The 72,089-nt window shown below is 38.9% G+C and overlaps 1 protein-coding gene and 1 long non-coding RNA gene across 2 annotated transcripts; both read left to right on the forward strand.

Annotated features, from left to right (window-relative positions):
* The first annotated feature begins 4,081 nt into the window (after positions 1-4,081).
* On the forward strand, positions 4,082-28,050 carry HDAC2 (histone deacetylase 2). Its single transcript, XM_005518288.3, has 14 exons — positions 4,082-4,303; positions 11,517-11,629; positions 11,953-12,070; positions 12,976-13,050; positions 13,344-13,482; positions 15,232-15,373; positions 19,649-19,741; positions 19,841-19,949; positions 21,355-21,495; positions 23,381-23,489; positions 25,558-25,688; positions 26,550-26,705; positions 27,401-27,458; positions 27,670-28,050. Exons 1-14 carry the CDS (start codon positions 4,252-4,254, stop codon positions 27,698-27,700), a joined length of 1,467 nt encoding a protein of 488 aa, XP_005518345.1. The 5' UTR covers positions 4,082-4,251; the 3' UTR covers positions 27,701-28,050.
* Positions 28,051-53,154: 25,104 nt separating this feature from the next.
* Positions 53,155-57,432, forward strand: LOC148184672 (uncharacterized). The gene is made up of 3 exons (XR_015772224.1): positions 53,155-53,234; positions 53,683-53,857; positions 54,159-57,432. It is a non-coding gene; the product is annotated as an uncharacterized LOC148184672 (long non-coding RNA).
* Positions 57,433-72,089: the final 14,657 nt, after the last annotated feature.

Below are 72,089 nucleotides of genomic sequence, written 5' to 3' on the forward strand. Positions count from 1 at the left end.
CATTCAGGAGCAGGGCAAGTTCCCCCACTCCCCAGACTACTGTATAGCACTTTAAAAAAACCACCATTAGTCTTAGAACTTTCTAGTAGCAATTAAGGAAGAATATTCAGCAGACTACCCTCTTGAAATTCAAAAGCAGTTAGTAGATAGCAATATTGTCAGTGCTTATTGCACAAATAAGCAATCTGAGTCTGAGCAAATATGAACCTCATAATTAATTTTCTATTAAGTTCTCTTTGTCTATGTTTTCTTTAATGATTTTGATATTCTGCATAAAGTGATTTCATTAGTAAGGTATCTGCATGATGAAAGCTGTTTTCTTCTCAGAAAAGTAGCTCCAAAACCTTATTTACTCTTATGCTTTCCAGAACTTATGTAAAATCAAACAGAGCATGAACATAAGTCAATAGCATTGTCTGAGATTTTTCTCCTTACTTTATATGTGTGATTACCTTACAGCTGTGAATGCTGCTAATAGGTATCACTTGAAAGTGCTCACTTTCACAGATGAAAAGAGGATGGTAGGAGAAAGGAGTATGGTTAGGGGCAAGGGAGGTAGGTGGGTTGTATTTTGCTTAATGATATAAGAGATAACTCTTATATAAGGAATCAAATTCATTAATGTATTTTGTATGTTTCTCTAAGTTAAGTTAGCTCTGGTTTTGTTTTTTCTTTTTGAGTGTATGGTCTGGAACAAAGTAGTTTTAGAGACCCCTTCTGGCCTTTGCTCTTGCAGTTTTATCAATTCTTAAGTGAAAAATTTTCTTTGTTTTTTTAAAGAGAAGTTACGTTGCTTCTTAAAGGCTTCTTGTTTATGAATTTCATTTTTATGTTTTGGGGCAATTTTATTTTTATTTTTTTTTCTGTTAATTTCATTGGTTATTGAGTTCTGTTAAAGAGAATTGAGGCAGCTATGTCTGTATATGTGCATGAGCTTGAACAGTTTGGATAAGCAATGAGCTAGGTGATGGCGAGTTTTCTAGCTGTATCTCGCTGCTTTTAGATTATGCAGGGAGACAGAAGGAAAGTGAATTGTTTGTCATTTCTGTGGTGTGCAAGGTAATGTCACTTTTCTATAGCAGTGTTTAAGAGAAAAAAAATAGGTGCTCTAGATCCTCCATTTAAGCTCTGTTTTAAAAATATCTTTGGGGGAGTGGGGGTGGGGAGAGTGAAGGGGAGTATCTTCTGGATTTGAGAATTATAGATTTCTTTTTGATAGGAAAAATAAAGGGATAAACTTTTACCTATAGAGAACTTCTTGTTCATTATTTGCATAATCTTTTAGTGAGATTTCACTGTAGATGTGATTTAGGATAAACGTGTAAGAGAGTAATACCTTCTATTGTAATGCTGGCTGTATATGTTGAAGATGGAAGTTACTCTTCTGTTTACAAAATCCTTAAATCTTTATTGCTGGTTTTTTTGGTTTCTTTTAATGTCCCTTTCCCAAAACAAAAACACCAAAACAAACAAAAACACCACTGTCTAAGGCACAACATAAATTCTGTGTGAAAGAACAAGCTAATGTCAATATAATGATGTAGGGAAAGGGTGAAATAAAGCTAGCATTCACCCAGTAACAGAAACAAGCACAAGGAAGGTATAAAAATATATCATCATTACATGATAAAGTGTCTGCATGTTGCAACATAGTAAAAGGAGTGGCAGCCTGTCTCAGTGATACTTTGTTATATAGTCTATTCTGTTTTCCAATGGGCCTGTGCATCAACAGCCGGTGTTCATGCTTGTTTACCCTGGGAAGTGATGCTCCAGAGTTTCTTCCATATCATTAGTTTTTGTGCAGCATGGCTGCTGTGCTATTCCCTTAACAAGCAGCTTTGATGATATCCGCAGAACCGCGTTTCTGGAAGCAGGACTGGTCTAGGAAATCACCCTTGCATACACAACCCATGAAACTTGATATTTAAGCTTTACTGACCTTTAAATGTAATAGTGTCCTTACTGTCATACTGAGTTACTGTGAATTCAGTGAGTGAATTCTTATCCCTTTGAGTAAAGGATAACGTTGTATGCTTATTGACACTTGATTAATTCAGGTATGAGTTAGTATTCAAGGAGCTTCTATAAAAAAGAGCTGCACTTGCCTGAATTCAGATGTTAGAAGAACATGAATAGTCATTTTTGCCCTGAAAGCAACATAGCTTCTCCTGATTTGGCCCATTTAAACAGAAATAAATTATTCCTATATGAGGTTGAGTACCCATCTGAAACTAACTGAAATTATGAAGAACTTTTCTTCACATGAAGTCCCTGATAAGAACTTTTACAATACATCTCTGCTTTTATTGAATTCCCTATGTGGTGCAAAAAAACTATTCCTGATATTGAGCCAGCTGATGTGTTGTTGTACTGTTTTGATAGAGATATTTATCAGGCAACTACAAAATGTTGAGTAACTTCATAAGTACATTGAATTCCAGTGGTGAGAGAAGCATATAATAGAGTGATTAGCTAATACAAAATAGTGTCTGGAGCTTCTAGAGTCCACTCTAAGTCTGTTCAAATTGTTGGCAGTACTAGGCAGGCTGAGACAAAAAGGAAGTTATTGGTAAGTGGATTGCATCATGCCTCTTATAGTGTTATGCAGATATTTTGCTGCACTTTGCACCAAGAAACAAACATCAGCTGTATTATAATGTGTAGAAATCAATTCTGCATGTTAATTTATAAGAGAGAAATTTCCACATGGAATATGAAAAAAAGCTGTTTAAAAATGCTATACCACCTGACTACATCATAATATAGTATCCTACTGTTAAAAGGTGAAGGGGAGAATCCAGGATGCCCTAGTTATCTTTAGGGTGTTTGTGCATACATGTGCTTAACAAATTTATTTTACAGTTGTCTGTTTCTATAAAATTACATTTTTACCAGCTACAAGGACCCAGACGCCTGTGAGGTGCCTCTAGGAGTGAAAGCAACCTAATCCTGGGAACAAAGATCAAACCTGTGTTCAGGCATATATTGGTTTTGTTGTGTGATATAGGTTATACAAATGCCTTGTTATCAAATAGAGAAGTACATGTGGCAATAACCAAGGCTTTTAGGTACTTTTAGAGACTCCAGCAAATCAACAAAGCTTGGTCAAGACTTGGGTGAGTGGAAGCCTATAAATATAGTCCTTTGGTGTCAGCTGAAGAAACAGTAAGCTTTAGTGTAACTGATGAGTATCCCCACACTCAGCTTATCAGGCCTCACAAGTGTGAACCCCTGTATAAATGCAAATACAAGGAAGCTGGCTAAGTGTGAATGCGATCATGTTTCTCCTTATTAAATTTGTACCTGGGCTGAGGCAAGGAGAGAAAACGGCTAATAGATCCCGAAGAGAAATTATTCAGATGTTAAATCCTTCTTGCGGGGCATGCCTTGATTTTTAGAGAACTGCTATGTGTTACTGTCAAGCATACTTTGAACTTCCTCTAGAACACGGATACTGAGGTGCAACACTTGCCACTAGGGCAGAGTACTAACAGACAGGAGTACTCAATACAGAAAGCGGTTTTGTTGTGGAAAAGAGTAGACTCTTTCACTTGGGGAGGGGACAAGACGTGACGCCCCAGCCGGCCGAGCATCCGCAGCCGCCCCGTAGAGGAAAGAGGTTCGGGCCCCAGCGCGGTTAGGGACGAGGCACCACGAGGCACCGCGCGGTCCCGGCCGGTGCTGGGGGCGGCTGAGGGACTTCGCCGCGGTCCTGGCGTCGAGCAGGGCCCGGGCCCGCTGCGGCCCCGAGCGCGGGGATCCTCATTCCCACTCCCGCCGCAGCCGCTGTGGAAGACTGGGCAGCCACTCCGCGCATGCGCCAAACGGCTCCACTGAGGGGCGGGGATACAGCCCAGATGCCCGCGGCGGATCCTACCACTGCGCTCCATGGGGGTGGAACAGAAAAGAGCCTTCTCCAAGAATTCGCTTATGGAGAATCCCTGCTGGCTGTTTCCGTGGCTTGTGTGTGTAACCGAGGAAAGATAGCACGGAGAAGCAGGCGGGAGCCCATGTCCGCTCGCGTGCGTCCTCTCCTTTTCCTTCTTTCCCTCTCCTCCCTCCGTCGGCGGCGAATTGGGCGCGTCCCGTTAGCTGCCCCTCCCGCTGCCGAGGGTCCGGCCCGCTCCCGCTGCTGGCGGTCCCGGCGTCGCGAGTTCCCGCTCTCCCGCCCCCTCCTTCCCAACCTCCGAGCCGGCTCCGCGCTCTCCTCGGCCTCCCGCTCCCTGCCCACGGCCCCGGCGCAGCAGCCCTATGGCGTACAGTCAGGGCGGCGGCAAGAAGAAAGTCTGCTACTATTACGACGGTGAGCAGGGCCGGCGCGGGAGCGCGTGTGCAAGAGCGGGGGGGCGCCCCTCTAATGGCCGCCCGCGGCGGGCTGTGTCCCCGGCCCCCGCCGGCACGGCCACCCCTGCCCCACGGGACGAGTCCCCCCGGCCCGGCCCCATGGCGGGCGGGGGTCCCCGCTGCCTCCACCTGCGCCGCCGCGCCCCCCTCCCGCCGTCGGCTCCGCTGAGCCCCGCGGGCCGGCGGGCTTGGGGCGGCGGGGCCGGGGGGCGGGGGTGGTGGAGTCGGGCGAGGTGCGGGTCGAGGAGCTGCCTGGTCTGCCGGGCCCGGTGGTAGGTACTGTGTCTATTGTTTCCCCCCTAAATACTCACCACCCGAACCCACCACCAGCACCCCCACCAAAAAAAAAAAAAAAAAAAAAAAAAGAGGAAAAAAAAAAAAAAAGAAGAAAAGTTGAGACACTCCCCTCCATCCGCTGAGCGGGGAGGCGTTGGAGTCGCTGCCGTGTCTGGCTCCTCCCCTGCAAAGAAAGTCCAGGCCATGTGTAGCTCCGGCACCTGGTGATTGTTGAGCTGAGGCCTTTCCCTACCTCGGGCTTTCGTACCGAGGTCTGGGCTACGGAGGGACAGGGGGACTCTGCCCCCTCCTCTCCCATTCCCCAAACCGAGCACAGATCAGAGCAGAGGTCTGGCTCCCACGAGCCTCCCTTTCTGCAAAACGCGGAAAGTTGTGTGCGTGGGTGTTTAATAATAGTGAAATTTGAGTTGCATGTAGGCTCTCTGAGTTTGCACACTTGTGTAGTGGGGACACAGGGGCTTGAGATCTGCGTTGTCAGTCATGGAGAAAAAGTACTTGGTTTGAGATATTTTCAGCAACTTGTTTGCAGTTTCCTCTGGTTTTCTCAGCAAGAACTTTTAGTTTTCTTCTTGAGCTTATTTAGCCCTTTTTGTACTGGGAGGTGAGCTCGATGGACAGATTAAGAGATTTGATTAAATTGCTTCCTACTGTAACAATCTTGTATAGTTGCATCTGAGACTGGTCTTGGTAGTAGCCAGGAAACAGAGGTTGAGGATGTTCAGCCATAGTGCTTTGGTGTTTTCACCAATTTGGAAGTGAAGATGAGTGGCTGAGCCCACTCAAGATATCAAACGGTGTGTTGTTGTAACAAACCTGCCATTCTTTGGAAATGGCAGATCTTGTGGGGCCTGTCTTGGCTTTTCTTTTTAACCACACTAAAGGAGACAGAGTGATGGTTGCCGCCCCCTTCTCTTTGTTGCTAGCACTGGTTCTTTGTTCAGCCTAAAGGGGAAAGGAGGCCCCTGTTAGGGATACTTTTGGTGAGGCTAGGATCTTACTTTTCCTAGGGAAGAGGAATCACTTTTTTCCTTGTTGAAAGAAAGGCAGCAGTGATAGTTTAGAAGCTTTCTCTGAAAATATTTGCCTTTTTTTTTTTTAATCAGTTTGGTTTTTTTCTTTTGCTGTTTTTTTCCTTTGATAAAGTCAGGTAACTGTAGTTTACTAGATGTTGATCTATTGTTTTTCTGTGATTACTGGGTTTTGGTACTTGATGCTAGCATTAGATTTCTTTAACAGCCAAAAAAGCTACTTGTGAAGAGAGGGGAGAAACTGGAAGAGGAACAAGTTTGGAAGTGGCAGGATAATGGTGACTTAAAGCAGTTGTAGCTCGTATGTAGACTAGGGTAAATGTAGTTAGTAATGTAGAGAAAACAGTGTATGTAAAATAAATGTTTTATATGTGACAGAAGCAGTTTTGGAATATTTTTGATGTCTCATTTGTTTGTATTGCCAAATCCAACAGTTGTTTTACATTTCTTTTGGAAATACAGTTATTAGAAATTTTAGAGTTAATACCTAAAATAAATATCCTGATGCTACTGTGTGGTTCATCTGACAATTATGAATATTCTGAATACTGTTGTACCAGCAAAACCATAGAGTCACAGTGAAGGAAGTGTTTGAAGCCTTAGATAACCCCAAACAAAAAAATACCGAGGTAGTGGTATATCTCTTAAAGGAATGTCATGTCTAAAGTAAATTACCTCTTTTTTGGGTCATAATTAGCTCTCCACACATACTCTCACTCTGTTTCTTTAAAGTTACAGGCTAAAAAGTCTTAAAAAGTTCTAGAAGCATACACACTTACCTTCTGATATGCAATAAACTTCTCATGCAATAAACTTCCCCATGTTTTTTGTGAAACTTGGTGTGATTGTCATTTAAGGCTGTTTTTTTTTAAATTCGACTGTCACTTTCTCAGAATGTATTTCTGTTAAGGTTTGGTTTGTTTTGGGTTTTTTAATCAATAGTTTTAATAGCCTTCGTTACTGTACTTGGAACCAATAAACTTGGAGTAGACGAAGCTTGATTTCATTAGCTTGAGTTTGCTTGTAACAAAGTCAACCACATCCAGTTTGCAGAATCTTCACTGCTTGTGATCATGCTCAGGTCAGGAATTTTGCATAAATTTAAACCAATATACTGTGGGAAAAACTAACTAGAATACGAATTAAAATACATGTGATACATGTGTGGCCAGCTTAGCAAACTGTGCTTCTCACACTGCTTAGAACCATGCTAGATGTGGAAGGCTATCATAGCTTTTGTTTTAGTCTTTTACCATATATCTTCAGGTTGTTGTCATGGTTTTGCAACAATCTGGCTGAGGTAGTTTAGCTCTTCCAGGGTGTTGTACAGTTGCCCACAGCAGTGAGAACAGGCCCCAGATGGTCTTTCCAGCTCTATGCTCCTGCGCAGACAAGCACAGTTCTAGAGAATCGTGCAGCAACCAGTGTGGTTACAGTGAGTTTATGTGTTTATTCCATGACAGTGCACTAGTAGTATTGTTTAGGTTGGTTCTTGTGCATAATGTAGTGTGGGTGTTCAAAAGGCTCTACCTTCATGAAAAATTTGAGAGATCTGCATCAGTGTGGTTGGTTCCACCCATAAAGGCAAGACTAAACCTGTTTTAGTAGGGCAGTGTGTTACTACAGTTAGGCATTGTTTGAGTAGTATGTCTAGTTAAAGCTTACATCTGCAGATAAAATGAACTTAATCTGAAGTGTTTTCTGGAAATTCATCAGTACTTTGTGCAGTGCCTTCCAAACATGGTGGTGGTGTCCAGCCTCTGCTCAGGGCTCAAAAGTCAGATCTTTGCTACTCTTCTGCTATCTGCTTAATTTTAAAACCAGAACAAAATGCCCAATCCTTCAGAAACCAGTGCAGTAATTTTAGGCCTGTTTGAGTAGCTGTTTATTGGACTCATCTCAGGCACTGACGATCTTTTCTTTTACATTCGGCTTTACATGAGTTTACCCCTTGGTATTGCTGAAGTGAATTCAATGTAACTGCTGCTCTTAAGATATGTTTTTTCCTATGTGGTTTCCATTGTAGCAATTAGGTTTCTTTGAATAGTGCACTTCTGAAATACCTCATAATTTCTTCGTAACTATACCTAAAATAAGCATAGCAGTTTATCTGTTAAACAGATACCAGTTATCAGTTTGTCTATTAAAAGTTATAAAGTAATGTAACATACAAGTTACAAAGTATTAAAAATCAAGTGTAGATGTCCTCTCATGTCTCTGCTCAGTCGCTTAAGACTGCTTTGTAGTGAGTAAATTCAATGGTGTTATTTTTCTATACGTCATAGTAACTGGAGAAACGAATACATTTTTGGAGATATAGCTTTTGTTAGTTGTGTGGTTTTGGACAGAATTAAAATTCCTTAAGGGCATGTAGCCTCTTGTATTTTTCTGTGTGTCAGAATATTTTCTGTAGGCCTTGCTAAAGTCTCAGATAGAGAAGTGGGTGTCTAAAACTCATGCTCATCAAAGGAATCATGGTTTTATTTTTATTTGATAGTTCTCATCATTTTGGCATGTAACTTGCATGAATTGAGAAGAAAATTTATATATATGTATTTGAGCCCAGAACATTACAGTGTATGTAACATTTGTCAGGTAGGTCTTCTGTATCACGTCTCTATCACACAGTGAACAGTGTGGGGCAGTAAACTCTTATAGTGCTAAATGGGCACTTGGTTTGTCTCTTTTTAATTAAGGACTCAACTTTTCAGAGATTATATATTGCTACTTCTCAATGGGAGCCATTTAGCTGGCATTTTTACTGGTATAAAACACAGTGAATTTCAGTTTTTGAACCCTTGCTGTGAAAGATTACTAGATTTGCAAACTTTTTACACATACTACTTTGCATTTTTTCCCTCCTCTTCCTCATTCAGTTACATTCTTTCTGTGCTTTCCATGTGTTCCCACACTGGTAAGTGATATACTGTACTCATAACTCTTCTGTATGATTTTTACTGCTATATTATATATTAGTAAGAATTTACCTTTGTATTAGTAAGCATAAAGCTAAGCACTCATACTATCTGCAATAATAATCTTGTGAGCTTGGCCTCACTGTACCCATTCCTCATATACATGTGTTTTAGTCAGAGTTAGTCTGGCAGAGGTTTGTGCAGAGTTTTTTAGCACCATCAGTGAGTGAGGTGTCCCATCCTCACACATACTTGCTCTTGGTACACCTTGCTTTTCTTCCCAAAGTGCTCTAGTAAGGCTGTGACATATGAAAGAGATAGATACATTTCAGGATCAGTGCATGAAGTGTTTGTACCAGGATGTACACCACCTTCTTCACTAGGTAAAGGAGGAGAGACTTGACAACTTTACCTTTATCACAGTATGATGTCTCTGTGATGGGTCCCCTTCATGATATTGATTGAAAATCAAGGTGCTAATGAAGAAAGAGGATCTTTCTTTATTTCCTTCAACGCCCCTGCCTACATAGGCATCACTAATCTCTTGAAACTTGCTGGGCTTTTTTGTCCATATGCTTCAAGATTTTTTTTTATGAGGCTAATGCCTCATGCTTTTTTTTTGTTGTGATACTAAGATCTGAAAAGTATAAATGGTATTGTATTGCCTGTTGCTAAAGTGTATTATATTGATATTTATTGTTAGTCACTACTACTGGCCTCTAATACAGAAGGATCAGTATTCTTCTGCCAGATACTCACCTATAGATCTTCCAGTTGATAAATAAACTCCCATTAAATCTACCAATGTGCCAATTCTTTTAAAATGCTTTTTTCTGGTAAAAAAAACAAAAGCTAAAAAGTGTGCTTGATTTGTTTATATAACTCTATGTTGCACTGTATGGTATATAAAATATGCATAAGTTAAAATTTGCTTGGTTGATTAATTGTGGTATATTGAAGAATGTGTTGCAAGTGTATTTAGGAAATTTATTAATTTCATTTTTTCTCTATTTCATATGGGAAAAATAATAGATCTTACATCATACATAAGATATAAAATGATTCTTAATTGTATGCTTCCCCATCCATCAGCATTCTGAATAAAATGTCAACAATGACTATAGAAGCTGAAGTGCTTAGAATTGAAATGACCTCTTAAAAACCCCCATTTTTTAAGCCACAAATGCATTTGTAAGGAAGTTTCCTCAATAATACTGCATTTTTTATACTCATTATTTTCTTAAAAATCTCAAAATTTAAAGCTCCTACTAGCTTGAAGATTATTTTAAAATCTGGGACTTAACAGTAACTTCAAAACATAAAATAGAGCTAGTAAATGGTTGGTTTTCATCTTCTAGGCATTAGTTTCAAAGAGCTGTGATAGATTTCTCCTAAACATCAAATATACAAGGTATTCTTTTGAAAAGTGCTTGAAAATGTTTTTGCTGGAAGGAAGGAGTTTATTTATACTCTTAATACTTCTGCTCTTGACCTGCATGTGACCAAACCTGTAGGCTTTCAATAAGTAACTGACAAAAAGTGCTATTCTTCCACTTTACGAATCCAAGTTAGAAGGTCCAAACTCTTCAAATTTCTTAACTTAAAATTTGGTATTTCTGTTGTTATGCTGGCTAAGAGATAGATATCGAAGGGTAGTTTTTCTTAACATCTTCTTATGTTACATTAGATTGTATCAGTTTTCTTAAGTGTCCTTACTCTCCTTGTCTCTTTGAAAACTGAAAGCTTGAAGGATTTTAGAATGCTTTGAAACTTTTAATCTTACTGTAATACTTGTTTTTCTTGGTGGCTGGTGATGCTACTGCAAGCTGACATTTACCCTTCCTCCATGAAGCTCATGTTGAAAAGGTGAAACTAAAGCTGTTTTGTAGTGGTGCTGCATCTTACCTCTGACTGATAAAATTTACAAAATAGTATGACATTGTGAAAATAGTGTTTCTTTTGTTCCCAGTGGACAAGGCAGAGCATGTTGAAGGATGTGAAAGAAAAGTAAAAAGTTCAAGAAGGTAAAGTTCAGTAATCCTGTTGGGAAACTGGGTCAAAAAGAAAAGAGGTGCTATTGTGAAGAGGTGTTTTAGAAATCTACAGCTGAAAGCCATTGACGACTGGACATAACTTCTAGGCCTGTTTATGTTTCGAGAGACAATTCTGTTTAAAGTGATTCATGTGTTGAGAGTATCAGTGCTTAAAGCAGGGTTGTTCTAACAATACCTGAGCTCATAAGAAAACTACTAGCCCATGATAGCAGCTATTCCTTACTTGGAAATGAGTGTCAAATTTGTTATTTTAGTTGTGTGCCTTGTTGGTCTCCAATGTAACAGAGGCTAATCTGGATTATAAAGTTCTTGTTAAACTACTGTGGATCTCCAGCAGCAGGTGTCTGGGGAATGTTTGTGCAGTGTGGTTGCCACAATGGATCTGGACCTAACTTCTGGGTGTAACAGGGTTAGTAGTTAAGGATAGGCTGAGGATGGTATCATAAAATCAGCTTATGCAAAATAGTAGGTTTTACTACAGTCTCTATTGTGATACTGTGTGACAATGTCATCTCTCTCCTCTTCTACTTCCCATTTCAGAACACAGTTCTGTTTCCCATTTTATTGTTTGGTTCTGGTCCACTGTTGGGCCAGAACTTTACTCTTGATTTGAAACCATGTCTTATCTTTGCTCTCCCACTACTGTCTGCTTGTAGTCAAAGTGCTAGATTTGGCTTCTTTTTTTTTTTTTTTCCCTCTGTTTCTGACATACAACAGTTTGTTTCCCTTGTGTTCTTTTTGAAGTAGACAGTATTCCTATTGTGGGGTTTGTTTGTTTTCTGGAATCATACCTGTTTACTTATCTTCTGAGAATAATTAAGTGGCAATGAAACTTGTTTTGTAATATTAATAGCTATTCTTTTGTGTATTATTTGCAGGTGATATTGGAAACTATTACTATGGACAAGGACATCCAATGAAACCTCACAGGATCCGAATGACTCACAACTTGCTGCTAAACTATGGCTTGTACAGAAAAATGGAAATTTATGTAAGTATAGGCAATATGCTGTCCACTGAAGCATTTTAAGTTATTTTTAAAGGGCTTCAAGTACTGTCACACAAATAGAGGTGGAAGTGAAAATAGAGAATACTTTAAATAGTGTATTCAGAACTCTTCTATTTACAAGTTAAGCAGTTATATATCACAACAGACTAGCCCTTGCTTTATGTAAAACTTCACTACTATCATTTTCTTTTCACTATTTTCCCTTCAAAGTTGGTGGGCTTTCTTTCGGGCTGTCTGTTTTAGCACACTGTTAGCTGATTTTGCAGTGCACTCTGATTTATTTCTTTAACTGTTCTTGTTATCAGCGACCCCACAAAGCAACTGCCGAGGAAATGACCAAGTACCATAGTGATGAATACATCAAATTTCTCCGATCAATAAGGCCTGACAATATGTCTGAGTACAGCAAGCAAATGCAGAGATGTAAGTGCCAACGTCAGGCTAAGTCTATGTGTACATGCTTTTATGGTTAGCATTGTTTGAAGCTCAGTATTCACCAGTACAGAGGTTAGAGAAACACTGTAACAAGAGTAGCGTGTGCCTGCTACTCTTTTTTTTTTTTACTACTTTTTTTTCCGTGAAAAGCAGTCATCTTGACAAAAAAGTTCTTTAAGCATATGTAAGGATTTCTGCCTCTCCTTTCACAGGGTGTATTCTAGATGTGAAATACTGCTGCTTGATGCGCAGATTGTGAACTGTTTGTGAAAGAGCCTTGGAATGTTGCTTAAAAAAAATGGCTTTTAGAATAATATAGAAGTAAAAATCAATGTGTGAAAATGTGTTTCAGTCAAGTAAAGAACTTGCTCATTCCTCTTGGAGGGAGATAGTAATAATTGTACATCATTCACTGTTCACCCTTTCTATTATTAATTTATTCCTTTAATTATAAGAATAGGCTTAAATTACTGTAAGGAATGCAGTTTGACAGCTATTATATCAATTTTAAAGGCAGTATTGTAACCACTTTATGATGCCTTATTGTCAGCAAATTATTTTTCTAAGTAATTGTACATTTTTTTACATGATCTATGTTAATCCTCATTTCTTAAAAAATCTAAAAATCTAAAATCTCTAAGTTTGATCAAACTTCTTCAAATGAGGAGTCAAATCTTCCAACAGAAACTAAAAAGAATTAAAAAAGAAAAGAAGATTAGTTTAGAGTTATACTATTAGGATTCTGCATGGTTTTCAGTGTTTAAATAAGCCTGACAAATGAGATGGGGGATAAGTAATTAAAATGGCTGAATAAACTGTGCATCTGTATTATCTATGTGTATATTGATGCTGTTGGAATGGTATTTTTAAAAAATACTGCATTTCTTTTACAGTTAATGTTGGAGAAGATTGTCCTGTATTTGATGGCCTGTTTGAGTTTTGTCAGCTGTCAACTGGAGGCTCTGTTGGTAAGTATAGGTTGTTTGCCAACTATTAACTAAGTTGATGTCAGCAGCTTAAAATTTTGACTGTGCATTTGAAAATGAAGTAAATATAAGGGGATTTTTATATATTTAAAAAATAATCATATCATTCACAGACTGTAAAATATGAGGTGTGTCAAGTATCTCACTCAGTATTGATAGGAGATCTGTTCTAAATCAATTTATTTTAAAAATAAAATATGATTTAATGTAGCAAATTTAAAGGCAATCCAAAATTTCTAACTCCATTCGCTTTCATTCTTTGTGTCTTTTTACAGCTGGGGCAGTAAAATTGAACAGACAACAAACAGACATGGCTGTCAATTGGGCTGGGGGACTTCACCATGCCAAGAAATCGGAGGCATCTGGTTTCTGTTATGTCAATGATATTGTGCTTGCCATCCTTGAGTTACTGAAGTAAGTTTGTGATATGCACAAGTTAAAATTATAGAAAGTGTTAAATTCAGCTATTTAAATGTTTGAAGATATGGATTGTAGTTATTATGTGAGTTTTCATAGCCCATGTTGAACTTAAAGAATTTCAGTTAAGAAAGCTCCAAGCTCTGCCTGGTTTGGCTTCAGCAAGATATTCAAAACAGAATACAGATAAACTGAAAAGATAACTAACAGGAGATAAATCCAAGCAACAATGCACCCTGTAAAACACCATATGTTGTAATTGCAGATGGTGGGGAAGGACTAGAGTAGCAGTTCAGGAAGTGAACAAGCTTACTTGCTTTCTGAAAATATTTCTGTAAAGTCTCCCTTTGCTACACATGGGGACGGAATAGTGGGCTAGATGCATCGCTGCCCTGACCCCTTAGGGTAGTCATTGTACTCAATCTTACACCCATTTGGTTTCACAATATGTCTTCTTATTTCCTGTCATTTGATTTGTTACTGAATCAAGCAGGAATATTCAGGGAAGATCATGCACTGAGGTTCCTTGAATTATTATGTGAATATGGCTGGTTTTAATAAATAATGAAATAACAGCTATGATGCTGTGACTGCAAAATAAGAAATGAGGAGTAATGAAAAGTGATCATATCCTTGACTTCAAGCAGTAATGCTTCACTAAATTTTCAAGTTCTGAGTGTTGCTTTTACTGCTACAGAGGACTGTATCCCTACTAATAATACATAAATCCCATTTATTAGAAAAAATATTTTACATATTTGACTCTTGTGAGTGGGACAGCTGATTTTGCTGGTGAGGAATGATGGAAGTAGTGGTTATCTGGAAATCCAGAGATGGAAAATGTTTCTAAAGACACTAAGAATAGTTAATATTAACACATTAAGACATTCATTTTAATAAATGCAGTGTATATTCAAGAGCTGTCTCTACTGTCTACGAGATAGGATTATCTGTGGTCCAGTCTTGAATTTCTTAGCTTAATGTGTATGTGAAGGAAGTAATCATGTTAATAATTATGGGTTGTGTAACCATGGGAAGCTGTCCCTGAAATTATGGGTGCTCACACTCTCAGTACTGTGCAATGTATGATGAAAACACATCTTCTGATGATAGACTTTGCTCTTTACTGGAAAACATAAAATTTAAGGGATACTTACTGTTTCTAGTGCTCTAAGGCTTCAAATAACTCACTGGTTTCTTTAGCCATCTCAAACTGTCCTAAAATTGGCAGAAATTAAGAAAATAATAATAAAGTGTAATAAATTTATGCAAATATAAAGTACAATACACTTGAAAGTAAGAATGTGCCTTTACAAGCTGGAGAGGTGAAGAAGAAAAGTCAATGGAAAATAAGTACTTATTTTTTGTGAGCTTATGGAATACAGACTGTGTTGGTAATCACTGAAAAGGCAGAAAGTAAGGCCTTGGGGTTAATGAAAGGGCTGGATTCAGCAGATGTGAACAACAAAGTGATGTCAGCAGAAGCCTGAGGTATAGCTTCTACAGAGACAGTTTGGGCTAAATTCTAAATAAATTCCTTATTTTGATGAAGGCAAACTTATTAATGTTATTCAAACTGTACTGAGAATTCTAAAACAATATGGTCACATCAACCAAAATCATCACAGTGATCATAATCTTGGATTTTAGTGTCTGGTTGGGGTTTTTTTGTTAGTGTTTTTCTTGTTTGCTGTCAGTATATTATGATACAACAGATAATGATGATTTCTTATATGTTCTTTCTAGATATCACCAAAGAGTGTTGTATATTGATATCGATATCCATCATGGTGACGGTGTTGAAGAAGCATTTTATACCACAGATCGTGTCATGACAGTATCATTCCATAAGTATGGTGAATATTTTCCAGGCACAGGGGACCTTAGGGTAAGGTTGAACATCAAATTTCATTAGGTGATAAATTCCCTCTTCCTTGTAGATACATTTTTGCACTTGGCTACAATAACTATGTCAAATAACCATATACAACAGTAAGTTTTCAGAAAAAATATTAGCTTAGAGTGATAGATTAGTTGAGGAATTTTAGGAAAAATAATGCAGGATAGTAGGGAACTAAAATACTCTTCTACTACTTAAAATATTCTTCTACTACTCTAAAATAAACCTTTATTACTAATGAAATTAACACCTTCACTGCCACGACCTGCGTCACTTCACTTCTGGATAAATAAGCTGAAATGTTTTTTCAAATATAATTAGTTCAATTCATACATATTTTGGAGATGGCTCTAAGAAGACAGTATGGTATATTTATGATTATCTGTATATTTCAATTCTGCAGTTACAGTGAAAAGTAGCTGGTTGTAGATCACCCTTTAACAGCCACAAAGCTTAGTTTGAATTTAGTATGTTCTATTTGCCTAGTGATACGGTTGACTCATTTTTTGGAATATTCCTTATGTCATGAAGTGTGTTTTGAGTTCTCATGATGCTCACTGCCTAAGAACTTTAGCATGCCTCATTTGGAATTAGGTACTGAGCATTATAGCTAGCCTGAGGGAGGGATCATTTGCCCTTGAAGAATTATCATCAAAGCTGTTGTAGAATCTCCGAGAAAGCTGAGAATGAAAACGCATTTTCCTGGCCCTTCATATGAATTTTAAGTTAGTCATTGTTCATGCCAGACTCTTGTCTGTTAGGAGAGGAACTTGTTCCACTTCACAGCTTGAAAGAGTATTACAAGTATTAGGATTAATATAGTCCTAGCTTCAAACTCATAAATTAAACCTCTCTTATCAGAGATACTTCTGGGATTCCTCTGCTGCTAACAACTTTGCACATCAGTTTGTGCATACAGTTAGAAATTTCTTAAAAAATTGTAAACACTTCTAACAACTTGGCATACAAAAATGCTGTGCTGGGAAAGAAAACACTGTTTTCCCAATATATTTAAACTGATTAATGAGATACAAATATTCGTGTTTCAGCTAATACTCCTGAAAATGTGTTTCCCAGCCTGTTGATGATACCCAGAAGGCACAGGAGTAAATGAAAGTTGAGTAGTGGGATGCAAAGCATTCAGTTCAGTGTGGTTGTTGGAGCTGAATATTATTATGGTTGTTAGATTCTCTTAAACTGTGTTCTAAATTGATTTAGGAAGAAATCAGATTACTTTTAACTGTGTTGTTTAACTTGACTGGCCACAAGGTGGTAGTGGTGCTTCAAACATTGAGCTCAGACCAGTTTGTTTATCAAGACAAGCTGTGGCTGCTGAATCTGGCTAGAATTTTTTTTTTTTTTTTAAGGGTTAGTTATCTTGGCTTTTTTGAAGCAGCACTTCCCGTTGACAGAGAAGTTTGTGGACTCTTCACCACACCCAGAACAAAGAATTTAAAAATTCATAGTTGAAATAAATAGAAGAATATTTTATGTGTTTTGGGATTTATTTTTTTAGCAGTGTCAGTGAAAAACAGTATCTCAGGCATGGCAACTTTTTTTCTGAGCTGCTAGTTAGAATTTTGAAATGAACATTGTCTGCCTGCAGGCTTTAGCAGGTTTTATTGCAATTATTGCATCCCCTTAGGGACTTCTCCTATCTCCAGAGATTGCAAAGCTAATTGAACTGAAGGCAGAACTAATTCTCTGAAAAGTCAGTGTTCCTTCTGGAGGCCTATTGTGTTGCTTCCTTCTACCTAACTTGATCTGCCATTGATGGTTTTTTTTGTCAACTTTACCAGCCAAATCTCTTTGGTTTTTCTGATGGGCTGTATTACAACTTGTTTCTGTAATTCTTTAGTTAGTTGATCTAGTTTACTGATCGGGTTACATTTATTTCATGCGGGAACAAATCACGTGTCAAATGATGATACTGTGATTGCAGCTCCATCAGTGTGGATGAATCTGAGGTTTTTCTAGTTCAGCAGCCTTCAGCCATTTTCTACCAAATGTATTATTCAGTCTAAACTTCCAGTGTACTCAGTAAGTTATTTGACCTTCTGCATATCTTAGATGATAGCACAAATTTTGCCATTTATACACAAAAGTAGATCATTTGAGACCATAGTTCTCCATAGTGGCCCGGGTTCTGTGAGGCAGTGTGTTCTGCTGGAGAATAGGAGGCTATCAGAATGCTATGTTGTTTCTTTAGGTTTTTAAACTAATGCAAGCATCAGTTACAGCAAAGGTCCATTGAGCAGCTCAAACAATTACTCTGTTTAGGTGGAAATTGTGTGAACATTTGACTTTACTGTGTTTTAGGATATAATAAATTTAATTTTTTGGGGTTTTTTTGGTTGTTTTTTTTTTATCTGTAAAGCAAGACAAGGAGAGACATGACCTCATGAAGCAGTATAGATTAGGTGTTGACCTGCTGTAAAGGAGCTTTGTGAGAAGGACATAGGGCTCCTGGTGGACAAGTTAACCATGAGCCATCTGTGTCTTTGTGGCCAAGAAGGCCAGTAGTATCCTGGGGTGCATTAGGAATAGCATTGCCAGCAGGTTTAGGGAAGTGATCCTGCCCCTCTGCTCAGCCCTGGTAAAGCCAAATCTGGTGTGCTGTGTCTGGTTCTGGGCTCCTCAGTACAAGAGAGACATGGAGCTCCTGGAGTGAGTCTTGTGGATATGATGAGGGAACTAGAGCATCTCTCTTAGGAGGAAAGGTTAAAGAAGTTGGCCCTGTTTATTCTGAAGAAAATACATTGAGAATGGACCCCATTAATAGTTACAAATATCTCAAGAGTGGGTGTCGAAGGAATGGGATCTGATGAATAAGGGGAATGGACACAAACTGAAACACAGGAAGTTCCATCTGAATGTGAGGAAAAACTACTTTGAGGGTGACAAGAGCACTCGAGTAGTCCAGCAAGGTTGTCAAGTCTCCTCTTCATATACTGAATGCCCACCTGAATGTGATCCTGTGCAATCTGCTTTATCAGGGTGTTGGACTGGATGATCTCCAGAGATTCCTTTTTCCAGTACTGACCATTCCATGATTTTCTGATCACCTCAGAAAATTCAGCATGTGAAAGTCTAGATGATTCACTCTGGGAAATTCTGGATAACTTGTACTTCAAATCAGCCAGAGTTGAGTTCAGCAGGGGTCTTCAGTATCACTCGTCTTGCAATAATATGACATGTTAATAATGTGTTGTGGGCAAAAAAAGTCGACTGTTAACATTGTGTCTGTGCTTCACTGGGCCACTTGTTCCCCTCCTCATCTCCGTCCATTCCCCTCACACCCCTAGTGTGCATTCCCTGCTAAGGAGGCTTTGTTCAGGAATAGGGAAAAGTCAATGACTTTGAATAGGTAGCATTGAGAAGTTTAGTATTTGTGTTGCTGTGTTATGCTACACATGATTTGTGTTTTTTCTGTGATATTTCTGCAGAGCTGCTGTTTGGTAATAGTTTACAGCCAGACTGAACAGGCTAATTCTCACTATCTGCTCCACTTAACTGCTCTGCATTGCTTTCTATCTGTGCTGGTGATGAAATAAATGGAAGAAATGGGAATGTGTGTCAAGCAGAGATCTTTAGCTTTTAAGGTGATCTTCAAAATAGGAATGGTTGGATTCAGGGTGTATTCACCTTTTTTTTTTTGGCAACAAACCTTTTCTCTTAATAGATAGGTTGTCAAGGAGAGCTGATAAGACAGGCTACTACATGGAACTGAGAATAATTTGCAAGTTTGTACTTTTTTGTTGTTGTTGTTAATTTAAGAAGTTTCAGTTTCTTCAAGAGCACCTATAAGTGGCCCCTGCTGGACTTTTCTTCTCTCCCTTTTGCTACTTCCTCATCCTATGTTTAGGGCAATAATGTGGTTTTAAAAACCTCTTCAAGTCTAAATCTTCTCTGAAACACTGAAAACATGCATATCACCTTGCTCTTCTTGGTTTTCATACTTTTGTTTGCTTAGCTATTATTGCCAGACTAAATTGATTGGTTCTGATTTGTCCTTTTGTCTTAAATCTTTGAATTAAAAAATTGAGTGTACTGATTGCTATTTTAATCTTGATGTCTAACTCCTACACTCCAAAATTATTTTATGGGAGAACAGGAGTCAAGTAAACTCTGCCTCTTATCCCTCACAGATATTTATAATGGTACAGAATAGCTCAGCAAACTTGTGTAGATTTTTTCTTTTTCATTATACCATTCTATGTGCTTTTGTGTTTGTATTAAAGCATTTGTCACCTTGGCTTGTAGGACATTGGTGCTGGAAAAGGCAAATACTATGCTGTCAACTTTCCAATGAGGGATGGTATAGATGATGAATCATATGGACAGATATTCAAACCAGTGAGTGCTTTGTTTTTTTGTTTTTAAGCTCTCTGAAAACTACTACACTTGTATTTTCATTATGTCGATTAATGACTCACTGTTTTATATTGATTATAGATTATATCTAAAGTAATGGAGATGTACCAGCCCAGTGCTGTGGTATTGCAGTGTGGAGCAGATTCACTGTCTGGGGACAGACTGGGATGCTTTAATCTTACTGTTAAAGGTAAACAGAAAAGTATCTGTTTGTTGTCTGTAGCTTTTTACTTATTAGAAACCTCTGTCCTTCATACTGTTTTTCAAGACACTTGCATGATGAGGACTGGAGTCACAAAGATTTTGTTCATTACTATGATTATTCAATCACCTCTTTCTTTGCTATACAGGGATGGCCAAAAGAAACCCAGAAGTTGCCTCTTTCTTTCTGTCCATCTAAAAAAGTTAAGCTTGGTTTTCCATGTGCTTCCTAGCCACTCAAGTGATTCCCTTTTTTCTATGCATAGGCTTTCTGCAGCTTTAAAGCTGTCCTGAAATGACAGGACAACAGGTGTCTGCAGCACCTACACTGATGGGCAAATAAGCCTAGTTAGTAGTCATCTTAGTAGGACTACAGATGCTAAACATCAAGCACCCTGTTGAGTGTAAAATAGGTAGTACTGAAATGAGAATACTCACTGCATTGCTAAATTTATAGTGGTGTTTGTTATACTGAGCCATATGTTAACAATCATTTTAATTAATTATCATAAAATTAATTTATTTTAGTATTACTTAAGTTGCTACCTGCAATTGTGATTCTCTAAATTGGGATGTTAATTTATCAAGTAGCATAACTGTTACTGTTGTTATTTTATTATTTTTTATTTAAATTATATTAAATGTATAGCAGACTTTTCCTAAGCCTTCAGTCCAGCCTGTTTAAATCATGGGTTTTCTTGGTTTTGTGGGTTATTTTTTAATGCGACAATTAGAGTTTTGTAGGCAAAAAAATGCAGTATAGTATCTGTTGGGTCTGCAGTGTTTCAGGGTTCTTTTCTTGATTTGCACCAGGTGGCAAAGCTACTTCAGTTGCCCATACAGCTCAGATTTTTTTCCATCTTACATATCTTGGAAACCAAGAGAGCTGCTGCCTCCTACAGATGCCTTTCAGTATGCTGTATCTCCCTGGAGTGTGTACTGTCTTGGCACCAGTTCACTCTGTAAGCAAGAATTAGCAACCTCTAATACAGGTTCAAATTTAGAAGTAGAAAGGACCAAGTACTGATCTTGTTTTCTGTTCTTCCCCCATTGCATTTGGCTGAAAAATTGTCCCTAAATTTGTCACTGTGTATGACATCAGTCATGAAAAGGCAAAACACTTATTGTAAGATCAATTCAGAACAACAGCCATAGACCATCATGCGATGTCTCTGAAGACTGGGGTGGATGATGTTCATTGTGTTTTGTACATTTCTAATCTGTAGGTCTTGACTTGTGACATTGTGCTTAGCTCTAGGGGGAGACAGTTCTGTTTGAATCAATTCAGTTCTTATTGAATGTGACTGCATAGGTCTGATTAAATATTTTGCTATACATTTTTCTGCTTAATAGGTATTTTGCATATATTGTCAACTCTCTTTTTTGTTTTACAGGTCATGCTAAGTGTGTGGAAGTTGTAAAGACTTTTAACTTGCCATTGCTGATGTTAGGAGGAGGAGGCTACACAATTCGTAATGTGGCTCGGTGCTGGACATATGAAACTGCTGTTGCCTTAGATTGTGAAATTCCTAATGGTAAGTATTAATATTCAAATTAATATTTTGTTAAAAAATAATCATAGGAGATTTTAAGTAAATAGCAGATATTTGTATAGGTAGCTGTAATGCATGAGTTCAGAATAAACTAGGTAGAAAATTATTGGTAGGATTTAGCCAATAATTTTTCAGTATCTTATGCACTAAATAAACCTAAGTTTTTAGGGCTTTTTTTTTTTTATACCTTAGCAAAAGCTTTAAATGACTGAATCACTTTTTGAAACTTCAATTGAAAATGTTGAAAATTCAACATGTAAAAAATGGATATCACCATTATGGAAGAATATATACTGCATTCTGATTGTACTGGTGTCAACCTGTAAGTTGTACAACACAGACATAGTGTACATAAGAAATTATTGATTGTGCAGGTATCCACTTTACATAACAAAAATACTGTTTCTTCATTTTATCTGACAAAAGTAGCTGTGAAAGTATATTGACTTCCACTCTTCCATTTCAACCAATTTTGGGTATACAAGCTATCTTAAAGTTTAAAACCACAGAAAACAATAGTAGACTGCTTTAGAATAGTTGAATACCGAAGTAATTTCTCTGAGGAAGATCCTTAAAGATCCTGGACTCCTTTTACTTCTGGCCAGATGTGCTCCTGGACAGGCTTTTGGAATGCCATTTATATAAAATTGCTGTTTGAACTGATTTGTTGCAAATGAGACACTGGCAGAGTTTGCATGTTGAACTGCAGCTTTTGCTGATAAGCTTTTGCTATTCATGTATCTCTTTGTGGATTCAGTGTTTCCATCTGACTTCAGCAGAATGCTGCTGTGAGAAAAGACTATTTGGAATGAGCCTTTCAAGATACGTATTTCCCATTTTTATGTCAAAATATATTCTTTGTCAGCCAAAGCTTTTGAAGACACAGTAGCAGTTCCTTATCTTGGGACTTTTTTTATCTACTAGCATCCCCCTTTCAATGGGTTATATATACACATACATATATATATATATATATATATATATATATTTAATTTTTTGAATTTTTTTAACATTCCTTTCTACTTTCCGGGTCCCTGTCATCTTTAATCTGTTCTAGAGAAATAACAGTGCATTTCTAAATGTTGCAATACAACTTAGTAGCAACTTAATCTTCCTGTCTGCTTTCTATCCACCTAACAAAGGTCACTCATCCTGAAATAACCATAAATGAAGAACAAAGGGCACAGTTAAAAATGGATTTAAGTGTCTTATTTCTTAAAGGTTCTATGGATTTTTTTTTAATATTTCTTTTTTTAGAAAGATGCAGTCATATTCAATATAAAATCTGCAAAATACAACAATGTAAAATAGCTGTTGTCCTGGCTATGTGTTCTTCATCAACTTCATTTTGGTGGTTCAATGTTCAAGTCAGAGGACCATTTCCTGTGAAAATGCAAAAAGTGGGGTAAGGAGGGAAACAGGCAGACTGAACCTAATGTCCAGCACTGAGCAAGGATCTTGAACTAGCTGTGATCTTCAGCCTAGTAACAAGTATTAAAACTTGTCCTGAAGTAATATTTTGAATGGCTCACTTAAACCTTTCAAACTGGACTAACTTTGAAAACTCCTACAAGAAACTGACGGTTGATCTTCTCTTTCCTGCAGAAGTACAAATTTTTCAAATTTGTTATGGAGTTCTTCAGTGTGTAATTTCAGTAGATCTTTCTCTTTGTATTTTGTCAGTGAATTTAAGTTCATTTATTGAATAATTTACAGGAAAATCACTGAGGAATCCAGATAAGTATTGCTTGTTAGAATGCTTAGAGTTTGATGGTTCTCTCGGTAAAATCCCATCAAAATACTGTTGTATTTAAAATGTTTAAAGTATTTTTTGGGTAACAAAGTTGTCATGGTGTTTGGTTTATAGAGTTGCCATACAATGACTACTTTGAGTATTTTGGACCAGACTTCAAGCTTCACATTAGTCCTTCAAATATGACTAATCAGAATACACCAGAATATATGGAGAAGATCAAGTAAGTAGTGATTACCTTATCTATCAGATAGGTCATGTGGATCATGTTTCTCCAGAGCTTTAATTGTGAGGCAGTTTTGAAAACTGTATACCTTTTTCTGTTCTATAAAAATAAGTACTAGAATAGATTTGATGTTTTTCGTTTCTGTCAGGGGTTTTTTGGAAGTCTCTTCCTCCAACAGAATGCATGCTTATGAAATCTTATGAACTATAAATACGAAGTTTTATGATCCAGCTTGGATTTTTTCCTTTTTCCAGCTTCTGAAAAGATAACTGTTTTGCTTGGATTCCCATTCTAATTTTGTAGAAAGTTTATCCTGCCAGGAAAGAAGCTGGTGTGCCATGATGACTAGGATTTTTAATTCTCAACTCCATGTCTAAACATGGACTGAAAGTATTCTTCGTAGCTGTTGGCTGCAAAAATGAAAAGTCATGTGTGAGCTCAAACATCCAAAACTCTGGAAAGACAGTGATACGGGTGCAGGCAATTGAGTGGCTGTGATTTGACAAATCCACATTTGAGCAGAGCTCATTGACCAGCTATGGTGGTTGTGTGGTTTTAGGCTATGCCACTTTTGATACTTAGTTTATTCCTCCTCACATCTTGACATTTTCATTGGAAAGCAAGTATTTTACTTCAGCGGTGAAGTAATGCATACCTACAATCATTTCTGTGCTGAACTGGAAGGAGGCAATTGGTTAGCCTGAAGTACTCTTGGTTTGTCCTTGTTCTGGGTTTAAAAGAATAAATTACATCCCCTGCCCTGAGTTCTAACAGGCTGCTAATGGTACAAATTATTTTGGTTACTAAAAATAGCTGAATAAAGGTGTAAAATTGCATGTATAAGTTTACCAATACTGCTATAACCTTTAAAACTGTCAATTTGCAAAGTTCACCAAAGCTGTTAAAATACTAATTTTTAAGTGATTGGTATATAAACTCTGATGGGAGTTCTTAGCACAACTATATCAATCACAGTCAAGTTGAAAGGTGCTTATAATGTGTGATGGGAGAAAAAGCCCACTTACTTTTTGTTAATCTAATTGTACAAAAATTCTCAGCAGTAATGTAGTTCTCCAGCTGATGATCTGCCAGGCTGCTTGCTGTATGTGTTACAAAGTTTATAAGCTGCAAAACTTACTGCTGCAACCCCATGCAGAGATTGCTCTCTGTCAATAGAAAACATGCAATCTCACATGCTTATACTAGCACCCACAAGATCAATGACCCATCATTTTGGAGATTCCTCCCTCAGTTTCATTGTGTGCTTTCACAGACACCTGGCTTTAGGGAGCTCCCATGCATGGCAAAACTACTTTGCTCCAGGTCATGTGATTTAAAGATTTAAACTCTAAATATTCCAAAAAAAGCACCAGTTGCCCTGTAGCCCTTCAAATTGTGCAGAAGGATGCTAAGATAATTGTTGCAAATGCTGATATTTGATGCTTTGCAAGCCTTCCTTTCTACTTGCACTTTGGAAGGATAGTTTTGAGTCCCAAAAAAAACCCAGTATCCTATTCCTGGATATGGTATTTTGCCTTTAGAGTATATCATCTATCACATCAGATTGCTTAGACAGGACAGAACTTGTCTCTGTTCTTGAAGCAGCCAATAAGGAAACATATCTAGATGAATTAATTTTGTCATTGCTGATCACAGTTGGGAACTCTTCATGCTTTTAAGTGTCTGACTTTCTTTCTAAGAAGCTAGAGAATAGTGTATTATCCAACTTAATACTCTAGCTTATTATAAACAGAGTAGTACTGACATCAGTTTAACCCATGCAGGCAGTACTTGTGCTGACCCTGTGGGGAATTAACAATTAAAGTTGATTGAAATAAGTATTTGTAAAGTACAAAGAAAATGATTTTCAAGTACACTGTGGATACTAATGATCTCGTAAGGATGGAAAACTTCCTGAACTTGGCATGCTAATTTTTTAATTGAAAAATGAAACTGACTCTAAAGCAAAGCCAGATTAACTTTGAATGCAGAGTTCAGAATTTCATAGAAATCCAAGGAAATGCTACTTCTGTGTAGTAAAAATTTTCTTGTCTGTTACTTGCAGGCAACGCTTATTTGAGAACTTGCGCATGTTACCTCATGCACCTGGTGTACAGATGCAGGCCATTCCTGAAGATGCTGTTCATGAAGACAGTGGAGATGAGGATGGAGAAGATCCAGACAAACGCATTTCTAGTAAGAAATATCTTTTCATGATAGAACATATCCAGTTGTTTTGGATTTAATTTCTCAGAACCTAAGTTGTAGTAGTGTGCAGTATTGGAAGACTGGCACTTTTGTTTCCTGGACAAAAGATTTTGCCTCTGGTCTGCCACTTTCAATGTTTTTAAGGTGGCACCCATGTGCTATTTGAACCTCTTAAAGGATCTAATGAAGTGCTGGAAGAGCCCTGTGTTTTTGCATCTTATGGAACAGCCTGGCTGTTTCTAATCTATAATAGATACTTCAGAAGACTCAGTGAATTTTAACTAAAGAAACAGTACTTTACTTTTTTATGTCTAACAAAGAACAGAAGCTATGTTTCCCTTTGAGGTAATGTGAGCTACAGTGTTTAAGGGGAAAAAATGCCTTTTATTTGCTTTGTTGTGAGACAGAGATTTTCCATATTTGCGACACTATCCTTGACTTTATTACCACAACCTGTCCATGAGCTTTGAGTTGTTCTTGAGCTATAGGCAAGAGTTTCCTGCTACCTTTAGTTTTATTTGATGGTGATTAGAATAATTCTGTAATGTCTTATTAGTGCACTGTACATTTTCTGAACTGTTGAAATTTTTTTTTTTCCTCCTGTGATTTAGTTTTCAGTATTTGAAGTTTTATTTGATACATGGTTGTTTCTGCAAAGCTGTTTTTTGGAAGCTATTGTGCAAGTCCCAAAATATCTTAAAAAAATAAGTGATTTTGACTGTAATTAAGTTTATCAGCATTAAATGATTGTAGTATATTACTACTCATTCTTAATTTGATAGTTCTTTTTTATTTGGCCTGTTGTAGTTGGACTTTTTGATTAATTAATATCATAAATCTGAACCCTAGTTCGAGCCTCTGATAAGCGCATAGCCTGTGATGAAGAATTTTCAGATTCTGAAGATGAAGGGGAAGGTGGACGACGAAATGTTGCAGATCATAAGAAAGGAGCAAAGAAAGCCAGAATAGAAGAAGACAAAAAAGAGACTGAGGACAAAAAAGCAGGTAGGACTGCATTGTGATTTCATCCTGTGTTTTAGAACTGCAAATGTCGGTCTGGCAGGAGACAGGTATTTTATCTGTTAACAGTTAATTAACTGTTAAGATGATCATTTTAAAATCATCTCTTTTAAACTAATCAGTTTCAAGATACAGCTATTCAGACTAGTACAATATTTTGAGGCAAGGGTTATTGTTTCTTCCCGACAAGCTTGAAGTCTTAGAGCCAGGGATTTGTATGACTTAATGAAAATAGAGATGAAAAAATATATGTTGGGCAAAACATTTGTTCCTGTTTGCTTTTGTGGGGGTAAGCCAACTAGTTTTCTCTGAAATAGAAACCAGATAGGGTTCTGGGGACAGTGTAATTCCAAGGACTCTTGATTTTTCTAAGAACTGGATACATCTTGAGCTCAGGGGAGAACTCCAGGTCTCATTACTGCATGTCATCATTATGGCCAGTCAAGAGGGACCTTGCCTTGAGACATTCTGAATCACTTGGCATTGTGCCCAGACCTCTCCTTTGGATGGATGCATTTAACAGTGTACTTTAATGTGTAACTGGTGACTTCTTTTAAAAGCCAGTTTCCTCTGGCTAGAAGTATATACAAAAATATAAACTTGGTCATGCTCTTTACTTCTTAAGTATTTTAAGGCTTTCTTGCATCTTTTGGTATATTTAAAATCTTGTCATTTTTCAGATGTTAAGGAGGAGGATAAAGCCAAGGACAGCAGTGGTGAAAAGACAGACGCCAAAGGGTAAACACTAATTAATTAATAATGTAATTTTTTGGAGGGTGTTTGTTAAGTCAGTACTGTATAATATTTTTCAGTTCTGTGTAGATCACTTTCAGTTCCTCATAATAATGAATATTTTAGAAACATGACTAGTAATTCAGAATTTCATTTCGAAATCAGTTAATAAAAAAAATAAAGCAACTTAACACCTTTTTTTTTTGCTTTTGTACAGAGCAAAATCAGAACAGCTCAGCAACCCTTGAACAAAAGATAGCCTCTCATCAGTTGCAGAACATAATACTAGTCTGAGAATACCTAAAAGGAGAAAAGTTTTCGTATGGAGAGAGACTGCTGATTTCATTTTGTACTATTTGGCATGGACTGTATTTATTTTCAAATGGCTTTGTTCTGTTTTTTGGCAAGTTGTATTGTGAGTTTTCTAATTATGAGGCAGAAATTCCTTTCTTCACCATGCTTTATGTAATAGTATTTAAAAATGGATGTGAGTTATTATGTTAAATGTCTAAACTGATCTATTAAAGTAATTTGCCTTTCCTGAGCTGATTTTACCTTTTTTGTAATTTTATCTTTATTAAAAAAAAAAAAAATTGCACGTGGTTGTCTTTTGTCTATCATTGAACTACAAAGGAAAAAGTATATAAATTAGGTAGACCTAGTGAGTTGAAATGGACAATTGGCAAACAGGCAAGTTGAACTGTGCTGCTTTCATTGACTCCACACATTCCAGCGGTTCCTACCTGAGGTGCAAACACATGTATATGTATACAAGTGAGATTTGAACAGGGTGAATAAACAGATGAAGGGATACTGGAATAATGGCTTTGTATGAACTCACATTCTAATATGGATATTTAAAAGTGCAGTTGCATGCCTTGTAGTGTCCAAGAACCTTTCCCACCATCAGAATCTACCTAAAAAAGTTATTTATTTGCTGTTCATTAAATCAGTATATGATAAACTTGCAAGAGAGCAAGTGAATATTTGGATTTAACTTAAAACCCATTCCAGTTTGGTTTTTTTTACAGCTATGAGCAACATAAAACTTTCTCACCCTTATAGAGGATGGATTTTACTGCCTGCCTCCATTGATTCATGAGTTAGTTCTGGTGCCTGATTTGGAGAGACCTCAGTGCCCCCATTCCCCTTTCTTTTTTTCTCAACCTACAATTGTCTTACAGGTTGATATTTAATGAAATATATAAGCTTTGAAATCAAGATTTAAGAGCAGTGAACACAGAAGTTACCAGAACTCCACTGCTGCTCAGTCTTCCTTCTTTTTTTTCAAATACAAATTTTTCTTGCTACCTTTTTAACCTATTTTCTCTCTGTGGTTGTGGTATATGTCAATATTTTGCCTGATGCACCCCAGGACACAGCTCACCATCCTGGCTGCCAGGGCACTGCTGACTCATGTTCCACTTGCCATTGACCAGGACCCCCAGGTCCCTTTCCACAGCGCTGCTTTCCAGCCTCTCATTCCTCAGTCTGTCCGTGCAACCAGGGTTGCCCCATCCCAGATGCAGAATCCAGCACTTTCCCTCATTGAACTTCATATGGTTGGTGACTGCTCAGTCCTCTGATTTGTCAAGGTCTCTGCTGGGCCTCCCTGCCTTCGAGGGAGTCAACAGCTCCTCCCAGTTCTGTATTATCTGTGACCTTGCTCAGTATCCCAGTCCTGCATCCAAGTCACTCATGAAGATGTTGAAGAGCACAGGGCTGAAGATGGAGCCCTGTGGAACTCCACTGGTGACAGGTCACCAGTCCAATGTCACCCATTCCCTATAACCCTTTGTGCCTGAGTGGTGAGCCAGTGGCTCATCCATGGCATGATGTGTTTATCCAGCTGTGTGCCTGACCTTTTGTCCAGAAGGATACCGTGAGATAGTATCAAAAGTTTTACTGAAATCCAGAAGGATTACACCAACTGGATTCCCTTGGTCAGGCAGATGGGTTACCTTGTTATGAAAAGGAATCAGGTTTGATAAGCAAACACTTTCCTGCCATGAAGCCATACTGGCTGTGACCAATGTGAGTTGGCTATGAGTTGTCTTTCAGATGTTTTTCAATATTATGTGAGGAGAAAAGTTATATTTTCTTAATGCCTTTTTAGTATATGCTTTGGTTTCTGTTGTTTTTTTTAGGCTTTAATCTTTATGAACATTTAATTTGAATGCTTGGGTGAACTTAATAAGGGTTAGATTCTTAAACGTAGAGAGATATAAAAGGTTTTTTCAACACCCATGTACTTGTGCTATGTTCTTTCTTCCAGGAAAGTACGCATCAGACTCCCATTAGGGTTTGTCTGACTGCATTGGAAAATCACATTTAAATTTTTACTGCAGTTTGGTGTAGCTGACAGGTGATTCCCTGCTATTTGCATGATATTTTAAAAGTACATTTTCCCAGTGATTTAAGTATTATGCTAGCTTGTTCCTATATAGGACTACAGAGAGTGCAGAGGAGAATTCAGTTCTACAAAAATAGTATGAACTCTTAATTGCCTGCTTCAAATGTTTGTTACCTTTTTGTCTGAAATTTAGAAAGGATGGCAATTCTCTGTCATTTAAGATGCTGTTAGTTTTAAATAATTTGTGGATTAATTGCTGGTTATGTTGGAAATTAAGACTGAGGGTAGAATTAGTGGACTGAAATACAGTATTTATGACATGTTTCTGCTAGACTGAGAACCTCTTCAGTGATACCCATGAGAAGAAGCATTGCTTGTTTCTTCCACTTGAATGGAGATAGGTAAGGTACAAATGCTGTAGGACCATGCTCTGACCAAATGATCTGTTTGCCTTCCTCTTATGTTACTCCCCAGCTCACTTTTTCCGAAAAAGAACCCAAAGAAGCAGACCAAAAAACCCAAAACATACACACAAACCAAACAAAAGCAAACATGCTGCTTCCCCTCAAAAAAGACCCCAAATGCAACCAACCAAAAAAATCCAACCCACTCCAAGAAGAAAGGTGCTCTATTTAATATTTTTAAACATTTGCAGCTTCCCATTCTTTCAATGGGTAGTGTTTTGGGAGCATGAGTTTGTGTGTGGGGAGGAAAAAAATCTGGAAGGGAATTCAGAATTTCTTTTGCTCAGAGCATAGATTTGCTTACTTCTGAGATATATATGGTAGTGGTTGAAGATGGCTGATGTGGCTGCACTTGGCCAGGTTTTCAGTGTGATTTAGAAATCTGTAAATAGAACCGTATTAGAAAGGATTATTATTTATGGTTAATAGATGTTGCAAACATGCAGCCTGTAAGATAATATCTAAAACATAGCAGCAGAAATAGTACCTATTATCAATATAGTTACTAACTATGGGAAGTTTTTTTGGGTTTTTTGGGTTTTGTTTGTTTGTTTTGGGTTTTTTTGTTTTGTTTTTGCTTTTGGGTTTTTTTCTTGTTTGTTTTTTTTAAGAGTAATTTGTAATAATTATCTATTTGTGAGGTGAAGGCATAGAACATGGAGACTAATGTGTGACCATATTTGGTCACATTATAATTCACTCCAAATGTTCGAAAGTTAACTTCAACAAGTAGAATTGTAAATGCAAATGTAAACATCTGTTCTTGGGTATGGTTGAAGCACTGGCATGAATGATGTATTTGCAGAGGGGGGGAATTTGGTGAACTGCAGCCATCACCCTTGTTTCCTCAGCGCCCTCAAATACGTTCTTTGTTCTCCATCCCATGGCAAGAGGGTAGCTGCAATCTCTTCCCCCTCTATGGCTGTGTCTTGATTTAACCAATTCCCTGTTAATAATTTTTTCAGTGAGATAATATTGAACTTTTGAAAATGTTTCTTTAGCTAACTAAAAATATGAATGGATGCAGCCATTTGAAAATGTTGTCTTCTAAGTTGTCTTCTAGGTTTGCTACTTTTTCCTAGAAGAAAGAACCCTTAAAAATCTTTATTTCTTTTTCTGCCTCACTTGTGTCATTTTGTTTAGTCATATCATCTTTGTGAGAGTACACACAACAAGGAATTATATGAGCTTATTTTAAAGAAAGGTTATATACCACACTCAACAGTAAATTTAGTGAAGCGTTCAATTTTTTTCATCTTACCCTAGAAATTGCCATATCTTTGAAAAGGCATTCATTTTAGACAGATGACCTGACAAAACAAGCTATTTAAGCTAGACACCAGCAGGGAGAAATAAAGAATAACTTCCTAGATTACAAACTTGTATTAATAACAGTCTAGGTCTAATGTTTTCTATGGTCATGTTGCCACAAGTAGAAATAACCAAAAAACCTAACCAATCAACCAACCAAAAAAACAAAAGAACCCAAAAAACAAAATAAAACCCCACAAAAAAAAAAAAAACACACCAAAAATGAAGAAAAAAAAAACAAACACCAAGAAAGGAAAGAAAAGAAAAAAGCTGTAGGCAAGCTTTAAGTAATTCCATGTTGCATTTGCCAAACCAGCTCCACATGGGTAACGCATATGCTGAATTGCTCTTTGCATTTTAAATCTAATTTTAAAACTTTCTTTATGTGATGCTCTTTTAGCAATATTTGATTCCATAAAATGCCTCAGAGACTTAGCTGGTGAAGGAAAAAAATCTATATCATTGCAGATTGGATCATGCTGCTGTATTAAGCCTTGAACAAAATTGACTCAGTATTTTAAAAGAAGACTTTTTCAGGCTAGTGAGCAATTGAAGAAAGACAAAATGGCATTTGGGCTTGAAGCGGAGGGAAGATCAGAGTTAGTTATGATCAGAGAAGGGTTATGAGTCAGAAAGCCATGCTGTTGTGTGGCTGACTGAAACCTCATTTGGTCGGGAAGGTTTTCAAACACAATAGCAACATACTTCTAAAGTTTCTACTTAGTACCTTTCTGTGGAGAATGAAATTATGAGGGAGATTTCTGACAGATCAGATTGGAAGAACAACACTTAAACACTATGGATTTTTAAACGGAACCTTTCTGTGCTAACAGTCTTCGTGTCAACCTTTTCATTATGTGAGAGAAAGGGCCATGCCTCCCTACTTACTGTGCAGGGTTTTTATGTTGTTTCCCTTTCCGTCCCCTTCCCCTGCTATTTTTGGGAATGTTTTTTCATTCGCTGTTCAGTGAGTGATAACACAAAAGGAATCCATGAATAGCCAGTAACTGGCTATTCTGTAACTGCAGATACATGTTACCAGTCCAAAAAATCATGCTATGTACCCGAACATCAAGAAGCTTTACACTCTCCTTTCTTTCTTCTTTTTTTTTTTTTTTTTTCTTTTTTTTTTCTAGAGAATAAAGCAGACTCTTTCTAGAATTGCCTTGCAGGATTTTACATGCTTCTTCCACCTAGAGAGAAACATTAAAACCAGTAAAGATGGTACATTTTCCTCAAACCAGGTGTTGGTCTAGACCATTAGCAACATGGGTATAATACATAAATGCTCAGTCTCTCTATCCACAAGCGGCAGGAGTCCGTGACACCGTGCAAACACAAAGGAAAAACAAAGCAGGCAGAACTGGGTGTTCTGCAGAAGTAAGGGCTTGTGCTTGACTTTTGGCTTGAAGAAGCAGCACTCCAGCAAGGCCGTGCTGCTCTGCAGCCCCAAGGGAAGTGTGTGGTACCTTTAAAAGCACTTGCTCAGCTCTCAACAACAGTCCAAGGGGGGTAATCCAGGTCTCTGTCCAGCCTAATTTAGACTTTCTCTTGTTTACTTTTCACAGGCAGGTGTTGCTTAGCCTGGACTGCATTTGAGAGACATTTCTAAGGCTCACATAGCCTCTGAAACTTATTTAGTTTGGAAACCATTCTACATGCCTCTGCCTGAAGCTATGTTTGTTGTATTAGAGGGAAATAGGCTTGCAGAAAGGAAAAAATCCAACCCCTGGTATCTGTAAAGTCTGACAAAAGTGTCTTTTGTTCTGTTTACCTTACAAGTATTTCCTGTTCTCAGATGGATGATGCCTTAAGGCTTAAAACATGAGGTAAATTCAATTTATGAGTTATTTTGAGTTCCTAAAGGGAAAGAGCTGTTTGGGATTTGATGTTGAGAGGCAAATGAACAGGATTTCTGCAAATCAATACCTCTAAATGAAAGTTACTATGGAGAGCCTGACATCTTGCAGTTTCTAAATTGATGAACTGAAATTTTGGAGCATGAGTTAAGCCTTTATGTGACAGCAGCAATGATTACTTAGTACATACATGCCTATCAAGGTTCCTCTACACGATGACATGAAAAATCCCTCTACAAATTTCCATTTCTAATCTTGAAAGTATTTCCAGTACTGTTACAAATCCACTTCGGTGTGAGTTTGTTGTTTGTTTTTTTTCCCTCAGACTGCCAAGCTGTCTCCTGAAGGCAGGCGAGGAGAATTGCAACGCAGGCCTTGGCATGTCCCCACCAGGCTCATTGTCAGAGTGTGCTGAGCATGCCTGGGCACGCTACAGAGAAGCAGCAGGGCATGATAGCATGGCTGGCTTGGCTCTTTGAAGCCCAGAGTGATACAAACCTTGATGAATGGTTGGGGTAGCTCCTGCAGGGACAAGCGCCGAGGCAGACCGCAAATAAAGGCGCGTCTCTTCTAACACGCTGGCTCGAAACGACCTCGCTCAGCTTTCAGCAAGTCTTGCCAGGACAGAGTTCAGCTCAGGTTTAATTTAAAATCAGGTAGGCTGAGCTTGTGTATAAGTGAAACAATGCTGGCAGAACGCGTTCCACAGCAGGGCATTGAACTCCAATGTTAAGACTGAAAGAGTTAATTCAGTTAAGGCTGAGTTATACATGATAGAAAGGAAATAGGAAACCTTGCTGCTGCTGGTCTTATCAGAGGGCTCAACAACAGGACTTTCACTTTTAGTTGTGGAGGCCTCGCTTCACCAGGGTTGCCTCCTTCTCCCCTGCAGCAATTTCATCTCTACTTGCTTAAAAACAAGCAGGTCCTGCCTGTGCAGGCCCAAGCATGGGATTTCCTGGCTAGCAGGATATGGAAACCTTCAAGAAGGGCCTTTGGGTAAAGATATTTACAGAGTTTCAGATGTTGCAGGTCTGGGAGGGTGCACTCCGTTCCCTTTCTTTTGGCAGATCGCTTCTCTTTATGGGGAAGAGAGCAGCTTAGTTCTGTGCTGGTCCTTGTGCTGGTCGAGCTTGTGGACATAAGTGGGTTTTGTGCCCAACCAGAACCTGGAGTCATTTGTGAGAAGCATGAACCACTGCCTCTGAGTGTGTGGGAGCCAGCAAAAGAGGAATCAGGGGCTCCACCTCTTCCCTCCTCCCTGTGCAGGAAGTTTTATGGGAGGCTCTCACCCTGGTGGGGACACTGCTCTCCAGGACAAACAGAGGAGGTATGACCTCAGTCAGCTCTGCTCCTTTGCAATGAAATGCCGTAAACAAGGGCTGCTTCCATGTGATAGTTCTTTGTTAATCTAAACACAGCTAATACAAAAGATGTGCAAGGCCCTAGAGAAACTGTTCAGCAAAACAGAGCCGAAAGCCTCATTACCAAGCACTTAACTAACATGCTTCTGATTTCTTTGAAAAGAAGCTCAGAAAACATGTGGTGAAATCCTGCAGCCCTTTTTCTGAACCCCTGAATGGTTATTAAAATCACTGTTGCCCTGTTTAAGGAATTTGAAGTGTGTTTCTCAAGGCTAAAAGGGGTTCAGAGTATCCACATCTCACCCTGCTGGCAAAGGACTCCAGTCCCAGGGACTGAGAGCACTGGATGAGCATTTGCCTCCCTAGTGTCAGCTCAACCACTGTTTTCTTTATTTCTGTTCTTTTTCCTGCCCTTACACTTCCTCTGTTTGTGCCAGTAACACAGTCAAAGGTGACATAATCATCAGCTTTGGAGAATTGTTCTGAGACTTGGAATGATCCAGCAAAAAGGTTCTGTGCACTCATTCTCTTAAAGGCTGCCACCACAGCTTTTGTAGTGTGTTGTAGTGTGGATGGTAAATGGGGAGAGGCAGAGGTTATCTAATGTGGTACCAGTACTGGAAGAAAAGTTTAACAGTTTTTCTTTGGTGTTCTTTCTCCTTGTTACACATAGGGCTCACTTCCCAGGGTACAAATTACATCAGTTTAAAAGCAGTGTTATGGAAGTATTCCATACTGAAAATGGCTAGTATTTCAGTATTAATGTTCAAATAGGGAGTAAATGAGTCCTTCTCAATAATACTACTGGAAAATACTACCTGGTTTTTAAAAGGATTTCTCCTTTCCAATTTAATGCTTCCATTTTAAAGCAGACTTGAACATTTATTAACTCCCATTGAGTTCCTAGGCTGCTGCTCTAGCAAGGACATCTTGTCAAATCTGTGATGAAAACATGACTTCTTTATCAGGATAAAACCTTACCTACTTCATCAGAAAACAAGAGGTCTAACTGCAAAATAATTTGTCTTTTTTGATCTTTTCACTATTTCAGCTCTTTTTCTTTTTGTCAGTTCTCCAGCCCCAGGTGGTAAGTCAGGGAAATGCTGCTGCATGTTACCTGTGAAGAAATTGAAGAGCTATAACAAACACAAACTGTTGAGGACCTGGTACTACATGTAGTCCTATTTATTGTTTCACTTTTGCCTGAAGTTTTGTTGTGGATGGAGGGTTTGTTTGTAAATTCTTTCAGAGTTTCTCAGCTTGGTGAGTTCTGTAAGGGGTGGGGTGTTCCGTGTGTAATTGCCAAAGATACTTGGACACGTCCTTCAAATGTTTATTATCTTAGGCTTCTTGCAGCTGCTTTTATGGCTCTTTTTTCTATCCCTACTTTTACTGCTCAGTTTTTCCTGATTCATCATAAAATCCAAATTTAATAGTCATGGAGACTATGTCAAATTATTTACTTGCCAATGTAAAGTCCCTTCTTAAATTGTTGCTTTACAGAACTTTTTGGGATGAGCTGTCACTTTGTGTATGTCTGAATGAATCCCTCTGAGCTGACCTCTATTGCTTCCTCTTCTTGATAAAACCAGAGGCAACAGCTAGCAAGCACTAAGCTGACACACACTGAAGACATCCTTTTACTGTTTTATTTTCCCTTCCATCACAGCTCTTAAGTTTTCATACCACCACTGAATGTCCTTTTTCTGATCTGAAGCAGAAAATAGATAAAAATCCAGTGAAAATAGCTGCAGACATGACATGACAGACATTGAAAGAGCATGTGTAGCACAGGGTAAAAAATACTAGCAACACATACATTCATGTTGACCTTTTCCTTTAATACCAGCATGCTCAAAAGCTGAGAAAACATACTGAGAAATAAATAAATTCTTGTTAACCCCATCATCATCAAAAACCAACCAACCAACCAAACCAAAAAAACAACCAAACAAAAAAAACAACCAAACAAAAAAAAAACAAACAAACAAAAAAGCACTTCTAGCCCGAGCCCACTCTCACACTGTCATTGTCTTGAAATGGAAACACACATTATACACATGAGAAGGATTGCATTTTGGAGATTTTAAAAGGCCTGGTGCAGGCAAACTGAACCCTTCTCTCTGAGACCCAAAGTCTTCTGGAAAACTTATAATGAAATAGCAGACTATTTCTAAATAGTCTAAAGTGGAATGACAATCTATTTGTGTGGTTTGGATCCATCCTTTGGAATGCTCTAGTGAAATAATTCCCTATGAAAATCTACAAAAAAAAAAAAAAAATAAGACTTTTCTTTTTTAACTATGTATATTTCTTTCAGAAGAAATATAAGGTAACTTTTCCTTTCTGCTCAGCAGCCAAGAAACTGTGCTCTGCATGAGGTAGCTGAGAGTTACATGGCTAAACTGGATCTAAGTATTGTGAATTTTAGCATGCCTGTACCTCAACTTTGATTGCTCAGAGGAATGCAGATTCTGAAGTGTTGTTCCCAACTTCTCTGTGATACAAGTGAGTCAATTCCACTGGAAGCCTACTGAACACATAGCTTCTTAAAGGATGCATTAATAAAAGCTGATGTTTGTTTTTGAAATATCTCTCAAGCTCCCCTTGGGAGACACAAAAAGATGCTTTATTTCCCTTCAATTTCTTTACTTTGGACCTTCTGAAGGTAGGCACTCAAGTTTTGAATTTTAAAACAGTGGAAAAAATAGATGTTGAAAAGGGATAGGACTGGAAACCTGGAATTCTTGAAGAGTCAAGTTCAAGATAAAAATTTAGGGTATGTCAGCATCTCATCCTAGAGTGAGGATAAGACATTCCTGAGCTGTCTTTGGAGCTAGGTGCAGCATAATCATATTGGATAATGTTCCCATGAATTAAGTTCTGCTGAAGGACAGGACTTGTTTGATGCAGAACTGTGTGGGCATGGCTGACCTGTATCTAGCTGAAAAAACACTGTGCCTGCGCAGTGCTGTAGCTGCATGTCTCTGTTGGCTCTCCATTGCACAGCTGGTACCATCTTTCTGCTCATCTTTGAAAACAGAAAGTCTTAACAAGCTTAAACAGACTCTTTTAAAAATAATTTTCTGAAAATCATTGTAGAAGCTCTGTTGATAAACTCAATAATCCCCCTTCCATCCCAGGAATGGCCATGCTGAAGAAAACACCTTTTTGGAAAAAAAAAAAATAGAATTATAAACCTCATGTAGGATTAAGACAGAGGAACAATTTAATTAAATCATTTGCTAAAATACAATTTAATTAAATCATCTGCCGATCATACAAATCTGGTGCTCAGGATGAATTCACCCTAAGGGCATATGTATTATTTTAACATACAGGATGTTCTGCATTAACTGATCACACTATTTCTAAGTAACTATCCATAAAAAAGGGACAAATAATTCAAAACTAAGTGCCTATGTAATACAGAAACAACAGAGAAACATCTTTTAAAAGGTCAAACAGAGAGGATGAGGAAATACCTCATTTAGGAAGTTGTATTAAAAGTGCACTGAGTAACAGTCATTGTGGAAAATTCTCAGCTGATGCCTATAAACCCAGCCATACTGACATCAGGCCTGTTGAAACCTTGCTATTGCTATAGAGTGTTCAGTAAACAAGAAGATATATTGATACATTTGTTCACTAAGTAGCTATTTACTACCCTCGAATACACAGGTCTTTGGGTGCAGAGCATGGGTGTGTTGTTTTCCACAGGAGGCAGTGAAGCTGCACTGTTCTGAACCGTCAAGGGGCAAAGAATACCCTGCCACATACACGGGTTGAGTGTCTTCGGTTCCCCCCTCCTAGGCATCGGCACTAACTCAGGTCTATCAGTCAGCAGCTGCATTTCGTTCTAGGTGTCGGTTCTGGTCTCTGTGTATTAGCTCAGGATTATTTTATAAAGACTTTTTCTTCCATGTGAAAACTGTGTGGGTGTCTGAGACTGCTTGATATTTGATTCAGTGAGAATCTTTGTGCTCACTGTTTCTTTGTAGGCTACAGTAGGTCAGGGTTTTAAAGGCCTGGATAAAGGCTTTAATTATCAATCCATCATCAATGGTCCTGTTTAGCAGAATGTGCAATAACCTGCATTTTTTCCTAGTTTGAAAGATTTTTCTTAACACAAGAGTGCATTTGGATACAAACATCTTTTGGGATGCTCTTGTGGGACTGTTTTTTTCCAAGAAACACTCAGTGCCTGCAACAGCTTGTATGTGCAGACAATATCTTCTTGTTGTACTGAAACAAGGCTGTAAGGGTGCAAATGCATGTTGGTTGTGAAGAACACCTCATGCCCATCTTTTGTCTGTTTTACACACAAGCTTGATCTAGGTAGGTACTGAAGAAGTACTCCTCAGCCTAGGGAATACACATACTCTCTGCTTTAAGAAAGAACAATCCATGTATGATTTTATGCTAGTGTTTCACGTGGAAATCACCATAGCTATGGACAACATAATTCTTTCCATTACTGGTGACTTCCCTTCTCATTCCAGGCTTTACAAATAACTGAGGGCTTTGAAAATACCAAAGTCCTACATCTAACTTTTCCCTTTATTTGGAAAATGTGCTTCTCCTTCTTCAAAACCAATTTACGTTAGCAAATTCTAAGGTCCTGGCACAATCTTGAAAAATACCCCTTTCCTTCTTCATTTTTTTCTCTTTTGGCTGGAGGTTGTGATTTTCTAAACCTTTGGCACTCAATGTTTTACCAATCTACCTGAGGCCCTCTGTTGTTTTGTGCCAAAAGCCCACAATATGCTTTTTTTTTTATAGCCTGACAACTTAGCACATGGTGTATATTACCTTCTACAGCCTTGCAGGAGAAATGAGGATTTGTACGTTTTTGGAAGACACCAAGTTTTCTGTAGCTTCATATAGTTCTGTATATCTACACACACAAATTCTGAAAATCATGCTGTGGCACTACTGAAGCAGCACATCCTTGATCAAGTTCATTTATTGAGCTCAGAATAAGAGACTTAGTGGAGAAGTTACACTATTCTCTACTAATTAATCTGAAGTTTTCTTTTTTGAAATAAAGTGTGAGCCATAAAATGTGAGCCTTACTTTTTAGGCCAACTGATGATCTTCACAATTTTATATCTTTTTGTCATTGCAGTGTTTGTTCTCCAGGGGAAAAGTATTACTGCTGTGAAACTGTTTAACCTATGAATGCATGTGTTCTTTATGTGATTTCTGCCTGATAATAATTTGCAGAACATACCACATGTTGCAAATGCAGCTTTCCAGTAATTCTCAGTTAAAGAACAGAGCCCAGAATTCTGTGTTTTGAAAAGTTTTCTGTTCTCTTTCATTTTTCTTTGTAAAATTAAAAATGCTTTGCAGTTTCTTCCTGCTTTGAAGCCAATTATTCTCAGGCTTTCTGCTATCTCAGCAACCTTTCACTTGCTTTTTCAAGTGGACTGTTTAGACATGCAACAAGTTACAGATTTCAGTCCTCTGCACACAGCAAAGCTGCTCCCCATTTCTCATTGCTGATATCATGACATGCTCAACATATCCACTCTCATAGTCCTCGCTTAAGCTCTTAAACTTGTCAACTGTTTCCAGATTTTTAACTTTTTTTTTTTTTTTTTTTTTTTAATCCTGGTTCCAGCTGTAAAATAGGTCATTCAGAGTTAGAAAAAGATTAAGTTTTTCAGATCTTATTCCCAAAACATGTCACTTAGTATCAACTGAAACCATTTTGAGTACTTCCAAAAGCTAAAACTATGCAGAATAATCAAATATATAATTCGAAAAATCTTTTCTTTCTAAAAAAATATTTTTGACAACATAACTACCTTTAAGTAAATGTTGAATCTAGAAGTAAACTTGAATTAGTGGTGAGTATTGCCTTTATACTTTCCTATTATCATGGAAAAAATATGCGTTGGTTGTTTTAAAAAGGCCAAAACACAAAACCCAAAGAAAAGCTATGAACCATCTAGTTCTGGTGCTGGAGACTTTACACTTGTCTCCCATTTCCCTGAAGTTTTGGGATCACTACTTTTTCTGTTCTCCCAGTCAAGAATTGGACACATTTGTCATATGAGGATCTATACATATAGGGTGAATATAATGCAGTGCTACGTGCAAGATGTGGGTATATGGGTAGCAGCTATATGGGAATATCTGTGCAGCTGCACCTCATTTCCAGGTTGCTGTCTTGCTGCCTTTATTAACTGCACACAAATCCACCAGCCCTCCAGATGTTGTCGACCTGGCCTGCCTCTCGAGTGGAAGGGAGGCATATGCATAAATATGATTTCTAGATGTTATGTAATGTTGTGATTTGAAAGCTGAAAAGTTGTGCCAGTATAGGATCTTTCATTGAAGAGGGAAAGGAATGGTTTTTATGGATAGGTACATACTTTTATAGTTCCACTTGAAATCGGCCACTTTGTAGAAATAGATATGAATATCAGTGGAAGGGCAGAACTCCTTTGAAATTAGCTCACTGGGAGAATCCTGAATAGTCTTCCAACATCTGCTTAAAGTGTGTTCACTTATCCTAATGATAATTTATTGGATAGATTTAATATTTCTTAAATATTTCTTAGTGCAATGGGACTTTGGGGCTTATAACGCTGAAATAGATCATGCTGTTTTTCTAGCCAAAGAAAGGGGAAGAGGTCAAACATAAATCTCATCCTCCTCTTAGAGGCTGGAAAACAGTAACTGCAAAAGAAGTATTTGGTTCATTATCATGCTTTTCATAGGAGTGTAATAGTAGAATGCTACCTTCTGGCCTGCCTTTTTGGGATGGGAGGGTAAATGGTATGCTCAGTAAGGGATGCTTCAGTAATGCAAGTATCCAAAAGAGTACTGGCAGCAACCTGAACATCCGTTCTTACTAAATGTACTAACACAACATCACCATACCAAGAAATGAAAATACTTTAACTTCTTCCAGGAAGTAGCAAAAATGATGGATTTGAGCAGATACCAGGAGATGTGTAAATAACTATGATTACATTGACCTTCCTGCATAATTAAGGCCAAATGAAAAACATGATTTAGCAATCTGTTATGAGGATTTAGCCCCTGAATGTGTAGGGTTGCAGGTCTGTTAACTCAGGCACCTATGATGGGTGAATGTCCTGCTACCCAGCATATTAAAGAAGATGAAAAGTTTGGCACTATGGTCATTTCTAGCTCCATCCCATTATGCCATCTCCTTCCCCCAGGACAGTCTGGCACAGTGACTCTGAATGCCTGACTGTGTTCTGCAGGAATACAGCTAATTGCTGAGCCATGAGTAGCCTCAATTTTAGGCTGAGCAGCGAACACTTCTTAGTCCATGTGAATTAAACTGCTGACATGAGCTTTAGCAAAAATTACCATTCTGTTTCTTTGAGTATAAATAGTTGGTTTAAGTCTCAATTTCTAAATTTATTCCAGAAAAAAAATAAAATAAAATCCTAACCACCCCATTTCTGCTGAGGCAGAATTGCCCAGTATTCAGCATTGCTGAGTAGCTTAATGATAACCATAAACCTACACCTTGGAAAAGTCATTATCTTATCTGGCTTCCAGTTTCTTGGGATGCTCAGAGCAAAATTATTCCCAAAAAAAAGAGTGAGAAACAAGTAGCAACTTGCATGCATCATGCCAATACTTAGATATTTCAAACCTTTCAATTGGTCATGGTGGATGTTGCTCTCTCATTAGAGCTGGAATATGATTATTTCCTCACTTTTATGCTAGTTTACTAAACACAGTAGGGGTTTTTTGGGGGGTAAGGTTGAAATCCACATTGTTGTGGCAAGTTCAAAAGCCACCAGGCACTCAATGAGCTCTTGAAGTTTACCTGTGTCTGTGGCCACATGGACTGTGACTGTCCCATCTGCTGAACAGGGACTGTAATGGTGAGGAGCCATGTGCATGCACAAGGCTGAACATTTAACGTCTACATGTGTTGAAATCAAAAGTAGGCTTTCACACCTCATAAAGGCAGTGATCAAATTATATATAGAGATCTTTAGGCATAAACCAAGGGTGCACGTATGTACACTGGATGGGGAGCTACTGATTTACTGGTATTAAATTTAATAAACTAAATCCACTTCTTATACAGACTAAAATCTAGAAGAACAGCTTTGAAGTCCAGTGCCTATTATTTGACATTATAATGTGCTAGGGCACATAACTGCAAGGAAACAACAATTACCACTGACCAGCTTTCAGACTGATCCAAAGATATAACAGAATTGATGCATTATTTTCCTTTCAAAATCAGAAAATATAATAGATTATCACAGGTTCTCCCCTCGGGGACAAAAATGCTATCCTTAGTCTTTATGGAATAATATTGAGCTTGGAGAAAAGCTTACAATTTCAATAGGTCTTTACAGCATCCCAGGAGCATACAATATTCATGCTTTAAAGAGCTTGTCACAGCTCTCCTTTCACCCATGTAAACAACAACAAAAAAAAGTTTAACTGTAGTCACAAACTGTTGTTTGCAGATCCCAGAGGATTATTTTTACTGTTGCTTTAACTTTTTTCCGCTACATAAAAGCTGTCTCCATGTGGGTGACAGGAAATTTTCCCTATCTCTGCAAAGATATGAGAAGAGAATTTTAAAGATAGCAGTAACTATGAAGTTTTACTTACTTTGGCATTTCAAACTGTGTGCCTCTGATTTAGCTGAAAATAAAGAAGTCTGAGGCAGACTAAAGTTCCCTTCATTAAAGAGCCCTTATTCTGTTTTTCATGGGGAGATAGATACAAGCTTATGGATCAAAGCCCAGATACTTTTGAGCCCCAGGACCTGTATACTGCAGCTGACCAACCTCTGAAATGCCTATACTTTTTCCTTAATCCCAGCCATATTCACACAGCCAAAGCCCACCCTGTAAATTGAAGACACTCATTCACGATTCTTCATTAGCATAAGAGGTTTGGAAGCACCTGTTTGCTACGAAAAACTGCAGTTAATACATTGCACCCCATTTTTTACCTCTGTCTGCTTTTAATTTCATGAGGTAGGGAATATTACCCGTGGCAGTAATGTGTGCAGAAGCACAAAGTGTGTCCACTCTTTTCCCTCAGGTTTCCTCCAACACACCCTGGTGGGCAGCAATCCCTTCTGCAAAGCAACCTGCTCGTCCCCAGCAGAGTGCCAGGAGCTCAAAGGGAGAACTCGGGATGACTAAATCAGTGTCATCTTTCCAAAGTGCTCTCTAACAAAAACAAAATAAAACAAAAAAGAGATGTTTTTCTTTCACCCCAGGGATTCTGCCCAAGTAAGCCTGGTCCCATGCACAGCTGAAGGCATCCCCTGGCACTGGTGGGACTCCATGTGTCAAAGCTCCCTTTTCACCCTGCCAGGTGCCTCCAGGTGCTCTCACACACGCACAGGCAGCCCATCTTTGGGCAGCTTTTGGGCTGTCAACCAGGCAGCCAGGGTGCCTCAGAGCACACTGGGCTTAGTCCTGCTCCCTGCTCTCTCCCTTAGCTGCAGTGATGCTGTAATCTGAGTGCAGGGATAGGGAGGTTAGTTTTTAAAGCATGCAACAGAGTTTTTGACTTTTACAGGAGTGTTTTGAGATGGTTTGGCCACACTGGAAACTTCTGGTTCAGTTTAGCAGAGCAGCTCAGAGAAGCAAACCATAAATGGGTTGAAAGCAAACAACCTGCCTCTTTATAACTTTTGTATTCTCCCAATTTCCTCTGGTGCTGTAACCACAGGAGAAAGAATCCCCACAAGCATTGCCACCAGCCTCATGAGCTTGCAGCATTCTCATGATAGGACCCAAGTGTTCCCAAGGCTGTTCCAGGACTATCACTGTGTCCTGCATCAGAGCACCTTCTGCAGTTGCCTAAAGCTGCTGCTTGTGCATCACCACACACGTGCACAGCAGCCCCAGGAGCTGCTCTGTGCTGCAGGCCAGTTTTGGTGTGAGATAATCAGGTTCACCAGGTGGGCAGCACCAGGGCATGGATACTGAAGTGAAGAAAATATACAGAAACACGGTCACTATATCCTTTTCCAAAGTGGTTAAGAAAATCCTCTTGTCTGCCCAGATCTATAAGAATGAATGGCTGTTCCTATACTGTGTAATGACCAGACCTTGAACTAACAAACACTGACCCTATGAAATACAATTTTGCTTAATTCAGTTTTGCTAAGGGAGCATCTTGTGGCCTGGTGGATTTATAACCCCAGCTCTTCTAGTCTGAGGAAATACTGTTTCTTTGCAATGCATAATTTGAAAGCCCCATAGTGAGAGACCAAAATTATGAGCATGAAAAAATTGTCAAGAGAATCATAAATTAATGTATGTACAAACTAAAGAGTAGTGATCATTAGACCACAAGAGCTTGGGTTTCAGGGTAAAAATATTCATGTGAGTGCTGGAGAAAGGACAGAAACCCTAGCAGCTAAGTCTGAGAGAAGAAGGAGAAATTAATTTAGCCAAACCTAGTTATATGGGAAGGTAAGGTACTTCCCTCAGATATTCATCCTCCTGAAAGTAAACAATCCTGAAGCTTCCAGAGCTTTAAACTTCTTCCACCTGGACAGAAAGTGGTGTTTCACTGCTGAGGACAAATCACATTTGCAGGCAAGGGTGGAGAGACTGAAGGAAAACACCACACTGTTGCATTAGCCTCCTTTAATGGTCTAGAGGGACCATTGGATTTTTTTGTTATTCCCATCACAGCAATAGTAAAACCAGTATTATGGATGAGATTTTAGTCATCCATATACGTGCATATGTGTGTGTTGTACACATATGCTGCTCTCCCAGCACAATCAAATTGCAAATGGTTATTTCAGCCAGAACTGCATTGTTATAATAAGCCTTTAGATGGACAAGTTTACAGTTTAACATCCTATAAACCCAGTAAAATTTGAGAAAGTACAAAACAGAAAAAAGAAAATTGAAATGGAATAAACCTGTTGATCTGGCTCTTTTCAGCAGCACTAGGATTAATGAGAAAGTCACTTATTGACTGACAGCTTAACAGATCTGAACCTCCCCAACAGTGTCAGCACTGGCAGTCTATGCAGGTATATAGAGTAGTGATTATAGTAGTGGAGCTGGAACTCAGGGGATCCAATATTACTTACAAATGTAAGAAACTGTACTTGTACATGGTGTGACGTCGCTCTATTGGGAACGGCGAGAAGAATGACACAGACTCTCTTGGGAGTTGAACAGGAGAATTTCTTTCTGGTTTATTACCTCAGATCTTTTTTATAGACCGATGCGTGAAAGTACAGAAAAGAAAACTCTTCTTGGTTAGTGAACTAACACATCACCATCATTGGTCAGTGGGGTACACCACCCCTCGACCTTCTCTTGCAAGAAAACAAGGAACAGACAAACAGCACCTGCAAGGCTGTTTTCTATCTCTGAGGTCTGTTTTAATTCCTCCTTATGAATTCCCAGGCCACTTTCTCAGGTGAGACTGATAAAGTTATGCGGCCTGCTATTCCACAGGCACTGTGCTGCCTGCTTCACAGTTGGCATCCATAGTGTAAAGCTAATAAGTCTGTGCCACTAGGATTGATATTTGTGCCTGCATTTACCTATTTGAATAAACAATGTGGTTTTAAAGTTTGTGAAGCCACAATTTCTGTTCTCCATCGGGGAGGTATCTGAAAGAAAACAACAGATATAAGTCCATATTGTGCATCAGTATACCTGAGCTCTCCTTCCAGCAGGCTGTGCTCAACACCAGTTACCTTGAGATGCTTCAGTTTATTTCATAAAGGTGCTGCTCCTCTGTGTAGATTTGCATGTGAGCAACCAGCCCCCTTGGCAGCCGAAGAACAAGATGACCACCCCCCCCCATCTGATTCCCAAGCAGAAATCACAGCTGGAAGTAAAACCTTACACCCCCCCATCCCAGAGAGCTACCCATCTGTCTTGAGCGAGGGAGTGAGAAGGAGCATGTGTTTCTCAGAGAAACATATTTCCCCTGAGAATTAGGCTGAGCACATCCTACATATTTCACATAAGGTACTGAAGAGCCCTCATTAAGATAAGATCTCTGGGTGCCTTGCTGGAGGGTTTGGATTTTACTAGCTTGAGTAATGAGTGTAGGAAGGCATCACACCCCATTGCAACCTCCCTGGTCTTCTCCAGTCATCCAGACATTCACTTTTTAATGTGTCTAAAGCAGCATGCTAAACTGGATTCAGGGGTGTATCTTCAGAGGATAATGTATCAAGACTAAAAGACAAAAGAAGAGAAAGGGAAGTTTTCTAAATCTCCCTTCCAGTGCGAAGAACCTCCTTCAGGCCCACCAACAGCAGCCTTCACAAAAACACAAACCCAGAACTAAACAATGATTATGATTATGTTTCATGCTTGAAAAAACAATTAGATAAGTGATACTTCTAAGAAAGTAAACTTCTTCTGTAAATGCTTTCTACAGACCTAAACACTTTCTGAAATACAGAGGCTTGCAGCTGGAGAAAGAGAATGGCACAGCATTTATGTGTAATCATTTAGGAATTACATTAAACAGTTTGATGAGGAGAAAATGCAGTTTTCCTGAAGAAAAATTTCCAGAAAACTCACTGACAGATTTTGGAAACAAGACTTAGTGTACCAGATGGCTCTGATAAGGCTAAGAAATTTCAAAAGATTCTTACTATTACTACAACTTGTTCAGCTTCATGGGGTTTAGCAAAAGTCAATATTTTTGCTCAGACAACTTTCATGCAGTCTTTCTTATCTCAGTTATAAGCTTGATCACAAATCCACCGAAATAAAAAAAAAAAACAAGCCTCTCCTCATCTTCCAGTGGGATTGAGTTGGAACACTTTATGCAACTGGAATAAATAGCAGAGAAAGAAACAAAAGATTATTAAGGATTTCTTAGCAACAAACTGCAAGATTCCATACAGGATTGATTCTTCACCATTGAGGAGTCAGCATAGTTTAGAAATCCAGGGTGCATTTTTTTTAACCTGCTGTAACTTTAGCTACTCCAAGTTCTTGTATCACTCTGATGTTATTACCCAGCCCAGTCCTCAGAGTAATGCTATCAGATTCTCTTTTAGCTTTGTTTCCCTTGCAAGGGACAGAGGAAGGAGGACAGAGATAGCAACCAAGAGTAAATAACTTTAAATGATAATATTAGTAAATATGTTTCTTTCCTGTCAATCTCAATACAAACTGGAGCAAGGTGATAAGAAGATCTACAACTCCTGACTCCTACCAGGGCCCTTGTTTCCAGTTATGGCAGGCAGAGGGAAAGAGCAGATGTCTGCTTGGGAGCAGCAGAGGAGGGACAATTGACAGCTGCTGCTTCTTATGATGCACTTACTTGAAAACAGAGGTTTTCTTTTGCAAAGCACATTGACCTACATTTCTCTTCTGACATAGAAGCTTCCTGCTCAGCCTTGAGGTTTGTCACACTTCACTTTTCCCAGCTTGGTAACTGCAGCCAAAGACCCTAGTCAGCAGAGGTTTAAGGCAGACTGATATCAGATCCTGCAGATCCTGTTAGTGAATCCTATAACTCTTCCTTTGACCAAGCCCGCTAGTTGATAGAATGGGCACACCACACTCTGTGTAGGAACAGACACACTACTTTCTGCATAAAAACGGGACAGGCAGACAGACATCTGGACAGATGATCTGTCCATATGCCTTTAAGATGGTTTAAGTTTAGTCTTTGGATTGCTCAGCCACAACTGCCTTTTGGGGGAGAGGGAAGGGAAAAAAGAAAACAAAAAGAAAATGTTGGGAAAAAAGTTTATTGAAAAAGAAAACTTATTCAAGAAAGGATTTTATTTCTCATTTAGTACAGAGCAGAATCTGATATGTAGAACGACAGCTAAACAGTCAAAGTAAAATTTGGTCAAGACAAAAATAAATATGAGTTATGTACCTATTTCAAGTACACAGTCATATTATATGGCATATCCATTCAAAGGAAAATGAAGTCAGGCTGTGATGGATACATCAGCTACATGAAACTTTCTGCTACCTAAATGTAGCACTGAAAGAGTTAACAGGTCTGGCTTTTACATTGTCATAAGGAGACTTCATTGCTAGCATCCCACTGAGATGAATGAAGGCAGCTTATGTCTGGTGTTATTGTTTCCATGTGTTTGGCTCCAGACTCAAGCCAGCATTCCTCTCAGTTTATACTTGAAAGGTTATCTTCACAACCAGAAGAGACAGAAACTTTCTGTAAATATATATATGTGTAAAGAGGAGGGCAAATACAGGTTAACTCCACTTATTCAGTTCCAGCTTTCCTGAATTAATGTTTTGATAGTTATAGCAAAAAGAATTTTGTTTACAGAAGCTTCTGATTATCAGAGTGGCAGAGATGTTCCTTACAGCACATTTGGTCTGTTTTAAATACACAGGGTGATCTGATCAATACTAACACAATTTTATCTTGTGGTTGATAATTTTTAGTCTTTTAGGCTTAGCAATAAAGTACCAGCTAAAAAAGAACACATCAGAATACGCAACTAGGAATTGCAAATGGAAGAAACTAAGTCTTAGCGTATTTTTAAAAGGGAAAGGCAAACAATCTGCATTTTGGTAAACTAAAATATATTGCTTGTAACAATAGTGCTCCAGAAGGAAAATGTCTGTAAAGACTGGAAGTATTTCAGTTGACTTGAGTTTCACCATGTGAGCCTGTTGGGTTTTTGCCCACCACATTCTCCACCAGTAATCTAACACTGAAGTTACAGCATGGAAGAGTACATGTAATTGTGCATTACCTGTGCTTCCCTGGATACAAGAAACAGCTTGTGCAGATCAGTATTTTTACCCTACCTTGAAAATTACCCTTCTCTGACTGACAGGATTTAGATAAAGCATAATATAAATTATTTCTCTTTGGGAACTTGGAAAACGTTTACAGCAATATCTCTTTTTGGGTTTTCTTGCTGAAACTAGAATTCTTCTGATACAGAGTCTTATATATATATGCCCTAGCTATAATACTCCATGGTTCTTATTTCTACAGTACTAAGTAAGAGATCAGTATTTTTCTTCTTTAGAAAATGAGTTTTTCATTTAATTTTAAAGCTGACTGATGAGGATATCATTCCACAGACTATTTTATTGGACATCTGGCAAAAAAGAAGGTAACATATTGACAAGGGTGACATAGTGCCTAGCTTCTCTTAAGGTAGTAAGAGCCACTTACAAAGAGCCATCAGAGCCTTATTCAGGGACCTCAATTCCAGCCTTGACCTGAGGCTTGCAGTTTCTTGCCAGCAAGAGGCCTCTGTGAGGTTAACACCGCCATGAGAAAATATGGCTTTAGGTGGAATTTCAGATGTCTGAATATGGTCCTTGGGAGCTCAGAGAATCAGATACACAAAAGCCAGTCTGAGACTGGGATGCAGACCTGTAAAACAATTGGAACTGGGAAACAGGACTGTGCCTTAAACTTGGTCATCTTTAGCAGCAGCTCCAGAACAGGACTTCTGGAGACTTTCTTAGTACTTCTGTTCTGTGGGAAGTCCTTCTTTAGGCACCTTAGTCCAAAGCTGAAGACAAGATATCATTCATGTGCCCAATAGCAAAAGCATAGGCTCCCTGAGGGGCTCTATAGCCCCCAATATTAATGGCCCAGATAAATTAGGCTGGGGTAGATAATCTGAGAAACACAACTTGCTGTAAGCACCAAATGTTCCCAGAAGAAGTAATAAATCTCTTAAATATATAAAATAAAAAGACCTGATTAATATATGTGGGGGCTTTCCTATAAAATTCTCTTTTTCATGGGCTTCTACTTTCCACCACGGAATTTGCTAAACAGCCAGAGGCAATGTAAATTTTTAAATGTACAAGTGTTCTACAAAGCTGTTGCTGAAGGAGGTGTTTGGCCACCTCTGTATTGGAAGGAATGAACCCATTTCTCTTTCAGCCTGAAGCAGCCAGAGTGCTACACTGATCTACACCCCAGAGCACAAATATGCTGTACAAGAAGTTGTTCCTCCATCCATCTTAATCCCATGGGATTTTCCTGGCACTAACCAGCATGGCCACTCAGGTCCACTAGCAATGGCAGTCCTCTGCTGCCAGCAGGACAGGCTTTAGCAAGGGCTGGTCGGTGAAACTCGAGGCTATTCCTATCCAAAACTTCCCCAGTTTGTCATTACAGACAGTGACATTTGCTGAAGTTCAAAAGGTTTTGCAGAAAGCCTCCAAGGTCCGAGCAGTGGATGCAGATGAGGCGCACCAGAGAAAACAAGCCAACACCTATGGGGACAGGGTGACCTGGAAAGGTCCCTCCTTTCAGTTGTTATGGTGGCATACTTCTTGAGCAACCTTAATTGCCTCTTAATGAAGGTTTATTTTGATGGGTGAAGCAGGAGTGAACATGATTGTTGAATTTTTTAAGAGAGACTGGAAAAACAGCCTACAATCAAATTCCTGTCATTAGTTAATGAGAACAGGACAAATAACGAGGTTAAAGCTGCAACAGAGAAAAAAATTAGCCTACCAGGAGAGATCATTTGCAGAGTTACAGAGAGGTGGATTTGTGTAAGCTGTGCAAACATTTCAGTCAAAAAAATAGAGGTTTAGACTAGATACATTTGCAATGAAGATGGTTCCCAGGACTGCAAGTTTGAGATGCAGGTTGAACTAAATTCCCTCTTTCTTTAATCTAGGTCTCTATCCATTTTACTTTATGCACATCATCCTCCTGTCCTTGAATGACCCAAGAAAAACTACAGAAGTTTTTGGGCTATTTTATGACCCAGCTTTACTCTTTTGTTTCCATGATCATCCCTTCTCAATCCTCTGGGACTGCAAACTCTCTGTCTTGCCTGCAGAAAGAATTTAATAAGAACCAAATTTTGATATTAGTTGCATCTATTCAGCCCCAGTCTAATAAACAGCATTATGTGAGTGAAATAGTAATTAGATAACTTAGCTGAGGTTAAGTGTGAAGGGAATAGTTCAGTCCCTCTCATGGCTTCTAAGGCTCAGGTTCTCCTTTATGGCTACATACCAAACAATATTATACTCCCAATGGAATGGAGAGGGTGGTAATCTTCCCTGGGATGCAGGGTTGGAGCTTTTTTGGCTGCTGGGTGGGGAATGCAGTGGCTTGGCAGCATGGAGCCAACGCAGCACCAGTTTCAGCCTCACAACTTGTGCGAATGTCAGCAAACTTATCCCTTAAGCTCCCAAGTTTGAGAGGATCTACTTCAACAGAAAGAAACTCACAGCAGAAGTGCATGCAAGGATGAAAATAATATCTGAAGGGAGAAGAGATTATGAGCAGGAAAAGGTGCTTGAATATGTGAGTGTCTATGATGCTTTTCCTTGTATTCTTGTATAAGTTTGATCCTGTGCAGGGCTCACCCGAGCGGTGAGGCACAGTCACCGGCACCAAAGGAATTAAGACGTTCCTTAGCATTGCCCCCTGAGAGACATCCACAGCAATGAAATGTAACAAAAGGCAGGAAATCAGGTTGCTCTGTCGGGTGGATCAAGGAAAGGTGGACTACTCATAGGGTTTTAAGGAGATGCAGGCTTTATTTATGCACAGAACAACTGCAAAGACAGGACCCATTCCCTCTTGAGGTGTTAGGCAGGAGAAACCAGAGAACCTCATTTCCATCACAGTAGTATTGCACAACAAACACTGGCGGAGGCCTCTCCTCCCCTTTGTTCGGCATTGTGTTAAAGCCATCAGTTTAACAGCTGCAGGGGACACACACGAAGGACAACCTCAAGCCATCTTTGCAGACTGACGCTCACGCCAGCCAACATGCTGCATTCATAAAGCTACCAGCAGGAAACCAGCCCAGCAAACGCTCCACCATGGGGAAAGGAGATCACTTCCAACTTCCAGGGAGGGAACAAGCAACAGAGAGGTTGTGTCATACCTGCATGCAACAGGTTCTGTGATAGTAGGCAGTAGGCTCTGAAGTGCCCAAAAAACAATTCCAAGTCCCCTTAATACTGGAAAGTCTCTACAAGCCAGCTACATCTGTGTTTTCTTCTTTAACCATACAAATTCTAAGGTATTACACTTCATCTTTCAAGCCTTTTTCAGACACATCTCCATGTAAGAAGGCTTGCCCAGGGACCACACACACACACACTTTATCCCCACAGTACTACAGACTTACTAGTTCTTGTATTATAGATGAACACCCAGATGGTATATTATTTTTTAAGTTTTCTTATGAAGAATGCAAGCAGTTGTCATGAAAGTCTAGTCTCCTTCCTCTGGAAAGGCAGTTTTAATTTGTGGCTGATTCCTCTTAGTTTAAATGACAAAGACAGGATCTTGGTAGCAGCTGGGAATAAATACTTAAAGACTTAATTACTTTCCCCTTCTCTGACCAAATGACTGCCTAAAGCCAGCTGCAAAGGAGGTAGTCCTGTGATAGCATGCTGCTGGATGTAGTTTTCAGGTCAAGCAAAATTATCTAAATTAATTAAAAAAAAAAAGCTAAAAAGGTGGGAAATCAGAAAATAGTAATATGTGGTCCTTTTTCTTTTTTTTGATTGAGCTCTTGATAAGGAATCTGTAGTAGAATTAGAGTATTTCCAAAAAAAAAAAAAAAAAAAAAAAAAGGAAAGTATGTTTAGGTACAATTTAAGATGCCTTGATTACTGTTTGATATTTATGAATATTTCTATCCAATTTTCCTGGACAAATCACAGTTATGAGGAACAGTGGTCCTGACATGCAGGATTTGTGCAAGAAGCATGTATGGGGTGTCTCTGTAGACTCTGTGCATGTGCTTTTTGGAGGCAGCACATGTGGTTTTGTGCGCAAAATTCTGGCTATCAATACAGCAGTGCCTACCTGACAGGGCCTAAGTGACTGGGTTACTGCATTCTCCTTCCTGGCTGTGGGCAGTCAGGGGGGACGGTGATGCTATTGGAATCCTTTGTATTTTAGGTGCTTTGAGGAAGGAGCAGGACGGAGCCAAGCAATTGGAAGGAGCTGTCCTTTCTCACTGTCCATTCACTCCATGCAAGAGATTGTTTCTTCTTCTTTGGGCAGAAGGGGAAGACAAATCTTCCGAGACCAAAGATGAGCTTAACCTCATCGCTTGAAGGGATGGTGGAGCAGGGTAAGTAGCAATGCTTACTTTGTATGCTATGTATAGAGTGAGGCAGGAAGAACCTCCCTACAGGCATCTTTTTGTTAGGAAAATCAAGATATAACACTCTTGCCTGGTCATTAAGAAAAGGCCAAGCTTGAAATCTGTCATGTCATTAATTTAAAAGGTAAGCTAAACCCTAAAAGAAATGAGCTTTGGGAGGCCCTCACACTGCACATATACACTAATAATGAGATGCCAGTTTCAGGCAGAATGTTTCCAGTTGTTACATTTCAGCTCCCCTTTTTTAAAAGCTTTTCTCCCTTACAAGGAAAACAGACTGAGAGAAGATTTTGTGACTGCCTGATGAATTTTCAACACTGTCTTGGAAGGAAAAAAATTAAATCTGCAATTCCATTATTTGTATGAAGAAAAACTGTACAGAGTGTTGGAAACTGTCGGAGTCATCTTCTCTTAAAATCTTTGGAGATTTTTTTCTTCCTGTGGGCTGAACTCAAAGATACCCGTGAGTTAGTGTGGCTGGAGCAGTTAAGGAAGAAAGGAAAAACGGATGTCTTTGGGCTCCTCCTTGTTTTGGGCCACCGGAGGCAAGTTCTGAGTGAGGCTGGCAGCTTTGAAGTGGCTGGCTGCAGCTCCCGCCTGCCTTTGCCACACTGGCTCTGTTGAGGGTGTGGTGAGGAAGGAGCAAAAGGAATCCTCCCTGACCAGAGGATGGATCTGCTGAAGACCAAGACAGCTTGATGCTGGGCAGTGACAGAAAGCTTCTATAATGCATGGTAACATCTGGCCCATGTCATCTTTTTCTGGTTCAGCTGATGCTTTTTTTTTTTTTTAATGTGAAAATACTAAAAACAGACCCAAAGCCTCCATAATTGAGGCTCTAGCAATTGTTTATTTTTATTATTATTATTTGAGAAAACCTTTATAAGTACCTTTAGATTTTGCAGCTCATGGATTATAAATCTTCTCTTCAAAGTAGATGAATGTAGCTTTCTGGCACTGGGAGCTGTCACATCTCCTGCAGGAAGGTAGACAGCTTCAAGCTGTAGAATTGCAACAGCCAAAGAAAGGATTTGCTTCTCTTTCCTTTCTAGGTCACACAATATGAAGAAAAGGACAAGCTGTCTCTATATTGTCCCTCAAAAACATATTTCTGTGCTATCCTTTCTATCTATTCCCAGTTAGTTGAATGAACAGAGCAATGGTAGGAGCAGCTCAGACCTTGCCTTGTTCTCTTTCTTTTACTCTGAGCACTTCACGTGTTGCCTGCAGAGCTCTTGTAGGTGTTACAGGTGTCTACAGTCACTTTCTCCAGCCCACTTGTAAGGCTGGGTTAAGTGGGAAGATTGTGACCCCTCGGTATCTAGGGAGGAAGGACAGGGGTGGCAAGAGGGGTATTTTGAGGGCAGAGCACCATAGCTTTTCTACGAGGAGGGCTCACCCTGTCAGAGATTCCCAACATATTCCCTTTGCAGCTGGCAAGTGGTGGGAGTGCCTGTAGTGCTGCAGGCACTGGTGGGAGAGGCTTCAGCTTCCTGAATGCTGGCAGTGTGTTCCGCTGCTTCGAAGCAGATGAACCAGTAGCCCTAAGGAGCAAAGGAGCTCATGGGTATGGAGGTCAAATGAAGGGTGCTTAGAGGACCACTGTAGGATGTAAAGCTCTTCTCTTCCTGGGTTCTGCCTGCTTTCATCTCCAGGAGCAGAGTGCCCTGTCTGTGTTTTTATAGCCTGTAATAACAGATGCTTTTTAATGAGAGCATGGACAGACAGCCTATTGTCTGGGTTTGTTCCTCAGAACTCCATGGTGGGAAGGGCTATTGGCACTTGCCTTTGTTTACTCTGTTTCTAAGGATGTGTGGTCCTTAGAAGGATGGGGGCCTTGCTGTCTTCCAGGTGTTCCAATGGGCCAAGCCAGAACATAGTCTGTTTGTGTTATGTTTGCTTTTCTCAGAGTAACCCAGCTATGCCATGGCCTGGGAAGGACCTCCATTGCATTTAACCTGAATGGACTCCAAGGGTATTCAAATGGCCCCAATAAACAAGGGTAGCCTATCTGAAAATATTTCCTGGTTGTGAACATTGGAATGTAGGCTGAGACTAGTTAGAAAGCCTGGCTTGTGCATACATATTTTCTCTTCTTTTAGTGTCCCAGTGGGGAAGACAGTCCCTGAAAGGCTATGAAGCATGGACTAGCTTTCAGGGCTTACTCCTTGCCAGCAGCCTCTCTGTGTGAGGCCAATAAAATTTGTTTGCACTTGACAACAATGGAGTATTTTTGCGTTTCACAGTGTGTCTCCTCGGGACTAACTGCTGTTTGGGAAGGCCCTTAAGTCTATCCCTCCCTTTTATCCCATGCAGATTGAAGAGACCACCCTTTCATGCCCTGCCTCTAGAACATGGTCACTTGATGTAAACATAGGCTTACGAACTGGGTGGAGTTGCTTCCGAGCACTGACCTAGGAGGGGTCAAAGGAGGGATAAAAGCTGGGAATATGGAACTTGTCTCTGAAGTCAAATAACTCATGGGTGAAGGGTAGTCTTTGAGGAGGCATTGAGCTGTGGTAGGAATGGGAGACAACTAGCTGTTCTTCCTGTGGGGCTAGGAACAGATCATCCAGTATAATCCACTCATGCTCACCCTTTTTTCCCCACATCACCGATCCATGGGCCAAAGGAAGAAGGTTAATCACTTAGGGAGGAGGAAGGACAAAGAGGCATTTGAGCCACATGCAGCTGTGCTGGGTCAGAAAGCAGTGCTCTGTTCTTCAGGCCTAGTGCTCACCTTGACACTGGGACATGCAGAGGCCTTTTGCTTTTTGAAATGCTCAGCCCCAGGTTGATCACCTCACACCTGGAGGGCACTGTGGTACCCAGGAGCACTGCTAACCCCGAGTGCCCAGGAGGCTGGGTCTGCCCTGTTCTTTGGTACAGCAAAGGCTTTTCCACCAGGCCAGTGACCCTAATGAGAGGGGTCAGGCACTAAGCATTGCAAAAGGTTTTTTCTCTCCTTCTCTGTGGGTAACAGGGAAACTCTGGGATCCTTCTTTTTTTCTCTCCAGCCTTATGAGATGTGTGGGGTGTTAAAAAAATCAGGATAGTAGGCCAGGGATTGTGCATGGGACTGCTAGCCTACTGCAAATAGAAAGGGGCAGAGACTTTCTAAAGAATGATGTAACGAGCTGTGGGCAGCTGTTTTTCCTAGAGCAACCCAAATACTGTGCAGGGGAGGGTCTTGTGTATGGCAGTCTAAGATGCTCTATGAATTTGTGAGAAAAGCTCATTCGTGGGGATGTAACACCCTTGCTGGCAGAGCAATCCAGTGAGCATCTGGGCACACCCCACTGTGAGGGGGAGACAAGCCCTGCAGCAGCCAGGGCTTCCTCACCTGATGGGTTGCTGACAATGGCTCTTCTTTTACTCACAGGATCTTCCAAACCTCTCACCAACTCCTTTTGTTGTGCAGAGCACATCTGCTACCAAGCCCTTATGGAATAAAATACTGGTTCTGAGAAAGGTAATTATTGCAAGTGTTATGATCCAGAAAAATTTTTCTATTAACTCAGATCTACATTGCTTAAATTATTTTGAAAGAAAATGACAGTGACTCTATTTCAAAAATGGTCAGAGAGTATTATATTTAATACAGTTGTCTAGAATACTACACAGAATACTGCTGTGCAATAAAAAATAAATAATGTGAATAGTTATATCTTCCTCAACTGTAGCAGCTGTATCTTTTTTTTTAAATCCTAGGAGTTTGATTTGCTCAGTTCTTGTAAGGGACAATTAAATTTAATGATCTACACTTCAAAAAATGACCTGTGATTTTGAGAATTTTAATTTAATGGTTTCCCTGCTTGAAATATGTCTGAGGTGCTTTATTGTTTAAAATAATTGTGTTTAGTGGTTTTTGAAAGTCAAAATGGAAACATCTCCAGCAGACGGAGCCAGCTTTTCCCATATAAAAGGCCATACCACACTAGGGTAATACTATTCTAATAGGCATTTTCCTTTTGGTTAGAACACATATAACTAATTGCAAAAGGTGTTTTAGTGAATTTTTAAACAGAAGACCACAAATTTTGGAGGAGAAATTATAATTTTAGTTGAAAGAGGACTAAAATCTGTTTCTGATGATGCTTGCTAATTTGTACAATAGCATGACATGACATTTCCAATGCAGCTGTTTCACTTCCATGCTAGACAATTTGTATGGTCAGTTTTGTGAAAAATAGAAGTTTAGTGAGGTTTTCTGGATAATTTATAATCTGACGGAGGTTTTTTATGATTTAAAATTGCTGACAACATAGAAAACCTGAAGGGGTAAAGGAAAAAAACAGCAGAAACTATCTTATGTCTTGTGGTTTTCTTTGTACAGACATATTCCATAGCAGTTCATATACTTATTTAATTTTGTAAAGGAATATTAGTTTGAAAGGGCTTTGGCTGCCTGTTACTGATAAATCAACTTTTCTGAATGCTCACTGACTCCTTTAGAGCTTAGAAATGGTTTATTATCTGAACAAGTTAATGAAGAGCAACTAGTCTGTCCATTAATTATATCATTAGTTGCATTTAAGTCAGTATTGACCAGCACAGTGAAGTAGAGGAGAGCTAGCTCTTGCTCCTGTCACATAAAGTAGCTCTGTGTACTGGTACTGAAGTCACTTAGATGGGCCCCATGAAACAAACATGTAGAATCTGGGTTTGCCAGTGGGCAAAATTGAAGCCTTGCTGTTTATTTCAGGCCATCATTGCAAAATCTGAGTAAAGCACAGCTAGATAAAATCAATTAGTGCACAAAATATTTTTATGCTAGGGATTTAGTGTAATGCTTTCTGTATAAAAATTGTGATTCATTCCATTATTTAATGCCCTTGTTCCTTAACAAGGGACATCCCTATACATTCTATTTTATGAAATTTGGTAAGTATAGGCAACATTCACTCTTGACAACTGTAGATCAAATTACAAGCAAGACACAGAGAATGTTTCTGCAGAGGGAACCCTTACTCCCCTACTGGGCTCCCATGAAAGACTTGGCCAAAATCCAGCTGACTTTGCTCCCCAACTGCAAGGAGCCAGACTGCAATACACTGCTGGCAGCACTCAGCATCCCTGAGGAGGTTTTTCTGAGCAGAGTCCAAGAGCAGTCACCACCCAGGGCTGCACAGTCTGGTCTACAGCTGGGGGAGCCTTGTGCTGTAACTCATGGATGGGGTGGTGGCCAGGAGAAGGCCCATCCAGGGCAGCTGGAGCCTCACATCCTCCAGCCACCAGTGCAGCTCCTGCAGTACTTGTTGGTGCTGGTGTGGCTGTGGGTGTCTTCACATCCTTGCCTGTCTGCTTGTGACTGTCCCCATGGGCTGGGGGAACATTTGCCACAGTGCCTACAACACTGTCCTCATGGTTATATAACATCAGAGGCCCTGGCCTGCTCAGGGTGCAGGACCCTGGGACTTGCATCCCCCCTCAACCCTTCCTGAAAGCATTGAGACTGATGCAAGGGTGCCCCCATCTCACATTCCTCAGTAGAGAGGAAAAGTTTGCTTCACACAGGTAAAGCTCTGCTCTCTCCATGGACTCTATAACTCAAGTGGTAAAACCAGGAACCCAGCAATACAGCACACAGGGCACATTTATAAATAAAACCTTTATTGGGTACAAATGATAAGACTCTAGTCATGATTCTAATGGACTTTTATGCACCAGTGGTGTGGCAAATGCCTTTACCAATTTCTGTTCTGACATTTTTCTGCCATATATTACCATATACAATTACCATCCTTCACCAAAATGTTCGCAGCCATGCTTAATCCTGGTTTTCAGTTATGGCTGATGTTAGTTTGTGCCACATGCCAGTAGTAATTTCCTGCAAAACAAATGGGGTTTTATGTCTATATCTGTGAGAGACAGTTAATGGTTAGTGACTTAAACAACAGACCAACAAGGAGGTACCTGGGCATTCCCACCTGAACCTGAACAAATATAAACTGAGTGGACCCTGTGTTTTGTGGGCTTCTTTCACTAGATCTAGACTGTAACCATCACTTTGACAAAGCTGGGACCCCCACAGCAAAGAAGGCCAGAAGAAGAAGACTAAATGGATGCTGCCAGGATACAGAGTGGTGATATTTTTCTCTACTTAATCTGTCCCTCTGTCACTCTCTTCCCCCCCTTGGACCCCTTTTCCTATTTCTAGACCCTTTTTCCTATTTCTTTCTCTCTCTCTCCCTCTCTACATCTCATTTACTGTTAAATAAAAATCCATGCTATTGAATTCACCATATGGTCTTGTTTGCACCTTAATTTGGGCAGAGAAATGTCTCTAGTAATTTTAATAACTGGGTCTTAACTGTATAGTAGAAGTGGTATTTCTTTAAAGGCCAGGTGGAACATCTCAGATTCAAGTAGCAAGCTTGCTGATACTACCCTTTAAAAGATCCATTGGTTTCAGTGTTTTACTCTTCCTTAACAAAGTGCCCAAGATGGCTGCTATTAAAAATCCCTCCTCATGACTGTTTAGGTAAAGTTCAGCATCAACTTTCATTTTAACTTCAACTTAGCAGCTCTCATTAATTTCTCACATTTTTCTGGGACTTGGGATTTCCATATTTGGTTTTACTCTTGGATTATATCAGACAAGTTTGAACAAAATTCTTTCAGCTAAATTAATGGGAAAAAAATATATTCCATATGTTGTTATCGAAATCTTCTGTAGCTGTTTAAGTCAAAAATGGCAAGCCAGAAATCTTTATGTTGGCTTGCAATATAGCCTTTTCAAGAAAACACTCTTAGGTTGAAGAAAATTGGTTAAGCAATTTTAAATCAACTTGTCATTTTTTTCTGTGTATTCTGTAGACCTCTTTCATTTTCTCCTCTCCCTTTTTCTTAATTTAGTTTTTAAACCCTTGTTTAAAATTAGTTTGCCAGAGATTCATTTACTAAGTATATCTTTAATGACATCTCAGTTATGGATACATTTGTCAAGAACCCCAACTGCTAAGACCAATGGAGTTGAAAAAGACAAAATACTTCAGTATATCTGTATATAGCTGGATGTCAGCTTTCTTTCCAAGTTTGTACCAGTTTAAGCATCAGACCTTACGATCTTACTTAGGTCAGTACAATGACAATGTTTGCATGTGTATGGTCAGGCTGTTTCTTGCTCCTTTTTTTCATCCTAAAAAGATTAACAACATACAAAACCTAGACTAAAAAGAGTAGCTGACAAGTACACACTTAAAAACCAGAAAACCACAGAGGCTGAGGTTCCTACAACAGTCTAAGACTTCACACCCTCTTTATGTTCTTATAAAGCTTACAAAACACTTTGACAAAAACCCGTGTTTAGAGAAAGATTAAGCCTTTAAACTCAACTACTTAAATCTAGAAAAAAGTATGTCTCAAGGTAGTTCATTCTCTGGTCTACCAAGTATTTAACAATTTGGAGTGCACTGGGATGTCCGCAGTGAGAGAAATACTAAACTCTCCCTTTCCTACTCCTTCCCTCCTGCAAGAATGAATACACTGGAGAGCAGAGGAAGGACTTTTCCGTGAGATGGGTATTCAAATGTCTTCAGCCAGGCATGGAAGCTTGCCAGCAGTTCCCAAGAGTATGCTAGCCCTCAGCTATTGTAAAAATAAGTAAATAAAAACATATGTCAAAAATCCCTCACATCCTTCCTTTCCCCCCCTTTGCTGTGTTTGCCCCTGGCTAAACAGGGCAGCTAGGAGCAGGGCACTGGAATGTCTTTCCCAGGTAGTTAACTTTCTACAGACATTATAAAGGGACTCTAGACATCAAATCCACGTGTGAAGTCAAGGAATCCTGTTATTCCCCCTGTTACGGGGAGAACTACAATGCAGAGAGATTAAACTCCAAATTTCTAAATGGCTTGCTGCTGTATTCCTCATTCTTGTGTAAAAATCTTAAATACCTAAGGACTGACTGTTCCTATTTGGTTTGGTTAGAGTGGCAAATATTCAAACAATCTGAAAAACACCCCTCACAGAACACTTCTAAATCACTGGAGTAATCATTTGCCCGAGGTTGTATGGCAAACCAGCATCAGTGACAGCAGAAGAGCACATTTCCCTGGGACTCAAGTTCAGTGCTTTGAGCACACAAGAGTCCTGTCTCTTACTCATTCCTCCTATGTTACCTGAATTATAGGAATGTAAGAGACATCAACCTCATTCTGCTTTGTTCTGAGGAACACTGCATTACTCTTTTCTTTGCTGATCTACTTCATAAATAACCATGTCTGATGGTTACAGGCACAGGAGGGGTAGGTACTACTGAAACCCATGTGCTGGCTGTGGCACGTACCTTTACAGAGACCTTCATGTTTACGATGAAATTCTTAAAGTTTCTTTGAAAATTGTGTTTTCATGTGTAACTTTATTTTTGACAGGTACTCGACCGTAGCTTTGTACTTCAAATTTCCTTGTTTTAAGAAGAAACTGGGCTCATAACAAACATCATCAAGTCAATTCCTGCATGTTATTTCAATGAATAAATCAGAATTTTTGATACTTTAAAAAGGAAAAAAGGGGAAAAACAAGTTTGTTCAGAAATGTTGACACTGATAGGAGTCTGAGATCAGGGAATCTCAGTCTCCACCTAGATCAGACCACAGTGACTACTGGAGTGACGGAAATTTACCACTCTCCCTGCTAGCACTTCAGGGATTAATGAAAATACATGCATAGGAGAAGGAGCCTGAATTTCCCTTGAAATAAGCCCAGTCACACTCAGAGGACAGTGTTAAAGTGTGTGTACGAGAAGAAAACATAAAATGAAGTAGTGTGTGTCCAGGGTAGACAGAATAAAGAAAATAAAATAATGATGAGACGCCAAACAAAATGTAGCCTGAAACCCACAGTATTTTCAAATCTGCTTAGTACAGTGGGGTAAGCAAAGTGGTTGCAGGCTCTGTTTATATGTATATGTGTTTTATATACACATACTATATTACATGCTGTGTATACAGGAAAGTGGCTATAGACTTTGCAAATGTGGATTTTAATTTAGCACCTGAAGATCAGACCAAAAAGGAGGACTTAGTGAAGACTGATGAGCATTTCTCTTTGTTTAAAAGTAATTTCTTATCAATCTGTGCTGTGGGGCAGCATGCTGCAGACATGTTTGCCATTGTGTACAGTAACACACTACAACACTATCTAGGTATGTAACATGTTTGCTGCCAGGTCCACCATAGATTATAATATATATCTATACTTGCAGACATGTAAACTGCCCAATTTAGCAGACTGTCTTTATAGCTTTGGTCACCACAAAAAAATTCACGTGGTTTAATGGCAGATGCTAAAATATAGGGACACTCCACCTGGAAAACTACTTCCTTCTTATGAAACCACAATGGCAATACTTCAGTGCTGTTTTGCTTTCAGTTTTTCTATATAGTCTATAGATTTTAAGGAAGGCAGTACACAGGATTTACACAGAAAAGAGTTGGGTTTGTGTGCTACACACAAGGAGAAGTTTGGAGGGCTAGGAGTTTAGTTTGCTTTTTCATCACATGAAAGTTTATTATAAAGTGAAATCAGTTCTCTGTGCCAGCTGGAGGGAGCACCAAAAATAATTAGTATAGTTTGTGAGAAAGAGGATTTTACTTAGGTGTTAGGAAAGGATTTCTGACTGCAAGTCTAATTCAAAGGGCTAACAGGTTACACAGTAGGAACGTTGTGGAAAGCCCTGTGGAGGTTTGAGGTTAGAACAGATAATCTGAAAGGTACAATCTGTCTTTATCCTGTTTTAATGCCAGTGATGGTCAAAATGTTTAGCTTAAGCTCCCTTCCCTACCTCTATATCTTTGCTTTATAATTTTAATTCAATGTAGTGATTTTCAAAAGGTCTTGAGAGATCAGGGAAAACTTGGTCCTGTGCTTCAGTAAAAGTAGTACAGGAAAGGGAGGGTACAATAACAGTCATCCAGAATTTATCTCATGAGATACATATGTATAAACATCCAACTAAATAAAAAAACACATGCACTAAACAGAGCCACATATTATTCTTAATGCAGTTATCAGTAAGGTCTCTAAGCAAAAACATATTTTGGAAATAAATCAATAATTTTTAATATTAATTAATTAATTATATTAATAATATGATATTTCATTACATGTTAATTAAATATTGAGTCTAAGATGTAGACTCTATTGAGTTAGGTATTATACAATCATAACAAACATTAGAACTGTCCTTAAAGTGTATCTTTCTCAAAAGATGCTCAAAACAACGCTGTTGGGACCTTGCCATTGCACTCAACAGAGGACTAATGCTTGAGTGATATTTCCTGTGAACCACCTTGACCCTGGGATTCCTGTTGCCTGTGTAGTCCCCATTTTCTGTTTCTGAATTAAATTTCTTTTCCTGAAGCACAGTCCTTTGTTGAACTTCTGCTTGATTTTTGGACAGTCTCTCTCACGTGTATTCTGAGCTCCCTTTTATGTGCATTTCAAGTCCTCCCAATATAGTAGTAAACCATTGACTGTTATACATTGAGGTTATTTTTTTAGCTGACTTTTCTCAACACCTATTTTCCTAGTTCCTATTTCCATGGTTGTGTTTATGAGAATGTTGCACAGGAGACCATCAAACATATTACTGAAGTCAACATCTATTCCAGTGCCTAACTCCCACTGAACTACTAAACTGGGTATACAGTCCGAAGAGATAATAGCATGGAATTGACATGGTTTTAATTTGTGAAGCTGATCTTCACTACTTCTAATAATTTTATACACCTAAAAATGCATTTTCTCTAGTGTATTTTCAGTTGTCTTTGTTAGCTGCTTCATCTGTAACTCCCCTAGTCCTTGCTTCAATGTGTTGTGGTTCCACTCAACACACATCTCTCTGTCCTTCTGCCAGTCCCTCTCTTGTTATTTTTACACTCCTCAATCTTGTTTTTTCTCATTCCTTTGTCTTTTTTTACACAAATCCTTTGTGAAACCATACCTAAAACAGGTATTGGATTTATCCTTCTCTAGTTTTCCAGACTATCCTATTTCTTTTTCTTGTCAAAAGCTCTCACTAATGACTCAGAAATTGTTCAGCTAATTCCTAAAGCTGTGTGAAATCCTTTGACTACTACTCTTTAATGCTATTCTCTTAACTACTTTTTCCCCCTTGGCATGTTGTAGAGAGAGTTTTCCAAGTTTAACACTCGCAGTAGCAACAAATGCTCGATGTCCCAGTGGTTATGTTGGCTAAAACAATTTTAAGGAAATTCCCTCCCATAGCTCTCCCATGTGGCTAGCAATACAGAGACTATAAATATAGCCAAACCACAAGCATTTTTACCACTTTAGCAGATTTATGCAACATGATGGTGAAAATGTCGTCAGGCAATCCCTGCACTACCATTCCTGTCTGTGTTAGAGGGAAAGTTGGTGAAGTTTTTAAACTTGTGATTTTCAGGTAGGTACCTCTGATAACTTTGGCAATAATGTTCTAGAAAACACAGTGAACACAATCAATTTTACAAACCAGTGAGGCTACTTTTTCCAATGCTATGTGAAAAAAAAATATGAAATTATAAACATGTTTTTTCTTCTATTTAATGAACATATACGCATTAATTTCATCTGCTGGTCCATGAGGACTCACAGCATTCCAGATGATGGATGTGAACCAATTTTCCAGTAGTTCCATTCTAAGTCAACTGGAATATATACATTTTCTTCCTGTATCTGTAGTTTTGAAATACAATTTGGATAGAAAAGTTCTTACTAAAATTCTTGGGAATCACAAATTATAATGGGAAAATTCAGATCAAGATACTTTCTTAATAGAAAAGAAAATCTATTAAGAATCTTTGTTTCTTTACTTTAACATACCAATATTTAATCACGCTGGAGGATAGCTTTTGATAAAGATTTAATAGCCCCCGAAAGAAAAATCGTATCTCTAAATGCAAATATTCTACCTGAAAAAAGCACCTTCCCTCCTTTCCAAAACCCACAGTTACTGGAAATTTCTGCCAGTGCTCAGAACAGACACTTGAGAGTATTTTAGTTTCAGTACATGAAAACGGCCTCGAAGTGTCACTAGAGAGCTATCGATAATTTGTTTCAAGCTACATTTCAAGGCTTTGGGGCTGCTTGATCTTTTCACTCAAGAGCCACTTCTAATTTAATCTTTGTTATTGCTTGCATTGCCCATCAATATGTGAGGCCGTGTTTCAGTATCACAGTTCTACTTTTATGAAAGCAAAGAGCATGAAGTGAAAAAAGAAACTTGCAAATAATAAATCTTTGTGGGGGGGCTGGGAAAAAAAAAGGAAGTTGGTAATTTATTCCCTCTCCCTTCATAATCTTGACCAAGACAAATAGAAATGTGATTCTAACAATGGTAGGAAGTGAAGCAGCCTAACCTTTCTGCATTTAGCCTGGAAGCTTTTTCAAAATAGAGACTGTCTCTCATAGATGTTTACACACAGTGCCTGGCACAAACAAGACTCATATTTAATCCTGGCCTTTAGAGCCCATATCACAGTATAAATATTTCCTAGTAGTAGTAGTAGTCTTACAGAAATGAACCTTTGTTTACACTGCTGTTCAGAAGCCATCCTCAGCCGTGCTCCTCTTGCGGGATCCATTCCCAGCTTTCCTCGTCACTGTTATCTGCTATCTGATTGCCTTTAATATGGCAGATTCACGTGTAAGGAAGGCTGCAGTGTGGAAGTTTTTAAATGTCCAGTTTCACTTGCAAACGGTGCATTTCTTACACCAGTGTTGCTTCACTCAAATGCTTCTAGGAAGGTCTGATGTTCAGCACCCTTTTAAGGTCTCACTGCAAACTTGTGTGGCTTCTCTGAAGAGTTACACTATCCTCACCCTATCTTTGTCACAGAAGATGAAGAGTGTATTATTTCTCCTAAAATGCTCAGGAACAACTCAGCGCTTCCATCTTCTGTATCTCTGTGACAAAGCCACACAGAATGTCTCTCCAGTAATTGCTTTTGTAGTTAAACCTGACACACCTGCTATGAAGCATTTAGGAGTAGGGAAACTGCAGAAGTACCGGTTTGTTCCTGCTTCTATATATCCACAGATTACTAAACTAATGACCATCATAACATGTATGCAATAACAACAAGATGCAAGTCAAGGCCCTAAAACCTCTTTAATTAGATTAGATTTGATTTGCACTCAGATTTAAGTAGAGAACAGTTGGCTTTGAATCTCTCTGGTTTTTAAAGTTGATAGTCCTATTATAACTTCACTTGAAAGGTATTTTCCCCTTTTTTCTTCTCTTTGGCCTGATTTATAATAACAGCAGAAGCTTCATGATCTTGAAATGGCAATTTTCTGTGCAGGCAACACAAAGGCAAAAGATTCACCAGGTTAACAGAGCATTCAGTGGATAGCAATGATGACCAAGTACATTGAAAATAGCAAACTTTTCTGATAACTTATCCAGAGGAGCTTGCAAATACACTTCTGCACCATCACTTCGATGTATAAGCTTGTTAAGCATTAGAAAGACTCCATGTGATGGAGGCAGAGGAAAAGCCAGGACTGATGAACCTTCAGGGTGCAAACTCTCACATACATAACAACAAGGCTAAGTTTCCAGCAGCATTTCATTTTTGTCATTTGTAACAGCAACAAGTGAAAGTGCTCCTGTCCATTTTGCCAGTATGGTCCTGTGTGTCTTCAGCCTCTTAATTCAGGCAAACACAATACTTTCTGGTACCTTTACTGCACACCATTTCTTGTGATTCCTAGGTGGATGCTGTATGGAAGAATCAAATGTATTTCTCTTATCATTAGCAACATTTATGGGGGAATTTCAGAAATGCATTGCATAACTTAAACTTTGGGAAGCACTGATTTTGGCCTCATTTTAGGGTCACCAAGATACATAAAAGGGAAGTTATCTAATTTAGCATACATTTGATATTGTTTCTCTACGTGAACATTAACTTGTAAAGTTGTTAAACTGCAGAATAAAATCTCATGACAATTTTCAAATATACATGTATAAAAACATCCAGGAGAAAGAATTCGGAGAAATTTTGGAATTATTCTCGCTCCACTGCTTTTAATTGTCTTCCTGGATATTTATTAGAAAGCAAAAACTTATGTAGGATATGCAAAAATAGTACTGAGGGAAAAACAAAATAGATCATGTTCCTTCCTGTGTTCTGAGTACCAGTCCATGCTTTCTGTCATTCTGTTTAATTACCATATTTGCTTCCCAGTCTTCTCAGAGGAGGTAAGTCCTCTGAGCTGCATCTGCCAAATTCGCTTTAACAGACTCCCAAACTGCAATGGAGGACTTGTGAGTGGCCTAATGATTCATTCCTGAAAAATGAAACCTTCACCAATCAATTTTGGACTTGGTTTCATTGGAGGTGTTTGAAAGGAACATAGATCTGCACTCCAGTGGAAACAGTGTCTCTCATAAGTAAATTATCATTTTTAAAGACAGAAAGGAGGTACTTTAAACCTATGACAGCCTTGCTTCAGGGGGCTAGAAAAAGTAGTTTCTTCCTTTAGTTCATAAAGCTTGGCGATTGGTTTCTTTTTTCTCTTGGTCCCCTTTACCTTTCCTATCTACAGGTCTTAACTGGTTTAAAATGGTTCTTCTCCAGCAAGAATGAATGGGTTTTTCTTCCTTTGAACAGCAGGTTACCCTTGTAAGTAAGCACGGCTTATTGTGTCATCAAATTAATTTTAAATACTCAGGTGGTCCTCTATACCAAACTTCAGAGAAATAATTATGCTAGTATAGGCTAGAAAGGATTTTTTTTCAGCTATTAAGGCTACCCAGCAAGAACAACTTACCTAACCAACAGATCCATAGGTATTTTTCTCTTTTTTTAGAAATTAAGGTGTGAACTTCAGGAGAAAGAGTCTAGTTTGTACTGTATTTAGAAAGAAATATCTAGTCACTACAGTCTCTGCAAAAGGCAACTATCAAATACTTTATTACCAACAGTATCAGCTGTGGTGTTGGAAAATACCCCAGAAGGTGGCATTGCTTGGCACAAAACATTCCCTCTCCAGCACTCTTCTATCACAGGTTATCACATACATGGCCACAGGAACTATCTTAAGAATCCTAACTCCTGGAATATTTGCTACTTGGTGATAAAAATGCATACACTGCCAGTAATATTTCCTTGTACTTGCAGTTCTAAAATCAGAATTGTGTAAGGTGAAAAAAAATCCTCAAAACAAACCCCTCCCCCCCTTTTAATTGAATAATGTCTTTGATATTTTATCTAAATTCATCATATCTTTGAGAACTAATATTCCATATATCTTGTTTGTGTCTTTTTAATTGCAAATATTAATGTCTTGTTTCACCTAGAACCTTGATAATCCTGTTTTGGATAAGCATGCCTTCCTGCAGGAAAGACTGAGGACAAGGATATGTAAATATTACTTGTAACTGTCCCCAAAACTTCTAAACACTCTAAAAACATTAATTTAACCTTTATGTCCCCTCCATCAGGTAACATTATAGATATCCTAAAAATGAGGCATTCTGAATCTCAATTGTTTTGTATAAATACCACTTGCTTTTGTATAAAAAGTGTACTCAACAATACAGCCCAAATTTACATATTTCTAGCTGTGTACTTCATTCACAGGGCAATACTTTGGTCACCCTTCTGTTTAGGGATAATTGCTATTTGATCTCATTGCTAACCCTCCTCTGATCTTCCCAGCAGGCAGTGTTCCCACTCCAGAGCAATCTCAACAGTAGTCCCAGTAAAGGCATCATGAAACACGCTGCTACCTCTTCCATTTCTCAATCCTCAAACAAGCAACAGGTCTTAAAATCTCACCACCACACTGTCTCTCCCTAGGGCAAGCCGGTACCCAGGCTTTCAGTAACCTCACACTTCTTTGTAGCACCGCATTAGGCTCCCCCATCCGAGTGGCAGGATGCTGCTGTGCTTGCCTCTGCCCTGCCCCACTCATGGCAATGCCAATAGCTCCTGCTCACAGTTATCTGAGGAGCTCACATTTCTAAGGAGAACAAATTAATCCCACTGTCTACGCCGTGTTATAAACAATATACCATTTTCATTTGCTTCTTACTTCAGGAAATAAAGGACCTGCTTTATTCTATGTCGGTGACCTAAGCATGGTAAAAAAAATAAAGTCCTAAGCTAGAATCAGGATTATTTCAACTAAGCAACATCATTATGAAAAACACATCTCACCTCAGTCTCTCAAAATAAACAAACACTGAAACCAGTCCAATACCACCAGTGATGACCTTCTACTATGCTACTATACAGAATAGCATAAAGACCGAATTCACAGGACTAGTTTTGCAGGAAGCCATTAACCAACATTATAGTTTCAGACTAGAATGTGTATTACTCTCAATTTTTTAAAGGCAATATTAAAGGACTTGTAACTTAGAAAAACTCGAACAATCAAAGCAGACGAAAACCTTCAACTTTTATCTGATCATCTGCAAGTGAAGTTCAAGAGTAAGCTGCTTCAAACCGTATTGTAGAACAAAAAACATTCTTCAAACATCGACAGCATCATAATAAAGGAGTAAAATACATATGCAACACTTGCATCTAATACAACCAACGGGAGTTTTTAGATATGGCAGAAGTTGATACAAGACTTGATTTGTATCCAAGGACTGTGGACACAAGCAACAAAGTGACAGCAGAAGACAAAGCCTGGACTCCGCTTCTCTCACCCATCCCACCTTTCCCTTTTCTTGCCTTGGCTCCTTGCCTGAAGGCAAAGTCTCTACAGTTTGACATTAATAAGTATCAGGACCAGACACAGAACTCAAGTACTTGAAGTCTGAGTCACCTTGACTTGGAAAGCCTGAAATGTAGTTTAGTTATTGCCAAGATAGGCACGAGATCTAAAGCACTTTTGTACAACTAGGTTGCATTTTTGAACAAGGAAAGCTGTTGTCTCAGTGTAAGTAAATAAACAGAAGAGGTAAATCTCTAGAGCCCCCAGTCAGGCAAAATTAGATTCCAGTGTAAGTTTTACCTAAAAATATGACATTGTTTCAGCACAACAGAAATGACCCTGTTCACAGCAATAATAATATTCTGCTTAAAAAGAACCACAATATAGGAAAAATTGGTTTGAAATCAGACATTTTAAATTCACATATGCTCTGAGAGAATTCGTTGAAATTACAATACTTATTATAACTAGCAATTTCATTGAGGCAACCAATGCAATAAAAAAAAGTATAAAGTTCTCTCAGTAAGATGAACCACCTGACCAGTTCACACTCAGCCCCTTCATTTTCCTTGTACATAAAAGAGGATATTCCACAATTCCACAGAAATGACTACTCAGTCAGTCCCTTTGGGACCCAGGGAGGAAAGATGCTCCTGCACAATTCTCTGTCAGGAGGTAGCAGTTCAAAACTCCTCCATTTCCATGATTCCGAGCCATTTCTTGACTTCTGTCTTCTTAAACCACACAGTGGAAAACTGGCATCATCAAATCTCACCCGACTGCTGGGACAGGAAGAGCAGACTGTGCAATTGGTTTTCTTAAGATGCACTTTTGAAACTCTACCAGTGTTAGGACTTAAAAACATCAGTCAAACCACAAAATGACAAAGCCCCAAGCCAAAACTCCATCTGCCATGGGCAGGAGCAATTCTGCACTCCCAGGAATAGGAAGTGCTTCAGAAACCATCAGCTGAGTGAGGAAAAAGCCATGAAAGCTTGAGAGGTTAAGAAAAATCTGAAAAAGAACTTTACTAGCAACTATTTTCTTCATATTTACATATACAGTTTGCCAAAAAAAAAAAAAAAAAAAAAAAAGAAAAAAAAGAAATCCAGACTTCTCTTTAAGAATCCTTGGATTTAAATATATATATTTATTAAAAAGAGACATTGACTCTATGGCCAAGACATTATGTGTCTCAGAACAGGTTTTTACAGCCATGTTATAAAAACCCCTTAGCAAAGCAGTTATGCACTAGACTTCAAACACATGTACTCCAAGAATGACACTGGTGTGGAGGATCTTGTTTTACATCCATTTATTTTTGTCCCTCAGCAATTATAGCATAGTTTCAATACATTTCTAAAGTTATAGAGAAATACCAGGGCAACTAGAGTACATACAAGCCAAAGTTAAAATGGTAGACAGCTGAATTAAAAATCGAAAAACCAAAAAAACCCAAAGAAAACAAAAACTATGCATTCAGCAGGAAATCTACTATACTTCATTCATTTTAGGC

This window comes from Pseudopodoces humilis, chromosome 3 (genome assembly GCF_049639895.1).
Source record: "Pseudopodoces humilis isolate 2021_Gansu_Grassland_sample_001 chromosome 3, ASM4963989v1, whole genome shotgun sequence".
NCBI classification, from domain to species: domain Eukaryota; kingdom Metazoa; phylum Chordata; class Aves; order Passeriformes; family Paridae; genus Pseudopodoces; species Pseudopodoces humilis.

Excerpts from the sequence above, each read along its gene's own strand:
- HDAC2 (XM_005518288.3), top strand. The coding sequence starts at position 4,252 with ATGGCGTACAGTCAGGGCGGCGGCAAGAAGAAAGTCTGCTACTATTAC. Across the intron at positions 13,483-15,231 it reads GCCATCCTTGAGTTACTGAA|ATATCACCAAAGAGTGTTGT; the intron begins GTAAGTTTGTGA and ends TGTTCTTTCTAG. Across the intron at positions 19,950-21,354 it reads CTTTAATCTTACTGTTAAAG|GTCATGCTAAGTGTGTGGAA; the intron begins GTAAACAGAAAA and ends TTTGTTTTACAG.